Raw genomic sequence first — 69,528 nt, 5'->3', positions numbered from 1 at the left:
TTCATCTCTCTGGGGCTCAATTGCTTCAGCGGAAAAATCGAGATGAGATGAGTTCTATATCTTCTGGTTACTATTGCTGCTAAAAATTCTAGTGGTAAAAAAAAAAATCCCACACACAACCATTTTATTCTGCTCACAGTTTTGTGGGTCAGGAATTCTGGAAGGGCTCAGCTGGGCAGTTCTCGGTGGGGGTTCTCACGCAGGCACAGTCAGATGCCGGCTGCGGCTGCCATCAGCTGATGCATCATCTGGGCTGCACTGGACGTCCAAGATCGCTCACTCATACGGCTGGCATCTGGTGCCTGCTGTAGGTTAGCAGCTCTGCTGGAGCTGGTGCCTACATCCAGCATGGCAGAATCAGGGGAGTTGGTGGCTGGCTTCCTCCAGAACAAGAGTCGCAGGAGAACCTGGTAGACACTACATGGCGTTTTTGCACCTGAACTTGGAAATCAGAAAGCATCACTTTCACTGCCTTCTATTGGTGATAAGCGAATCAATAAGTCCAGCCCAGATTAAAAGGGAAGGGATGGAGATTCCAGCTCTTCACAGGAGGATTGTCCAAAAAATTGGGAGCGTGCTTTAAAATTGACACAATATATATAAAGCACTTAGAATACTGCCTGGCACACAGGAAGCCCTCAGACGTGTTTGTGTTGTATTACAGCCCCAAATAAAATGGATTGATGATGCAGAACGGTTTGTTGAAACATGAAAGTAGTGATGAAAATATTAACAAAAATTCTATGATTCAGAATAAGGCATAACCATCAATAGTGACTAGGATTTTTTGTTTTGTTTTGTTTTGTTTTTTGTTTTTGTTTTTGTTTTTGTGGTACGCGGGCCTCTCACTGTTGTGGCCTCTCCTGTTGCAGAGCACAGGCTCCGGACGCGCAGGCTCAGCGGCCATGGCTCACGCGCCCAGCCGCTCCATGGCATGTGGGATCTTCCCGGACCGGGGCACGAACCCGCATCCCCTGCATCGGCAGGCGGACTCTCAACCACTGCGCCACCAGGGAAGCCCATGACTAGGATTTTGATATGCCTGTGGAATGCGCTGGTTTGGAGAGGTATGATTTTGCACCAGCAAAGACAAACAGTAAAAATAGAAAGTACAACCCTACGTACCTGCCAGTGGATCTGTGTCATACCTGTGACCAGTGCGGGGTCTCTCATGTCAGGTTGTCCGGTGATGGGTAGGAGCCTTTGAAGTTTTCACATCTGTTTCCCCAGAAAACAATCAAGGCATCACTCTGGGAAAACATTGGAGTGTTTCTAGAACAAGCACAAAATAAAGCTTTCCAGTACAAAATTGATGACTTCCATCACTAACGGCAGAGAAGAGACCAAAAACACAGAGGCATTAATCAAGGTGGCTGGCCTCATAGAAAAGCCAGGTACAAACCACTCTGTTACCAGGACCATTATAAAGCCGGCCACACGGCGACTAAGTCAGAGCAAACAGGTTAAGCTATTGGCAAAATTATTTTATCTTTTATCAAATACCACTATTGGAGTTGGGGGTGGTGGTCCATGAAATTAATGGCCAACGATGTAGAAGACTTGTAATGCTCACACGTGCACAGTGGCTGATACTTCCCTTTCTTTACAGATGCACAAAACCACTGGCAGGCAGAGCACAGCAGACCTTGGCACATGTGTGGGAGGGCGTGGCAGACAATCCCTCTTCCTCCTCTTAGCTGCACCCTGGCTGCATTTGATGAGGCAGTGTGCCCTCCTCTCAGCCAATCTTGAGAATCCTGTTCCTGATTTCCCAGCCTCCCTTGCAGCTAGGGGTAGCCATGTGACTCAGTTCTGACCAGTGAGATCTAAGCAGAAAGCAGCTGGTGGGTTTCTGAGGAAGCTTTTCTTTTCTTTCAAGTAGAACAACTGGTGGGGCCCCACCTTCCTTCCACCTTCCTCCCACCTGGAATGCTGGCATAACGCTGGAGCCAGTGGTGGCAGCCATCTTGTCCCTCCGGGAGGCTTCTTGTCACGTGAGGAGAGCAGCCCCTTGGTAGCAGATGCGTAACTTCTCCTATGTCCCCAATCCTCCAGTCTCTCCTCCCCACCTTCACCCAAGCTACTGATGACCTTGTTTCTTACCTCACTGAGGAAGCAGAAGTAATCAGACAAGACTCCACCAATGCCCACATCCCTCCTTCTAAGACCAAGCCTCCATGGTGCTCTAGACCCAACCCCTCTCATCTCCTCAAGGATGCTCTTCATCATTTCCTCCTCGTTCTCCTTCATCTTCATTTTCATTTTTCCCTCTCTAAGATCATTCCCATCACCACACACGTACTTATTTCTCCATCTTAAAAAAAAAAGAGAGAACAAACGTATGGACATGAAGCGGGGAAAGCGGCAGGCGGGGAGTTGGTGACGGTGGGATGAATTGGGAGATTGGGATTGACATCTATACACTAACATATAAAATAGATAACTAATAAGAACATGCTGTGTAAAAATAAATTAAATTAAAAAAAAACTGTCTTGACTTCACACCCCCATTTCTCTCCTTTTTATTTTTTTTTTTAACAGAAAGAAAAAACACCCAAAGACCTGTCTCTATTCGCTCACCCACCCCAGTGCCTCTCCAGGAGGCCCTGCAGTCAATCTTTGTCCCTCCTCTCCACTCCTTGTCAAGGTCACCAGGCTCTCACCTCAACTCTGACTTGTCTGGTCAGCCACCTTAGACACGGCTGACGACTCCGCCTTGAAACTCTCCCCTCTTGCTCTTCTCCCACCTGACTGTGAGCTCTGGGAGAAACAGAACATTTGCCGTCTTGTTCACTGTTCCATCTTCACCCCCACAGGAGGTCAATGCTATTTAGTCACTGAGTTAAGGAAGAGACTGCTAGTTATCCCCCAATATCCACGCTCCCCTTCCTCCACAGTACTCATAGAAGTTTTGCTGAATACGTACATAGCTGCCCAGATAAAGACTATATTTCCCAGTTTACCAGGCTGGTAAGTGTGATCCTACGACTGGATTCTGGCCAGTGAAATGACAGCAGAGAGGAGTTGTGCAGTTTCCTACTCATGCCCTCAAAAGGAAAGATGCATACCTCCATTTATTTTTCTGCACTTCCAATAGGCTGGAATGCAGATGCAGTGGCAGGAGCTGGAGCAGCCATCTTAAACCAGATGGTGGAGCCACCTGTGGTTGAGGAAGGCAGGTAATAAAATAAAAAGCTGTAGCCTATCTGCACTGGTCACATTATGCTCAGACTGTTAATCAAGAGAGAAGGAAGCTCAGACTTACTGAAACCACTGTTATTGGGCTTTTGTTATAGCAGACAGGCCGATATTCTCAGGAATGCACCTTTATTTATTAAAGTACTTAGAGCTGGATTTTTTCCATCACCTGCAGACTGATTGGTACATATACGAGGGAAATGTGCTCCATGATTTATTTGGGTCCTGTTCATCACTCAACATTGATGCTGCAGGAGAGAACTTTTTTGGTTAAGTTGATGGTAACACTGTGAGCCACGATGTGGACTGGAAAGCGACACGGAGATCAGCACTGACTCTCGGCCACCCTGCGGGCGGCAGGGAAGGGCACAGCTCCGTGGATGGGGGCTCTAGCTCAGGCATGCCAGCGCTCAGCGCTTGTTCACCGAGAAGCTGGCAGGCAACAATGTACCTCCCCATCTTCATTCAGCACCGAGAGAAATGGAGAAAATAGCAAGTACAATCAAACCAAGGCCACTGAGTGGATGTCTTTTCAGCATCTATCAGAAGAGATGGGCCGAACAAAAATCTGTGTTTGCAACCTGAGCAACGCTCGCTATTGAATAAAGGTGCACATCAAGTTTTTTTGAAATGAGAGACAAGATTGAAAGTCTTTCCCCACAAAACAATGATGCCAATGAAAAAAACCAGGGTTTTGTAAGACTGAATGTGGGGCACGTGCCTTTGATTTTAAAAAACATGACCTGGCTATACGGTCAGCACCTCGAATAATCTGTCTCTGTCACCTGGGGGCTACATCACAATGTTCACACTTGATAAAAGATACCAGGGTTTTGTAAGACTGAATGTGGGGCACATTTCTTGATCCCCAAGAGCCTGACTCTGTCCCAGCACTTGATGATTTTCTCCACTTGCTCAGGGGGAGAAATCGATTACACAGCAACAAACATATTAAAAGCCACATCGAAGAGCTCCAGCTGAACAAGAAGGAATCCTCTCCAGTGTGAAATGCAACAAAAGCCTGGGCCTGGCTGTTTGTCCCCACGTTTTCCAGCTCGCAAGGGTGGCGCCTTCTCCTCTGATGAGTGCTAAAGAGAGGCCTCCGTGAGAAATTGCTTCTTCCGTCACCTGGGGCCGTGTCTAATCCTCAAAGCCCAGAACCACCTAATCGCTACCAGGCACTTGTCCCCATCCCCGACCACCTGTGGCTGATTCATGGGCTGTAGGGTTTGGTGAAATCAAGAGGGAAAGAGAAACAGCTGCCTGGACCAGGAACCCTGAGCCGCTGGTCAAGCTGGTGCCGCGCGGGGCCCGATGGGAAGCCTGGCTCGTTCATCCGCTCTGCAAGGGATGAGTGAGGGCCTGTTATATGCCGGGGACATGGGGGCCTGGAGGATCGGTGGTGGACGTTAAAAAGTAAAAATAAAAGAGATAGAAGGATTACAAACAAAATCATCTCTCTCAATGAAACCTTTTACTGTGCTAAGATATACATAACAAAATTGACCATTTTTAAATGTACAGTTCCGTGGCATTAAGGACGTTCATACTGTCGTACAACCGTCACCACCATCGATCTCCAGAACTTCTTCATCTTCCCAAATTGAAACTCTATACCCGTTAAACACTAACTCCCCATTCCTCCCTGCGCCAGCCCCTGACAGCCTCTATTCTCCCTCTGTGTCTATGAATTTGACTGTCCTGGGGACCTCATGTAAGTGGAATCATACACTTCCATGAGTGTATAATATGGAAAATCGAATTTGACTGGAATCGAATTTGGAAATTTGATTGGAAATCAAATCTGTCATTTTGTGTCTGGTTTTCTTCACTTAGCATAATGTCTTCAAGTTTCATCCATGTGGTGGCATGTAAATCAGACTCTTATTCCTTTGTTAAGGCTAATATTCCATTGTATGTATTTGTGTTGTATTTTTATACCTTTATATATGTTATGTATTTTGTTTATCCATTCATCTGCAGGTGAGCATTTGGGTTGTTTCCACCTTTTGGCTGTTGTGAATAATGTCGCTATGAACACTGGGGTACAAGCTGTTTGAGCTTCTGCTTCATCAGAGGATGTACTTCCAAACTCCTTTGGGTCTGTACCTAGGAGTGGAATCGCTGGATCATATGGTAATTCTCTGTTTAACTTTTTGAAGAACTGCCAAACTGGTTTCCACAGCGGCTGCACCATCTTGCATTCTATGATTAATTTTAAACTTACTTTATTTCGACTTTTTAAATGTTGACCAATCTTTGAGGTGGTTGGCGGAGGGACAGAAGTTCCTGCTCAGCATCGCAGCTGGGCTGTGCAAGTGGAGAGGAAGAGGCAGAGATGGGACAGATGGTCGAGGAGAGAGAAAGTCCTGGGGATCCACTGAGAGAAGCCGTGTGTCCCAAATACACTAAGCTGGCTGAGGGCTGCCTGGGGCTGGCATCGTGTTTGGGAAGAGCTGAGAGAAGAGAGAATCACTCATTCATTCAACCAAAATCCTCCGAGCGACCTATGGAGAAGGGAAGACCCAGTCCCCCGTTGTGTCTGTACTTTCACCGTGTCTGACCAACCTGCTACTCATCTCCCCAGAGGACCCACACAACAATAGCAACCGGTCATTAGGGGTTCACCAGGCGCCAGCTGCAGCCTAAGCACTTTACAGAAGTTAATATTTAATCCTCACAACAATTCCCATCTCACAAGCAAGGCGATAACTGCAGCTCAGAGACGCTGAGTAGCTTCCTCAGGACCACACAGCTGGGAAGTAGAACAGCCCACACTCCTGCCCCCAAACTGCCTCTCTCTTCAGCCTTTTCTGAAGATGCTGAAGGTGACACCAGCAAGGGAGTTAACATCACACACTCCACGGAATCCGATATTCTCCAAAGTCCCTCTTGGAGGCTGGGACGCCACCAAGGATTTCTCCCTCCAGCCCTCTGCGGTGTCCCTGGGTCCTCCTCCCTTCTGCCAGGTTCCTGCAGTGCCCAGCCCCACCCTACCCCCAGCCCTCTGCGGTGACACACTTCTCCCCCTTCTGGAGAGCAGGGGTGACTCACCCACTCCACCGTGGCGGCCTCCAAGGAAAGGCGGGCCCTCCAGATAGCAGCCCCACCTCCCCGCGCGCAGGCAGGACTGCTGAGAGCAAACATTTTTCCCCTTTGTCACATAGAGTAACAGACTCTTGAAAAATCACATACTCAGAGGATCACAGCTGAATCTGATAATCTGAGGCTCTCCACCAAAGAACCTTAGAACCATCGACTAATAGAATCTTGGAGTCAGTGACTGGAGAATCCCAGAACACTACAGTCTCTCCATCACAGACTGGGCGGTGGCTGATGTCATGGAGGGGCCCAGCCCAGCAGGCTGACACAGAGCAGGCCAGGAGAGTGAGGGGGTCTGGGAGGAGAGGGAGGCTTGAGGGTGCAGAGGACAGGGTGTGGGTGGAGGAGGGAGGCTCGGCCTGTCGTGCTAGAGAAAGCAGTTGGGGGGTGAGGCCAAGCTCTTGTTCCGGATGCTTTTAATTATGCAAATCAGCCCAGGGCCTGCGGCTGGTACAGGCTTGGCCTCTAGCAGCTGGTAGCAGAAGTAATCAGTAAATAACCAGCTGGATGGGGCCTGTGAATAAGCACCCCCCTTCCAAAGGGGTCCTCTCAAGCTGGCGGGTGGAGGGAGGACGTGAGAGCTTCAGCTCACAGCTGTCAGAAGAGCTGCACGCACATACACACACGTGTCCGCACACACGCATGCATACTCGCGCATGCTCCGTACGTGCAGCTGCAGCTTTGGACGCACCGTGTATACGCACAGGTGTACACACCTGCACACACAGACCCTCGGCGGCGGCAGCCCCGTGTGCCCGGCACACATCTCCCCACGAAGAGCCCAGCACGTGCCCAGGAACATAGCAGTAGGAGGCAGGTTCCTCATTCCCACCTCACACTTGTCATCTCTTGGGTGGGACAGAGCTTTGCAGCTCATGGCCACGGCCTTTCTCCTCCACAACCGCCCTGTGAGGATGGCCAGCTGGGCTGAGGCCCTGGTTTTACAGATGGGGAAACTGAGGCTCAGAGAAGGCACTTGCCCAGGGTTGTATCCAGAGGTCTTTCCTCCCCATCCCACGCCCCACGTCAAAGGTTCAAAGAGGTTACAGACCCAAGAGAACTGGGGAAGAGAAGTGGGGGGTACTGGGAGCCCCAAAGATATGTCCCCTCTCACTGAAGCAGGGCGGGCTGGGCAGCCCCGTGTGGGCCAGGCCAGTGGGGGTCCAGGCGGTGGAGGCTCTCTGCTCTCCTAGAGAGCTGTGATGAATTGCTCTCTCCCTGCAGCCGGTGCCCTCACTCCCACTGGGATGCAGCACTCCCCAGCGCTGCCTGGATGAATCCCAGCCTTGGCTGTCTGTTGATCACATTCCCTGATAGGGGTTGGGCTTTGGCACCATCCCTAGCGGCAGGAGGGGACTCGCAGGGAGAATCATAAAACTAACGGACGGGTTTCCTCTTCCCCTCTCCCTTCTCTCTGCCTCCGGCTTTCTGCTGGCCCCCACTTCACTCTGGTCGGGACCCCTTTATAAACACTGATTGAGGGAATGAACTGAGACACGAATGAATTTCTGAGACGTGGAGCCGTGGGTCCCCGTCTGTGGGTCTGGCTTACTGTGCAGCTGAGGTCAGCTCTCAGCACCCGCTTCCCTCAGCCTCAGCGAGGGGGCTCCCAGCAGGAAGAGGAAGCAGGAAGGTGCCCTTTGTGGTCAGCGGGCCGTGGGGGAAGCTGGGAAAGGAACTCGCAAGCCAGGGGCCCCCAGGGGGTCAGCCTTTTGGAGCCACCACTCCCTAGAGCAGCTGACAAAAGCCGGGGGCTTCTGAAAAGGCCAGGATGCACAGCACTGGTTAGTGGCTTGGCCGCTGGAGGCAGCCTCCTTGAGTTCGAGTCCAGGCTCAGCCATGTAGTAGCTGTGTGACCTCGGGCAAGCAGCTTCACCTCTCTGTGCTTCAGTTCCTTTTGTGTAAAGTCGGGTGAGTAATAGCACCATAAGTGAGTGGGTACATACTCTTTTAGAAGAGTCACTGGTGAGCACAGTTAAATACCCTAAAAATTAGCAATTGTTACCATAAGTAAAGGCACTGGTGCTCAGACATTCATTGCATCAGAATCCCCTGGAGGGCTTTTAAAACACAAATTGCTGTCCCCCCTCATCCCGCAGAGTTTCTGCCTCAGTAGGTGTGGGAAGGGGCCTGAATCTGCATTTCTAACACTTTACCAGCTGATGCTGGGACCGCTGGTCGGGGTCACGCTTTGAGGACTCACTAAAGCCCATGTTGGTGCTTAGTATCCGGCTCAGCCCCCCACCCCCTCTATAACTTGGGGACTGAGGCCCAGAGAGGTGAGCTAGTGCCCAAGGCCACACACGGTGAGAGTGGCCCAGGCTTCAGCCTTCCAGGGGTGCGGCTCTCAGCAGGAAGGGGATGGCCCTGGAGGTGAAGGTGGCTCCATTACTACCACCCCCCCCCCACCCTAACTCTCCCCCCTCCCCCTCATGGCTCTAGGAGCAAAGAGGCAGAATTTGCCTTCCCTGCCAGAGGTAATCTTTTAATCTCTTTGGCTTTAATCTTGCAGCCCAGCATCAACCGAAATCCACACAGGGGAAGGAAGGGGTGGGAGACACAGATCTCTGTCCTGGGGAGGCTTTAACCCTGCTCCTCCCCACAGATCTCCCAGCCCATCTCTGCCTCCCTCACCCCTTGCTCCTGGGAGACACTCCTAATAGAGGATGAGAAGGCAGAGAGAGTAGCCAGATGGGGCGAGGCCGGGTGGAGTCATATGTTAAAAAGACTCCTTTGGGAGGCAAAGCTTTCTTAATCAGGACACAGAAAACATTAATCATAAAAGAAAAAAATGTAAACTAGGCTTCATTATGATTAAGAACTTATATTCAGCAAAAGACACTGTTAAGAGAAGGAAAAGCCAATCCAAAGATACATTAAAGGGCTTCCCTGGTGGCGCAGTGGTTGAGAGTCCGCCTGCCGATGCAGGGGACACGGGTTCGTGCCGCGGTCCGGGAGGATCCCACATGCCACGGAGCGGCTGGGCCCGTGAGCCATGGCCGCTGAGCCTGCGCTTCCGGAGCCTGTGCTCCGCAACAGGAGAGGCCACGACAGTGAGAGGCCCGTGTACCACAAAAAAAAAAAAAAAAAAAAAAGATGCAGAAAAGATAATTCAATACATATATCTGACATAGGACTGGTATCCAGCATATATAAAGAACTCCCACAAATCAATAAGAAAAAAACCCACACAAAACAATTTTTTAAATAGGCAAAGGATATGAACTGGCAGCTCACAAAAGGGAATATCAAAATGGCCAATATGCACATGCAAAGATACTCCACATTAGCGACTATCAGAGATATGCAAACTGAAACCACAATAAGCTACCATTCACACTCACACAAACAGTCAAAATTAGAAAGACTGATAATAACTGAGACACAGATGTAGAGAACAACATTAGTCATCTTATTGATGACTAATAAGAACCTGCTGTATAAAAAAATAAATTTAAAAAATTCAAAAATAAAAAACAAAAATAATTAATTCATTTAAAAAAAAGACTGATAATATCAAATATTGGAAGGAAGTGAGAATCAACTTTCCTACGTAGCCAGTGGGACCGTTAATCATTCAAACTCTTTGAAGAACTGTTTGGAGTTTCTTACAAAGTTACACCCATTGATCACCCACTTGTAGGGATTTACCCAAGATAAGTGAAAGCATGTGTCTACACGGAGACTTGAACATGAATTCTCACTGCAGCTGTACTTATTACACTCTGAACAGAAAACAGCCCAAATGGTCATCAACAAATGAATGAATAAGCAGATGGTGGTATATCCCCACAATAGAATATTACTCAGCAAGGAAAAAGAATCAACTACTGATACACATGCCACAACCTGGATGAATCTCACAGGCATCATGCTAAGTCCAAGAAGCCAAAAGAAAGAAAACACGCTCTATGACTCTGTTTAAATGAAGGGTAAGAACAGGCAAAACCAATCTCTAGTGATAGAGGTCAGGGTAGTAGCTGCCTTGGGGGAGGAGGGGTTAGTGACTGGGAGGGAACATGAAGGAACCTTCTGGGGTGCTGAGAATATTTGATAAATATGTAAGTCCATCAAACTATACATTTAGAATCCAGGCACTTTCTTTCCTTTTCTGTATGTAAATTATACCTCAAGTTTCTCTTAATTTAAAATAAAAAAGAAATGAGGGAATTCCCCCGGCAGTCCAGCGGTTAGGACTCAGTGCTTTCACTGCCGGGGGCCTGGGTTCAATCTCTGGTTGGGACAGCCAAAATAAATACATAAATAATAAAATAAAAAAGAAATGAAGAGATAGTACATTTGGAATATGTACTCAGACCATCTCTCACCCACTTCAGAATCAAAGAACCTGGGACCCATCCCAGCTTGACCACGGTGTGACTTTGAACCCATGGTTTAGCCTCTCTCAGCCTCAACTTCCACATCCGTAAAATGGGGGTGAGACTCTCTGTCAACCTCACCAATATGTGGAGAGGATCAGCGAGGAAATGGAGGAATGTGCCTTGAGCAGTTAAATGCTCCCTCGGATGGTCAGGGCCCAGCAGAGATGGAGGAGCATACGCTTGGCCGCTGGGTCTGGGTTGCGGGGGGCTGGCTGGGCCTGCTGGAGAGGGTCAGGGGGTCTTCCCAGACAGGGCACCCACATCCTCAAGACACCGGACTAGGGCTTCCCTGGTGGCGCAGTGGTTGAGAGTCCGCCTGCCGATGCAGGGGACACGGGTTCGTGCCCCGGTCCAGGAAGATCCCACATGCCGCGGAGCGGCTGGGCCCGTGAGCCATGGCCGCTGGGCCTGTGCATCCGGAGCCTGTGCTCCACAACGGGTAAGGCCGCAACAGTGAGAGGCCCGCGTACCGCAAAAAAAAAAAGACTCCGGGCTACCCCATCCTGCCCTCCCAGGTGGATCACCTGGACCTCCCAACTCAGGGCCAAGCTGTACCATAACTGCTGCTTCACAGTTCCTTCTGGAACATACCTGCAAGGCATAGAGCCCCGAGCTTGGAAGCTTCCTCCCTCTCTCCCCCAAAGCCCTCCATGGTTGTCCAGCAGAACCTGCCTCTCCAAGGCTGGTACCACTACTGGATACTATAAAGGGGAAATAAACCCCCGAACTAGTAGGCCTCTGGAGGGCCTGGGAACTGGCACTCACTGCTGGGGCTCCTTCCCCTCACCCTGTCTGGCTGTTTGGTTTGAAACAGTCACAGAACCTGGAAAAAGAGATGGATTTCACCCTGGGGCGCACAGGACTCTGCTGTAGCCTGTGGCAAAGACTTACAGTATCCTGTCTCCCATTTACCTTAGTGACAAACACTCGCTTGGGCCCAGCCAGAAAATTCCATTTCCCAGCCTCCATTACAGCTAGGAGAGGCCAATGAGGGAGCGAGCCTAACTTGTTAGGTGGGACAGAGGGGGACATTCAGCCAGTCTGTGCGCACCACACCCAGATAGTAGATGTGATAGTGGAGATCCAGCAACCTTCTTGGAGCGTGAAGTGACCTTAAAGATGAAACCCACATGCTAAAGTTGGCGGGACTAAAAGAGAGACGGAGCCCAGGTTCCTGATGACACCGTTGAGCCCCCCACTAGTCCCGGACGCTTTTCTCCTGACATCCTTTATGTAAGAGAGAGATAAGCCTAAATCTGGTTTAAGCCACTGTCGTTTCCAGTCTCTATTATCAGCAACAGGAAGCAATCCCAACTAAAACACAAAAGCCTTGTGAGGTAGATATTACTGTGCACCCTCATTTTCCAAGTGCACCCCCGGCCTCCCTGCCTCCCTCTCAGATTTCCATTATGCCCAAAAGACTAGCATTCAAATCCCAGCTCCCAGACACTGTGAATAAGCCTTGGCCTGGGGGCTTCCCTGGTGGTGCAGTGGTTGAGAATCCGCCTGCCAATGCAGGGGACATGGGTTCGATCCCTGGTCCGGGAAGATCCCACATGCCGCGGAGCAACTAAGCCCGTGCGCCACAACTACTGAGCCCGCGTGCCACAACTACTGAAGCCCGCGCGCCTAGAGCCTGTGCTCTGCAACAAGGGAAGCCACCGCAATGAAAAGCCCACACACTGCAACGAAGAGCAGCCCCCCGCTCACCGCAGCTAGAGAAAGCCCGTGCGCAGCAATGAAGACCCAACACGGCCAAAAATAAATAAATTAAATAAATAATTTTTGTTTAAAAAAAGCCTTGGCCTGACCTGGAGGGCGCCCCACAACTCAGGGTGAGTGGTGCTCCACGCTGGTCACTGCATCTGGAGCTGTCGAGACAAGTGTAGTTGAGAAAGCAAAGCACTGGGCTGAAACTCATGCCTGTTGTAGAAATAAAGGAGAAGCTGGAGGATATTCGCAAAGAGCAAACAAACAAAACGAATACTAGCCAGGTGGGGTAAAAGTCTCTTTTAAACTTGTCCTCCCCTGTCTTTGCCATGTGAAACTAAGGTTTGTGGGTCTCCTGCAAGAGGGGAAACCATTAAACTCACACTGAGACCACCTTACAGGGCTGTCCTACAATTCATGGCCTAGCGGCTGGGTACTAAGCAAGGGTACCAGCCAGCCTGGGCTCAAGTCCCTGCTCCATGAACTGTGTGATCTCAAGGCAAATTCCTTACCCTCTTTGTGCCTCATCTATAGAATGGGCACCATAGGCGGCTTTGAGGGTTTTAGCAGCTGACCTGGGAAGAGCTCAGTCCTGATATGTAGGAGGAGATATTAAGTATCAGTCACTGTTGACATGTTCGCGCTGAGAACTTTCTTTATCGTGTGTCTGTTACAGGAAACTGAATTTACTCATCAGTTTTGGCACATTTCATTCGCAGACTTCACACTCACTGCTCTGATCATAATTAACCCTGTGTAGAGCCTCCGGGCAGCAGGAAGAGCAACGCAAAGCTTTCCCTCTTGGTGAAGTTTATGCAAGTAAAACTAAGTGGTGGTTATACATGGTTCATTTGTCAAACACAGGGTCAAGAATCTCAACTTGTCCATGTTACTAAGGCAACGCCAGGAAGCACCCTATGTCCCAAACCGTGGCCCCCTCTGACACTGACTGAAATGCCACCATTAGAGCCAGAGAACCCCTAGGAAGAGAAGCAATTTAGGAACAGAGCGTCTTGGAGTAAACGCACATATCCGGGTCAGGGGGAGCGAATCACAGCAAGGAAAGGGAGGGAAGGAAACACCATGGGAACATTTTGGAGCTTCTTTGGGGTAGGTGAGCTGTGAGCTCAGCCTCACCCACCTACCCAAGCGTGTGTGTGCGCACACACACACATGCACACATACATGGATAATCGCTTTACCCCAGCAGTAGGGGCTTAAGCTGCTATCTAGGCTAGCACCACCCCCCCAAGCTGCACCAGCCACCTCTGTCCCAAGGTGAGGTTCCCAGAGGTTCAGAAAGGAAACCCTGCAGGGCTGGAAGCTGAATCCCACAGAGCCAGCAGCTACCGATAGTAACAGACAACCTCACTCTCTGTCTCACACACACACACACACACACACACACACACACACACACACACACACTCATGCACAGACACACAGTCAGAGACAAAACCCCAGACACAGATGCACACTGAACTGTCCACCCAAAGGCAAGACAAATCCAGAAAGACCACAGGGAATCGTCCTGTCTCGGAGAAAGCCACAACTGTGCACTCCCAGAAACAAGGTGGACACGCACCCTGAAACACACTCACCAACAGGCCTGCTCCCTTGGGGTGTCTCTGCCCTGTGCCCCCACTCCTACCCCTAGCTAGCTCTGCCCCCCTAGTCTTCTACCCAGGAGTCAAACCCAATCAGGATTCCCTATCCTCACCCATCCCCTTTCCCAGATACGCAGGCCCCCCTAGGAATATCCACCCTCCCACATGTCCTCCTTTAACGCAGCTCCCAGGAACAGGGCTGCAAGCAGTAGGTGCTCGGCACACCTCCCCCTCCCCCTTGCCTGGGGCTCACTCTTCATCTCCCTTCCTCCGTGGAGCTGGCGACTCTTCTCATTTTCCAGCGAGTGCGTGAAAACATAGATTAGAGCAATTAGAGAAAAATCATCGGAGGGCAAAGCAGGAGCCACCACCGCACCTAATTACCAGCTCCAGCAAGGCGTGGTGAAGCGCAGACTCACTGGCACAGATTACAAATTGGCACAAATTCCAAACAGGAAGGGGTGGGGGGGGGCGGGGAGGGGAGGCTCCAAGTTCCATCTTAGATCCTCTTGTTTCTGTTTAAACCTCTTCTTTGCTGTTTGCAGCAGTTTTCACAGCCGTGCTCCCAAGAGAGGCAGGCAGGGCAGAAATGATTTCAGCCCCATTTTACAGAAGGGAAAACTGAGGCCCAGGGGAAGAACAGTTGTAGAAGGTCCACCTGGACTGGTCTTCCTGGCTGGAGGTGGGGATCAGTGTGGCCTCAGACCCCAGCAATGGCCTCAGACCCCAGGAAAGGCCCCCACTGACCCCCATCAGCTCTCTCCTCTCCCTGGAAAGAATCAGCAAAGGGTTGAGGTACAGGGCAGGTTCCGGATGGGCCACAGGCGTGCTGTCTGGTGCTCATGGTGGGCAGCATCTGCACATGGGGTAGCCTTGCCCTTCACCAAATGGCAGGATTATTTAATTGATGGCTGCTGTCCCCAGGTGCTCCTGTGTAAAAAGATGTACTGTGTGCTCTTTTCCCCTGACGGGGAGGAGGGGAAACTTCCTACAATCTGAGTGCAGGGGGCCCATTTCTATGCCTCCTTATCCCACAAGGCTCTTCCCAAACCTGGCCTGGTCCCCGCCCCCAGCAGCATCCCAGGCATCCTAACCTTCCAGCTGGGGCCCACCTTGCCGGTCCCTGGCCTGGGGGAGAAGCCAGCAGTGAGGCAGGAGTGCCCCCTGGTGGTAACAGCCTACATTACCCACTGGGACTCCACCCCCAGGTCTAACATCTGGGCCTGAAGACATTGGGGATGGCTCCATTCCTGTTCCAGCCGCAGGGAGCTCGGGAGGCTCCTGGGTGGCAGATGGACACTAGGTATGGTCAAGAAAGAAGGCAGGGGAGGATGCCCGTATCAAGCATGACCCATCAGAGGAGCTCAGGCAACGTGGGATGGATGAATAAAAGAATGAGTGAACAAATGCGGAAATGAATTCATTGTTTCCTAAAAGGTGATGTAAATATCACTAGTAATATACAGATACCTTTTAGATAGTAGTGTACTTCTTAGATAATAATTCTTGTTTATTTTAAGAATTATGTACTTATTTTGATGTATGTTAGATATAATAGATCTGGCCCATCCAATCCATTATATAAACTTTCTGTTTAAAACAAAGGTCTTTAGGTACAAAAAAAAAACCATTAAGTAAGTAACATATGGGTATTCTCAGGACCTAGCACAGAAAGTGTTCAATTAATGCTAATAAATGAATGAGGAGATGACCAGCAGATTATGATGCTCTTTGTAGAGCAGAAGGTAGACAGTCCCAAACTTTGCTGTAAACAGATCACCGGGGGAACTTTCTAAAAAGAATATGTCTGGGCAGGTATGTGTCTTTGAATCTCCGGCGGCTGAGGAAGAAGCCAGTGTGTCCTGGACAGCTCCCAGAGGAGACGAAAGACACAAACCACCCGATCTAGGTGACTTGTAAGGAGCAGCATGGCTTCGCTACCATTTGAGATAGTAAAACTCATCACTGGAGGAAGCAGGCTGTGCTTGGGTGACCTGGGACTCCTTTGCTGAGTGAGAGATTGGACTGGATGAACTTGAAGTTATCGTGCAAGGAAAGAGAAGTGAGTTATTCTTTATGTGAACTAGCTTCTACATTGACACACAGTCCAAAGTTAATGTGCGTTCACTATGGTTTTAACATACTAATTAAGTATTTCTCATTTATTCACCTTGCACATCATGTTTTATTTGACATATGTCTTTATTAGCAGTTAATATAAATATTACATTAGTTGCCGTACAGAGGATATAGAATTTGCTGTCCTGAGTTGATTTACAAGTTAGTTCATTTACGGGAGCTGTCTCTCCTGAAAAAAAAAATCCCCTTCTTCTTGAAAACTGTGTCTAGTTAATTATGAACATATATTAATATAATGTAGTTAATGTGGCTACAGTCGGTTTATCTGTTTTAATTGGATCCCGGTTTGATCACAACATCTTTCAGTTACTTTGTTAATTAGAAGTTGGAGGAGTGAGGTGTTTGGCGTTGGCTTTGGAAAGGGATGCTGTTTGCTTCTAAATCCACACGTCATCTAAAAAGCGCAGGCTGAGTTAATATTTGATGTGTGAGTTGTTCCATTATCTTGTTAGATACCACTGATAACAGAAAAGAATTTCCCATCATGAATTTTCATGGCTATACCTCTGGGAAAATATTGATAAAAATAAATTGCATCCTATTTGGAAAGATTGGCATACCTATTGAGATTGAGTCTAATTTTTTATATCATTTTAATAGTATTAAGGAGCAGCTTTTAAAATTTGAATAGATTTTGAAAACATAAAACATGAATAGGGCTTCCCTGGTGGCGCAGTGGTTGAGAGTCCTCCTGCTGATGCAGGGGACGCGGGTTCGTGTCCCGGTCCGGGAAGATCCCACATGCCGCGGAGCAGCTGGGCCCGTGAGCCATGGCCGCTGAGCCTGCGCGTCTGGAGCCTGTGCTCCGCAACGGGAGAGGCCACAACAGTGAGAGGCCCGCGTACCACACACACACACAAAAAAAAACCATGAATAGATTTGTCATAGCACAGGGTCAAAAATCAGTTCTGTTGTTGGCAAGTTATTCGATATTAATTCCATTTTATGAACAAATGCAATTGAGTTGCAAATCCCTTAACAGAGGGCAGCGTTAGGCCAATGTTTTAATCGGTATCAGGAAATGTCAGACTAGCATCCCCAAGGAAGAAGAAATCTTTGGCACAATGCCGAAAACATATGTGTTAGTTTTAAAGCTGCACCTTGCTCTCTTACATAGCTACAGGGAATATAAATCCGTACATCCTCTCTCAAGGGCAATTGGACAGTATCTACCTAAACGATAAATGCAGCTTCTCTTTAATTCACCGATCCTACTGCTAGGAATTTATCTTTCAATATACTCACACATGAGCATAATAACATGTGTACAAGAAAATTCATTGTTGCATTGCTTGAACAGCATATGATTGGAAACAACCCGAATAGCCATCAGCAGAGGACTGGTTAGTAAAAGAATTTTATAACTCTTCTTTGAAATGCTACGCGGCTGCAAAAAAGAATGAGGGCTCATCTACAACAAAAAACAACCCAATTTAAAACTGGGCAAAGGACTTGAAAAGACATTTCTCCAAAGAAGACACACAAATGGCTAATAAGCACATGAAAAGATGCTCAAAATCACTAACCATCAAGGAAATGTAAATCAAAACCACAATGAGATGGTTCCCATCCATTGACGAGACCTCACATGCATTAGGTTGACTATTATTTTTTAAAAAAACAGAAAACAAGTGCTGGTGAGGATGTGGAAAAATTCGAACCCTTGTGCATTGCTGGTGGGAATGTAAAATGATGCAGCTGCTATGGAAAACAGTATGTCAGTTCCTCAAAAAAAATGTACACAGAATTACTATGTGATCCAGCAATTGCACTCCTGGGTATATTCCCAAAAGAATTGAAAGCAGGAATGCAAACAGATATTTGTACACCAGTGTTCATAGCAGCATTACTCACAATAGTCATAAGATGGAAGCAACCCAAGTGTCCACGGATGGATGAATGGCTAAACAAAATGTGACATATACAGACAATGGAATAGTATGCAGCCATGAAAAGGAATGGAGATCTGATCCATGTTACAACATGGATGAAACATTACAAAGAAGTTTTTGTGGTGATCGCACAACATTGCAAATACAATTAATGCCCCTGAAGTACACTTAAAATGATTAAAATGGCAAATTTTATGTTTTATATATATTATAACACAATTTTTAAAATTAATAACGTAATTTCTTAAAGGCAAGGGTGGGAAGTCTAAATCCCCTCTTTGAATATGGGCTGGCCTTGGTTGATGCTGTTGGACTTCCTAAGCTGGGTCACAGGGGGCAACCCAGCTTATACCTGGGACCCTGAGCCAGCATGTAAGAAGTCCCTCTACCCCACAATGTCATACCAGAGAGGCCTCATAGAATGAGAGCAGCAATCTGAGTCTTCCCCAGCCAGGTGTCAGACACGAGGAAGAGCCTTCAGATAATCATAGCCCCAGCCGGAGCTGCCCCAGCTGACACCAAGTGCAGCAGAGACAAGCTTTCCCACAAAATCCTTCCCAAATCTCAGATTCATGAGCAAAATAAGTGGTGTCACTGTTCTAAGTCACAAGTTTTGGGGTAGTTTGTTATGCAGCGATGGGAAATGGAATGGTAAACATATTACTTATGTATTAGAATTTATTTCAATTTAATTTAAAAATAATCACATACAAATAAAACAGATTTGGACTACATAAATATCTCTTGCAAACCAACTGGTAAATTGGATGTTTTCACTCTCATGGTCTGTATCCTGCCTCTGTAAAGTCATTAAAGGTGCAAATATACTTTCTCCCAAATACTGAACAAAGCTGGGGTGGGGGGAGGCTCAGTGGGCTGGAGAGGTGGGAACACAGGTCCATCTGGAGACTCTTTTCCCAGAAGGCCAGGTTACGGGAGAGAGAAAGGTCACTGGAGCTATGTAGCATGAAGGGACAGGTTTCTGACCCAGCAGGGCCAGACTAAAGACAAAACTTGGTCAGCAGGTCCCTGAAATAAAATCCAGAAGGTGGAGTTATGAGTGACATACATCACACAAGATGGGGTTTCAGGAGGCTTGAGAAGGAAGTTATATAGCCAAAGCTAGAGAATTTCAGACCTGGACCATTGAGGGGCTAAAGGTTTATTTTTTAAGCTTAGAAGAACTTAAAAATATATCCATAATGTATCCTCCAAACATTCCCCCACTGTCTCCTTCCTGTGTGTGGCTCTCCTCACTCCATCAGCTTCTAGAACTCCTGCTCATTTGTTTACTTGTTTGCTGTATCTCCCTGTATTATTAGCCAGGGTAGGCTAAGTGCTGTAACAAACATCCCCAAACCCAAGGGCTCAACTCAACACCAGTTTGATTCTGGTTCTTCTAACACTTCAGTGCATCTGTCTGATGGACAGACTCCCACGAAGAGATTCTGGGACCTGGGCTCCTCCCACCTCCAGGCTCCTACAACGCAAAGTCCTCCCCATCCAGCCAGTGATGAGGACAGAGAGAGATCATCTCGTGGGGGGCGGATTTCATGGGCCAGGCCTGCAAGTGGGGCACATCCATCAGCCAGAACTCGGTCACATGGCCACCCTCCCTCTCACTGCAAGGGAGGCTGGAAATGTAGTCTCACTGGAGGCCAGGAGCGTGGCCCTGCCCCCAGTTTACTCCCCCTGTGTACCAGTTCTCATGCCCTTTGCTCACAGTGACTGTCACCATGCCTGGCATAAATGTGGAGTCTATGAGCGAATGAATGGTGCTGGGGCTGCACCGCTGGAACCCGGCTGAGTAGGCACGTTCCTTATAAATGCCCTGGGAGATGGAAGGACGTAGTCACTCCCATGTCTCAGATTAGGAAACTGAGGCTCTGGAAGCTAAACATCAGGCACAAGGCCACACAGCTAGTCCGTGCGCCAGGGCCAGGTCTCAAATCCAGGAAGCCTCTTCTGCCACGTGTCTGTCCTCTCCACTCCCCTGGCAGCCTCTCCAGTAAGCATACTCACTGACTCCGGGTCTGGTTATCTTCGAGGCAGCTCTGCTTTCTAACAGTCAATGAACCATACTTGGCAAGCTGCTGGCTCCTGAAGGCGGCAGCTGTATCTCACCCATCCCCCTGCCCCCTGGCTACCGGCACAGCCCTTGAACACAGTAGGTGCTCAAACCACGGTTGGGGGATTAATTTGTTCACACTGGCTCAGGCTTCATGCTTTGCCGCTTGCACAGTATGAGGGTCGCTTACAACTTACAAAAGAAATAGAGGCAATATTGATTATCCTGCCTCTCCCTGTGCAGTCAGAGCTGTCTCCCGCAGCAGGACCAGTGTCCACTCCGAAACGTGCTCCTGAAGCAAAGACAAGGACTGTGTCACTTGAGGGCCAAGGCCACAGTTGTCTCACGGCCTCCATCAGGGTTAGACCATTAACTCCCGCCGCATACATACCTAGAATGCCCTCGCCCCATCTCGTCCCAGGAAGGAGAGTAGATAAAGGCAGCGGCATGAGGTTCTGTCCATGGTGCTGAACGCACCTCAAATCCTTGTTCTCTAACCCAGCAGCCGCTTAGATCCTCTTGGGAAACCAGGTAAAAATGCATATTCCCTGGCCCCTTCTTTGGAGACTTGCATTCTGAGGATCTAAGATGGGGCCTTGGAATCTGTTTTTACCAAGCACCTGTGATGCTAATACAGCCAGGTTGGTACTAGCCTGAGGTTGACTCACCCACCTAAATAGTCATTGGTCTTCAGGAAGCGCCTGCTATGCGCCCAGCACTGTGCCGGATACTATAAGGCACAGAGCTGCATCGAGCAAGGTCTCTGTTCTGGGGGGAGTCTACAAAGTCATTCAGGAGGAGATGTAGGGAGGGAAGGAGGGAGAGAACTTGCTGTGTTTTACGTGGACACGGTGCCAGGTACGTACTTCATCTTTGTCCTGCAAAGTGAGATAAGTAGGCACGTGAAAACAGTAATCATAACCGTAACTAACATTTATCTTTCCTTAGGGTCTCCCTAGACCCATCTTCAAGGCAATATGTGATGCGTTCTGTTCCTTCTCACCTCCTCATGGCTCAAGACCCAGATCTTCCCGATTCCTGCTGCCCCTTATACCCCCTAGAATTTAGTCCTCCCTTCTTCTGTCCCATGGTCACAGTTCCTCATCGATTACATGATACACCATGTTTTCAATATTGTCCCAACTGGGATTCGAGTTCCCTATTGAGGGTAGGGCTTACCCTTGACTCCCCTGTGTAGCCTCTACCACCGGGACCTCCCCATGCCCCCACCAGAGGAGGTGAACAGTAAATTCTTATTGGATGGATGACTAGGGGGAGTGATAAGTGGGCGGAGGAATCTGCCCAGTGACTGTGCCCGAGGAAAGTGCTGCTGGGTTACGAAGCAGTTGGGACAAGTGCTCAGAACCAAAAGAAGTCAGGATGGGCCTCAAGGAAACCAGAAAACAGGCAAAATGCAAATCAGGCAGGGGTCAGCTTCTGGTCAAGGCCTGCCTCTCCTTTCTCTGGGTGTTTGGGGAGAACAGGAAGTAGACTCAGGACAGCAGTGTCTGATGAGAACAGATGTTCTCTGGGCCTGAATGTGGGGCATGGAGGAGGGGACAGGGGAGAGAGAAAGGGGAAAAGCAAAGGGGGAGGGCCATAGCTAGCAAAATGGAATATCCACAGGCCCTCTTATTTATTTAATTTTACTTTTTTTAATGGAAAATTTCAAACACACACCAAAATAAAGGGAATAGGAATAATGAACCCCCATGTGCCCATCACCCCACTTCAACAACCGTCCCCATTTTGACATCCTTATTTAATTCCTTCCCCCAAGCATCTCTTTAAAGAAAATTCCAGACAATATATCATTTCAGAATATATTCAGAATGTATCTCTCACACATTAGAACATTTCTGAAAAAGTAACCTCATTATCACACCTAATAAAATTAACAATTTCTTAATACCATATAATGCAAAGTCCACATTCAAATTTCTTCATTTTTATCAAAAATGTCTTTTTAACACCCGACAGGAATCTGGGTTCATTGTGACAAGGGACACAAACCTTGTGGCCTTCCTATGAACAAATACCCAACACATATCCATCCCCCTGCACCTCCACGTGGCTGCTGGGCAGGACCAGTGAGACAGGGCTCAGTACTGGAAGGAAATCTACAGTATTCAGTGGGGGAGTTTGCCACCTACAGCCTGTCCTGTCCACACGTGGGTGAGCCATGACTGGTCTTATAGGCATATAGGCTTTGAACCCCTCCCTTCAAAGAAAAACGAAAAACAGATTCCAACTATATGCCATTCTGGAAAAGGCAAAACAATGGAGACAATGAAAAGATCAATGGTTTCCAGGAGTTTGAGGGGAGAGGGGAGATGAATACACAGAGTGCAGAAGTTTTTATGAGCAGTGAAAATACTTTGTATGACATCATAATGATTTTATGTCATCATACTTTTTTTTTTTTTTTTTTTTGCGGTACACGGGCCTCTCACTGTTGTGGCCTCTGCCGTTGCGGAGCACAGGCTCCGGACGCGCAGGCTCAGTGGTCATGGCTCACAGGCCCAGCCGCTCCGCGGCATGTGAGATCTTCCCGGACTGGGGCACGAACCCGTGTCCCCTGCGTCGGCAGGCGGACTCTCAACCACTGCGCCACCAGGGAAGCCCTATGTCATCATACTTTCGTCCAAACCCACAGAACGTGCAACATTATTCACTTCATAAAGTGAACCCTAAGATGAACTAGGAACTTTGGTGATTATGACGTGTCGGTGCAGTTCAGCCTTGGTTTAAAAAACAAAAAAAGTCTTAAAAAGAATTAACACTGAGGGTAGACGTTTTTGGCAAAACTTTTGTTTCACTTTTCTATATGTATACATATTATATATGTGTGTTTGTTGGATTGTGATGTAAAATGTACTTTTTAGATTAAAAAAGTTTGCAGGCTACTGTAGTTATACTGGCAAATAAAAGAACAAGTTAATCTAAAAAAAAAAAATGTCTTTTTAGGGTCCATTTTTATGAACCAGGATCTAAACAAGCTCCGTGCACTGCATTTTGTTGCTATGACTCTTAAATCCGTTTTAATCTCTAACAGTCCTTCCTCCTTCCCTTTTTTATGTCATTTTACCTGTTGAAGAAACCAGGCTCTTTGTCCTGGAGAATCGTCCTCATTGTTGATTTGGTGGATTGAGCCCTCCTGGTGTCCTTTCACATGTTCCACTGCCCGCGCCCCGCCCATTTCCTGGACACTGATATTTAGACCCAGAGGGTTGATCTGTGTAGAGTCAATTATTCTGGCAAGCAGACCTCCTGGGTGAAGCTGTGTCCTTCCTAGTGCACCATATCAGAAGCAAGTAAGGTCAGATATTCCTTTCGTGTGTGACACTAAAAATGATCAATGTTGCCAGCCTGATCCTTCCATTATAAATCTTCCCCATCACCTGGTCCCCAAGGGGTTTTAGCACCTTTCGTAAAATCTTAAAGCTGACAAAGCTGGAATAGCTCTGAGAAACTCATTCACTCGTTTTTCAACTCATCCACAAATATTTGTTGAGCATCTACTATGCACCAGGCAGTGAGCAGGAGTGAGAAAAACCACCACAATCCCTGGGATCACAGAGCCAACAGTCAGATGGGGGCGAACAACAAATACACGAGCAAGCAGGTACACCAACAAGAGACGTTTAGAGCTACCCCAGAGCAAGGTGATGGTGGTCAGGCAGCCACTTTGTGGTGGGTGATCAAGGACAGCCTCCCTAGGAGAGGGCACTGGAGCTTGACAGGAGCGATCCAGTCGTGCATTCCAGGGAGAGGGAGAGCTGGGGCAGGCAGAGGAGCTGCGCACCCATCAGCAGTCACGAGGAGGCGCGTGTGCTCAGCACCGGTGGGCAAGGGTGAGTGGGCCTGAGGGGAGGCCAGCGAGGAGGCTGCTATGGTAACACAGGAGAGACTGACCATGACCCAGACCAGATGGCGGAGTGGAGGTGATGGCCAGTCCAGCACCCCTTCCACCCCCTTTTGCAGCCGAGAACACTGAGCTTGGGGAGGGCAGGGAGACAGTGGTTATTGAGTAACTACCCGCCACAGGAGCTTTCTGTGCAGCGTCTCAAAACCGCCCCTGCACACTAGGTAGTCTTTGTGCCTATTTCCCAGGTGAGGCCAGTGAATAGTAGTGAAGTCACCTGCCCAAGGGCATAGAGGCAGAGGGGGAAAGGAGGATAGAGCCCCGGCCTGAGGAGGCCCTCTGCCCCTGCAGGGTCATCCCACGCTGTGATGACCACTGTGGAGTCTCAAACCTCGGCCCTGGCACCTGAAAGCTCTGTGACCTGGACCAAGGGCCTTCTCCCTGTGCCTCAGTTTCCTAACCTGTAAAATGGAAATAATACTTGCCCAAGGTGCACAGCAAAGCCTAGACAAGGTGGTCCAACCTTGCTCCCAGTCCCTGCCTGTGGGGCCCACACAGGTCACCTCAGCAGAGCCTACAGGCAGCTTCACACCCTCCCATACGGACCCACAGAGGGTTAAACTCAGCCTCCCTCCTTCCTCCATCCCAGTTCTGATCCTTGCTGACTCTGCTCCCCGCCCTACAGCAGCTATTCTGGGACAATGGAGGCAGCAGATGGCCCGAGTCCTATTCCCTCCACCCGACCCTCGGAATCTGGGAGCAACCTGCAAATTTGCTGCTGCTTCTAAAAGCGGTCCAGCCAGCAGCCTTCCGCGTACAGGGTGGAGAGGACAGCAGCAGTGCAGCACACTATCCCATCCCCACTGGGCTGTGGGCCCAGGGCCCGCCCCACTCGGCTCGCATCCCACAAACCCAGCATTAGGTCAACCCAGAAAGAAAGGAAGCCCTGCGCCTAACACGCACAGAGCGGCCTCCCTCTGGGTCAGGCTCCTCCTTGGAAAAGAAGGTGCTAAGACTCCAGTGCTCGGCGGTTCCATCAGCCCAGACAGAGCTGCGGCAGGGACGAGGTCCTTCGAGGGCTGGAGGACGTGCTCCTAAGGAGCCCCCAGCCCCAGCTGCCTGGGTCAGAGCCCCTTTGTCCTCCCTCCCTCCTCCCCTCAGCCCTGAGCCCCACTGTGACGCCAATTACACAACATCTCTGAGCACAATGCTGGCGGGGAGCAGACAACTTCCCTTCCTAGCCCTCCCCACAGGTACCATCAGGCCTGAAATTTCACCACGATCACTTTCATTCAGTCATGCAACCTCTTTGGGACATGAAATTCTAAGGGCATTTACCTTTACTCAGCTCCTACCTGGGCTGTCAGAGTGCCCTTTTATCTGATACCAGAGGCGGAATCCCTTAGCTCCATTCAGCCTGCCTTGATTCTCTGGCCACACCAACCCAGGCCCTGAAGACAGATAAAAGGAAGAATCGTCCCCAGCAAACCAGCACCTCGTAGCACACAGATATTCACACGCGTGCACATCACACACACACACAGGTGTGACACGGGCACAAACACATCCATACACCCTACATATGTCCTTAGGCACAGACGAGCGTAAAAGGGTGTACGGCACATGCGCACTCTTATATGCCCTGGCATGCAATGACACAGCACACGCTACTTCCATCACTGTTCACTGAGCCATTCCTTTCTCCATGCTGTGCCCTTTACAAACTGCATCATTTCACCTACAACCCGCGAGGTAGGTATTCCTTTTCTCATATATAAAATGAGCAAACAGGCCAGAGAGACCAAGTGGATTCCTCAAGGTCACACAGCCAGCAAGGATAGGGCAGGGCTGTCTAGCCGAGGGACAGACAGATCAAAGACCCTGCCCCGGTCAGGAACGACTTTGGCTGCACGTAACAGAAAACTGAACCAAGAGAGGCTTAAACAAATAAGGGTTTAATATTCTTACACAACCAGATGTTGGAAGGGGCAGCTGTGGATGATTGTCTTGGCCTTTCCTTCATGGTGGCAAAGTGGCTGCCCTAGACCCAGACATCACACCCACATTCACAGCAGGAAGATGGGGTCTGGGGCTGCAAAACCTTCCCCAGAAGCCTCTCTATTGGCTTTGCTTTATTTGCACTAACAGACAGAGCTCTGGCTCTGGCCAGAGCTGGGTCATATAGTAGCTCCTAACAGAAAGGGAAGCTGGGAAAGTGAGCAAAAGGATCATCGTGATTGGCTAGGACCCATTCTGATTCATCATCTGGGTCTGGACATGCGGATGCTCCAGACAGAATCGGGTGGGGAGCAGGGACCGGAGACTGGTCAGCAATAACAGCATCTGCCGCAGACCCTGGATTCTGCCCTTCGTCCACCTGTGTCCCCTCGGTGGTTGGGGATCCAGCCGAGGAAGCCAGGAGTGGGTGGCCCAGCGCTTGACCCCGGGAGAGTAACTGAGGGACCAGAGGTGGGGGCTCTGACCACACCAAGGGACCCATGTAATTCTCTGGAGAGTTAGGACTCCTGAGCCCGAGCAGCTCAAGGACCCCTACCCTTGTTCAGTCCAGCCACCCAAGGCCCATGAAGTCCAGCCCCTGAGGCCTCTCTGGCCCTCACATGGTGCACCTGGTCCTGGGCTGTCCAGCCCACCTCCCAGGGGCTTGGGATGCCTTTACCGCCAGCCACCATCCAATCCTGGGCCTGCCCACCACAGAGGCCCTGCCAGGGACTGCTGCCCACACAGGAACTGCCACGGGCCCTCAAGGCCGCCTGGGAGGCTAAGGGCAACCAAAGGCTTCAGCTCAACCTTTGCCCGGAGGTTCAGGGTTCATCGGGCCACCAGCTGTGGGCACCAGGGAGTATCCGGGTAGAGTAGACAATGGAGGGAGCGAAACCTGTGGAGAGACCAGAAATGGACAAGATGGGTCACTCCCACGGGTTCCTGGGGAGCACGTCACAGAGATGCTCTGGGTCACGGGTTTTCCACCTCAGCACGATGAACATTGGGGGCCAGATAATTCTGTTGTGCGGCTGTCCCGTACATCGTAGGGTACTTTGCAGCGTCCCTGGACTCCACCCACCAGATGCCAGCAAGCATCCTCTGAGTCTTAACAATCAAAAATGCCCCCACACGCTGCCAATTGTCCCTTAGTGGGGGGCGTGGGGGGAGTTGCAAAATGGTCCCTGGTTGAGAACCGCTGGTTTATAAAGACTTCAAAAGCCAGAGAAACCACGAAGAGGCCTCAGCTGAGGCCACACCCTCTGACCGCACATATCTGAGTCCCCAGTTGGCTCCAGCCCCATTAGGTAGCAACCTTTAGATTCTAAATCTTCAGGCTTTGAGAGCATTTAACACGAATTCTTAAACGCCTTGGCAGTATAGCCATAGCTTGCACACCTCCACGGATGGGGAGTTCACTCTATTAGAAGGCAGCTCCTTTCCTCTTAGAAATTGAGCCAAACTCTGTCTCCTTGGAATGCCCGACTTGTTCAACACAGCCCTGGTCCAGGCAGCCTTGGGATAGCTGTGAGTCCTCTGCCCCCAGCCAGACAGCTCTGCAGAATTTCAGGGGCAGGAGTGCTGGCTCCCCTAAGGATTACCCTACAGATAAATCCGAAGTCCAGACAGAGCCCACAGGGCCTTGGGGGGCATGGGGGAGGGTGTTCCCCGCCACCTCCCCAACTGAATCTGACTCCACTCTCCTCTCTCCTCCCACATTCCAGCCACACCGGCTTCTTTTACTTCCTTAAGCAGGTCTTGCTCCCCTGACACAGTGTGTCACTGGCTGTGCTCTGAGCTGCCCTACAGCCATCGGGGCGGGGGGTGGGGCTGGGGGGGGACAGAGGGGGCTGGGCTGAGCAGCCCTAATCCCCCCAGGGAGTCTTTGGGGACAGAACTGGAAGGTGCCTAAGTGGCATTCTAGCCCCCATTCCAACCCTCTATCCACCACAAAGTATCATCAAAGAAACAAAGAGCCTAAGAAAGATTTTCTTTTCATTTCCCCATGACTGCCTGGAGCTCCTCCATTAGAGCATCTCCTTTGCTCAGTGAAGAGAGCTCAGTCTTTCACAGTCTCCCAGAGGATCAGGCCTGGGAGAGCCCTTCAGATCCACATAGCTCAGCCTCCTTGTGTTACAAATGGGGCAACTAAGGTCCAGAGAGGGCAAGGCACCTGCCCAAGGTCACACAGCAAGCCAGTGACAGAGCGGAGACTGAAATCCACTCCCTCCACTCCCAGCTCTGCGCTGTCAGTCACTGGCCTCTCTCACTTCCCTCCCTCCTGGCTCTCCCATCTTTGGATGCCTGGACACAGGCCCCACTCCTCCCATCCTACAGTTTCAGCCTCCAGACCCACCTGGAGGAGTCCTCCTCAGGGGAGAAGGGGCCATGGAGCTTAATGACGTTGAGTTTCCCCTCAAAGATGCCATAGCTGAGGGTGACCTGCGCAGAGAGACACAGAGAAGAGAGTGAAGGGTGCAGGGCGTCCCACTGGCGACCCCACAAGGGGGCAGCATTTGGGCAGAAACAGAGAAGGCACAGAAGGCATTTTGAGGGGCACAAAAAGCATTCCTCTGCACCTGAAATTCCACCGTCAGTAATGGGTGTTCCGCTGAGGGCCCCACCCCACTCCCCTTTGACCATAATCCCATTTGTGCCGCCAACGGTCCAGTTTACTAGGGAGGCTGGAACAATTCCCTCATCTACAGATTGGGAAACTGAGGCTCAAGGCGGGAAAGCACCTTTCCAGAAAGTTGCATGCCTGAACGGAGGTTTCCTGAGACCCACTCTAGGGCCTGGGCAATCCGTCTCCACCCGGAGCCTAAGGTCACTTCACGAGAAATGAGGATACAGGATGATGACACCCGTCAAGAGGTAGCCAAGCACACTGGTTAAAGACTGTGGGCTTAGGGGCCACCCAAGCAGGGTTCAAATCCCTCTCTGTCCTCTACTAGCTGTGTGTCACAGTTAGTTCCACTCTCTGGGCCTCAGTTTCTCCATCTGTAGAATGGGAATAATGTTAGGACTCACCCCCACGTGAATGCTGTGGGGAAGCAGAGAGTTAAAGAAGTTAAGGCCCCAGTGTGCTGCCTGGCACAGCGGGGGATCTGAAAACCCCACCTGTAGGGTGCCCTGGTTTTGGCCGTCCAAAATCTGCCCCTCTTTCCTGGCTGTGATCCTAATGGGACCAATCTGCATCCCCGTTCTAGGTCTGGCCAATCAACTCTAACTCTAGGCACTGGTAGGAGACAGGTCATGTGACCCAAGTGGGCCATGTGACCAATGAGCACCAGTCCTGAGATCTGGTGGAAGGAGGAGCTCTCTTCCCATGGGTGGGGTGGAAACCAGGGGCTGCCACCTTGCCAGCATGAGGGTTGAGCCTGCCTGAGAATGAGGCCAACATGGGGGAGGGCACATGAGAAAGGGGACAGGGTCTGAGCACCCAGACCCTGCCAGATCTAGCAAGTCAGGCCAAGCCCTCAGCTTCTCAGGTACGCGAATTAAACAGACCTTTTCTGTTTAATTAGTCTGTTGCCTCTCTGTCACTTGCAGCCAAAAGGGCTCTGACTCACTCACACCATGAGGCAGAAGATCCCAGGGGCCTCCCAGCCAGGACCCTCTACGGGGCTGGAAACCCATGAGTTGGAGGGCGTGTCTGCAAGGCAGAGCCAGTTGGACCTCAGCAGAGTCATTCCTTGCCAGGTAGTGGGACGGGTCCCTCCCCCTCCCCCAGCCTGACATTACACTTGGATGTCCCTGCTGAAGACCTGGTCCTTCCCAGTGACACCTGTAAGCTTTGGTGAAAGAGAGGGCTGCCGATAGGCAGGTGAAAAGGACTGGCCCCTTCAGAGGGTGCGGGGAGGATGGGAGGTTGAAGAGAGGAGAGAGGGAAGGAGAGAGAGAAGGAGAGAGCTCGCATGTGGCGAGCTGGGTGGTCTGAACCTCAAGACGAGCTTCATCTCACGTGTGCAGGTCCCTCCAGCTGGCATTTGGGAACCAGATCAAATAATTTTAGCATCATAAATGCAGACCCTTGAGGGTTAGAGGTGGAGAGAGCTGAGTCACTGCATGCCCTCAAGGGGATCCTTTGCCACCCTGGGCCTCAGTTTCTCCATCAATAGGGGAGAGCCCCCACAAACACCTTCCCCAGTGCCACCTGCCCCAAGGCTGGCTCACCTGCTTTGGGAGCTGGGCAGCCCCCAGCAGCTGCAGGGTCTCCAGGTGGGAGTGGAAGAGAGGGCTGGGCTGCAGGTGGCCGCCCAGCTTGCACTCGACGATGTAGCCCACAGTGCAGTCATCAGGCAGCCGGATGAGGGCAGATGTGTCCACGAAGCGGGGGCCACTGAGGGACAGTCATGCTGCAGGCACTGGCCTAAGGCCCTCGACACCTAAAGCCCTCCCTGCCTCCCTGAAGACCCTGCCTCCGCCCAGGCCAGCTGGGAAAACGGAGCTTGGCTCTAGCATCTGCCTCTTGCATACTGTGTAGCCTTGTGCAAGTCACAAGGAGCCTCAGTTTCCTCTTCTGTAAAATGGGCATGATAATGGCCCTGCCCTCACAAGGCTGTTGCGAGGATTAAGTGGAGGAAAGGTGAAAGGCAGCCCTTTTAAAAAACGTATCCTTTCTTTCTCTCTCTCTTTTCATTCATTCACTCACTCATTCATTCATTCTTGAGTTTGAGCATCTACCTGCTGCCAGCCACCATGACACAGAGGCTGAGGACAAAGAGATGAGAAAGAAATGCTTCTTGCCCTCAACAGCAGCCCCGATTCTGGAGGGAGACAGATGAGCGGGTCATTTCAGAGGACTGGTACTAAGTCAGAGGGAAGCACGAGGCGTGGGGACACAGGGAGGACAAGGTGAATTCCCAGAGAATGTGGCAGTCTTTTGTTTTGCTCTTTACTTAATCATGGCAGTAGCAGTTTTTAAACAGAGCCTTACAGGATGAGCTGGAGTCAGCCAGGTGCCGAGCAGGGGAGGAGCGGTGTTCCAGGCAAGGGCGTCACCTGACTGCGTACCCCACGAACGCCGCGGGGGTGCCAGGCGGGGCAGCTTGCCCCGCTGTGCAGGATGCCTGACCGAGGGGTCAAGTGGGTGCAGAAACCCAGCCGTTGCCCCCCTCCCCAGGCTGCACCTGCCCAGAGTGGGTACATTTTTCTAATTCACACAAATGTACCATAGAGGTGGACAGAAGCCTCGATGGGGGCAGCCCAGGCACAGGGATGACCCCTGGTTGTGTGTACATGCCTGCTGTCGACAGATGCGAGGACAGCACTCCTGCTCCCAGCCAGGGCACAAACTGGCCCTGGAGGACCCCTCCCGTCCAGGGTAGGGCACGGCAGGCTGGTGTAGTGACAGAGCACGCAGGCCTTAGAGCCAAACCCAGCAGCTGAGCGACCTTGAACCAATTACTTTGCTTAGCCTCTCAGCACCTCAGTTTCCTCAGCCCAGTAGAAATAAGGCCAACACCCCTTCCTCCCCGGGGGCTGTGATACTCTTAGCAAAGCACAGGCCTGGCTCAGAGCCAACCCTCAATTCAAGGTAGCGACACTGATGCAGCTGTTAATAACAGCCTGCTCGGCAGACCTCAAGAGGCTAGACCTCGGCCATGTCCTCTCTAGAATATCAGCACCCCCACCAGGTACTGAGGGCTTCCACTACTCCCACGATCCCCCTCAGTCTGAGCCCTCTAGGACCATCCCAGCTCAAATTTCACCTCTTCCAGGAAGCCTTCCCTCCTTTCCCCAAGCAGAAGGCCCTACTCCCTCCTCTGAGTGCCCTTCCAGTTGGCCTTCACCTCCCCTGTGACAGTGACCAGTCAGAAGAGGGCTGAAAACGGGACCTAATGTTTGCCGGGCTCCTGCCAGGTGCCAGCCCAGACACTTTTTCATTTAACCCTTACAACAACCACTGGCCATTGTATTATCAGGTCCATTTTACAGATGGGGGCACTGAGGCTCCTGGAGATTACACAACTTGCCTGTGTGTGGCAGAGTGCACTAGGCGGTGTACCCCCAAGGGCATGGTGACAGGTGGCTTGCTCACCACTAACTGTGTAACTCTGTGATGCAGCGGGAATGAGAGGTAGTTTCTCCTGAGCTCGCTCTCAAGCCCTTCCTGCTGCAAAGGCCCCACACACACACCAGCCAACACCCCCTCTCTGCACCCCCCCACCTCTTCCACCAGTCTCTAGGTCTCTGCTTACCTGGCCCATGGGGCCATCTTCAAAGCCAGTTTGCGGTTGATGCAGAAGCCGGCGCCCCCGGTGGCAAACCAGAACTGTACCAGCCTCTGCGGGGAGAGATGGGGAGGGCCAAAACGTAGGGTGAGCCTGGGGTGGGGGCAACAGCCAGGGCCCCCCTTATCCCCAACAAGCATGGCTCAAAACTTTATTTCACATCTCACTAGAGTCTTCCTACAGCCTGACATTATTATGCCCATTTTATAGATAAGGAAACCGACACCCAAAGTCACATAGCTATTTAAGAATGATGGGGACAACAATTAGACCCCAATCTGGCTGGATTTCAGTTAAAGAGGACACATATCGTATTTGTCCACCCAGCGCACCTTATCCCTATCCTCAGAGAAACATCCCCATGTGGTTCAGGAGGGACTGCCCAACACAGCACCTGCTCCCATAGGTCACAGATACAGGCAGGTGCCCCAGGAATGATGGATCACAAGGCCACACCTTTGACCCAGTGACTGGCTCAGCAACAGGCTCGTGACTCAGCCAGCCAATCAGAGTCCTCGCCTGAGTTCCATATGCTGTGAGGGAGAGATGCTTTGACAGGGTCACCAGTAAAGGTAATCCTGATGCCATTTACACCGGGCCATGAACACTGGCCTCGCCACTCCCAACTCCTGGGACCAAGAAAGCTTTTCTGCAAAAGGAGAGAATGAGGTCTCATGGGGAAAGAGAGAAGGGCAGGCAGGCCTGTGAGCCCCTAAGGCCAGCAAACCCCTTGGCATTTCAATCTCAGCAACCAATACCACCCCTTTGGGGTGTAAACCACTTTCTGCCCTCACCCAACATCACCATGGCCCAAGGCCTCTTCTACCTCCTCTGTGAGGACCTGTGAATTCACCCATGAATTTCTTTAAGGCTTCTGAGAAACACTGAACCTCTTCAGCTGTATCATCTCTTGGTCAAACAAGTGCCCTAAAGCTACCTTCTCCCAAGTACAGAGTTGGTGCTTCACTGATGCGTGTTACATTGGGTTGGGTCACCTCCCATGATGCAGCAGTGAGAAGAGCCGTGGGCAAGGAGCTGGAAAGTGGAGGGGCCCCCGCCTCCTCCACTGCACAGCTGTGTAACCTTGAGAAAGTTCCTGCCCCTCTCTGTACCTCAGATTTGTCACCTGTGAGTACAACATTGGCTCCAGTTCTGAAATCCGGTGGTTCTCCTGGCCCAGACGTGTCCTCCTCCTAAAGACCTCTACGAGCTTACTTCTGGAAACTCTGCCCTCCTAGAGAGAGGTCAGGCCTCAACCAGGCAGAATGAATGGTTTCTTGAGGACCTGACACACAGCAGGTGCCCAATAAATGCTTGTTTAATGAATTGATGAGGGCAGGGCTTCCACTCCCAGAGAACTGTAGCAACGTCAGCAGCGACCATGCAAGTGCCTAACCCTGAGCACTGACTATGCAGAGCCCTGTGCTGCAGGTGAGGTGACCAAGGTGCACAGAACTGAGGTCCCAGAGCTGGGACTGACTCCAAGCCCGAGCCCTTGCCCTCTTTGCTGTCCCACCCTGGGGGATGCCAGGGTCTTAACAGACCAGGACACTTTGGAGCAGAGTCCTGGGATCCCACTGGTGGGGTGTCTGACAAGGAGGGCATTCATGCACGTTGTGAGGTCGGGGACTGGGTGTGCCCAGGACTGGGTGTGTCCTGAACCAGCACGGGAAGAACACAGCTCAGAGATGAGGCTGTGCTGAGTCGGGTGCTGATTGATAACACTCTCTAGTGTCCACCACGTGGCAGATCCCGTTCCAAGCCCTTGGATAGATGACCGCATTTAATTCTTTTTTTGCTCACAACAGCCCTATGAGGTAGTGACTGTTTTCACTGATTTTACAGATAAGGAAACCAAGGCACAGAGAGGTGAGGTGACTTCATTCAAGGTCACAAAGCCAGGAGGTAGCAGGGCTGGTGTGTGAACCCTGGGAGTCAGGTTCCAGAGCGGAGCTCTCAAACCCTTAGGTCAGGGATGAGGAGGTGTGGGAGTCTGGAAGACCCCGCGGCTCACCTGGCATCAGCTCGCTCACACACGCTCCCCCAAGGCCCAGGAAGATTTAATTAGGGCTCAGAGGCTGATTAGCTGCAGATAATTAAGGTTCTGTGCTCCCTGCTCTTGGTTTCCCTAGTGAAGCAGATGGTGACCCTGGGAGGGAGAAAACCCCACAACTGGCCCAGCTCCCGCTCCAGGCACCACGTCTAGAGAGGGGGACCCATGGCCTGACTCTTCACAGGGGCCAGGGAAGCCCTAGGGGCAAAATCTGGCGACTTAAACCTGCCCATTCAGGTCTGGAGCTGAAGCCGGTGCTGGGAACCCTGTTGTACCAGGTGTCAACTCAGTTGCTGGTTAGTGAAATCTGGAAAGACGAGGGGTGTCTAGAGGAGAGGAGGGGAGGGGAGGGTTCAGGGGCTCCCGGCAGCCACAATTTACTACCCGGCCCAGCGGATTCAGCATTTTAATAATCTGTACAACTACATGGTGATGCCAGGTGGCTAGGAGCCCCGCCGTGGAGTCAGGAAGCCTCAACTCACCCCCACCCCCATGCTCACTGTGTGACCAGGACGAGCCACTGCTCCTCCGTGGCCGAGGCCCTACTAAGCGCCAGTCTCTGTGCCTTACCTGCATTATCTCAATCTCCCCATTTCATAAAGGACGAGACTGAGGATCACAGGCGAAGCCACCAGCCCAGACACACCCGGTTGCAGCCGAATCTGAAACCCGGAAAACCCACCGGACCCCTCCACAGCCCCGCCCCCGCATGGCCCCGCCCCGCATGGCCCCGCCCCCGGGGCCAGCGGCCAATGCACAAAGGAGGCAGCGAGGGAACCGACCGTGCGGTTGTTCGGCTGCGGCTCAGAAGCGTGGATAGGCCGGTTCAGGCTGGGCCGGCCGATGTAGACGTCGCGGGTCCACGGGAAAGTTTTTAGCAGCTTCAGCAGCGCCCTCGGGTTCAGATAGTTGTCGTCATCCACATGACAGAACCAGCTGTGGGGATGGAACGCGGGACAGTGAACCTGGAGGGGGTTCCCAAGGGCTGCCAGCCAGCCAGACTCCGCCCTGCGCCCTCAACAGACTTATGGGGTGGGGGAGGCTAACACTGAAGGCACTGGTGTGTGCTGTGCCAGGCAGCGTCTGGTGTAAGCTCATGAGGAAGTTGTGCCCACTTCACAGGTGGGAACCAAGACTCAGGAAGGTTAAGACACTTGCCCAAGGTCACACAGCCAGTGAACAGCAGAATTGGAATCCCATCTGTCTGTCCAGAGACAGATCCCAGCAGGCCCTACATGTGATTAAATTCACAGGGCCCGGACAACCTTACTTTTTCCACAAGACACCTCATTTAGGAACTGGCCCGAGGCAAAGGTCACGCCTGCCCCCAGAGACCAAGGTGAACTCACCTCAGTCCGCTGGCCAAGAAGGCATCAAACTCAGCAGCCATCTTGCAGGACAGGGCAGGGTGGCTGTGCTCCGCAGAGCAGTTGGTGACCACGAGGTGGGACCCTGAAGAAGGGAGGACAGGTCAGGGGCCCCTGCCCAGCTCCTCCCAACAGCCCTACGCAGCATGAGAATGCAGAGGAAGGCGGGGCCTCAGAAAGCCTGGAGCAGTGCCTCCAGTCCCATTTTACATATGGGGAAGCTGAGGCCGGGGGGGGGGGGGGCTGACCTGCCCAGGACCCTGGAGCTAATGGACAGTAGGCCGGGCTGGGACCCAGGTGTCCAGGGTCTTGTCTCGCACAGTCCCTCCCCACACCCATACCCGTTTCCAGGGAAGGAGCCTGCTCCCGTCCTGGGCAAAAGGGGAATCCCCCTGTGACAAGGGTGGGCAGCCGTGTTTCCTGGGGAACCCCAGGCCAGGGGACAGCCACCCCAGCTTTCCCTGGCAACAGCCGAGGGGCCCCCAACCCACCCAGAGTTACCCAGTCTCTCCTGGAGGCCTTCATCCAGGCTGTCGGTGAAGATGAACGTCTAGGAAGGAGAAAGGAATCAGGACTGGGGTTGGCCAAGGAGAGTCCCGGGCAGCCCACAGCCCACCACAGCCAAGTCCAGGTGGATACACACATGGCAGACCTCTGTCCTCCTTCAGTGATGGACACACACCCCTCTCACAGTCACACGCTCCTTTAGGACAACATGACTTTCTCAACTACCCAACCCACCCCCGCCATACAACACACACAACCCAGCTTTTGTACAACTTCGCGGTATACGCCAGCCCATCAGGCTCACACTCAGCCCCCTTACAGACCAGCACCCACAGGGTCCCTACCAGAGTCACACACCCTTAGCAGAATCGCACCTTCATCAACCACACACACACACACACACACATCACATATCACATCACACACACATACACACACATCACATCACACATCACATCACACACACACATCACATCACACACACATCACATAACACATATCACATCACACACACATCACACAAACATCACATCACACACACATCACACATCACATCACACACAAACACATCACATAACACACACATCACACATCATATCACACACACACATCACATCGCACATCACACATCACACATCACATCTCACACACATCACAGTCCCGCTTGGCCCCTCCACATATACAGAACCCTAAACACTTGTTCAGTAGACAGACCCACACGCTAGGACACCAAACTACTTAGAGAGACGGTCACGACTTTCACAGCCACGCAAACTCCCTGTGCAAGTGTCGGGGCCCCTGAACATCTGCCAGGTAGGAGAGGTGACCCACCAACAGCATTCATACACCTGGTCCCCCATGACCTCACTAAACCTCCAGACAGGTGTTATGATCTGTCCGCTTCGCAGATGGCAAAACGGAAGCTGAGTGATGGAGCAAGGCGGTGCGGTTGGCAGGAGGAGAGCTAGCATTTGAACCTAGCCTGGACCTCTCCCCGCCCTCCACTCCCACTACAGCCAGACTTTTCCCTGGGGGTCTAGCAGGCACCTCAGACTGAGGGCGACAACACCGAGCACCCAAGCGCCCCCGGACCTGGGCTCCTCTCACTCTTCCCCATCTTGCTGGAACCCAACACCTTGGGGTCACCGTGCCTCCTCTCTTTCTCTCACACCCACATCCAGTCTGTCAACAAATTCTGTCCACCCAACTTTCAAACTGCCCAGGGTGCACCCTCTCCCTCCAGCCTCCACGGCCAGCCCTCGGTCCAGCCCACCCTCGTCACCTCCTGCCCGCTTCGCTGGTCACCTTTTCCCTGCTCTCCCTGCTCCATCCTGCCTTACCCCAAGTCTGTTTTCAACACAGCCCCCGGGGGAGCCTGACCTTTCTTGCCCTGCTCCCTGGCAAACTTTGCCACCAAACAGTCACCCAGATAGCGGAACCCTCTCAAGTCTGGAGCGTGGGCCAAATGGGCCAGGGAATGCCTGTGAATGAATCGGTGGGGGGAGGCGGAGGGGAGGGGTCCCCGCAGCAGGGCCCGGGGGCTGAGCAGGGTGCATGAGGCTGGCGTTTCGGTCCCTGGGAATCCTGAGGTTGGCACAGAGCGGCGGGCAGTTTCCTCCGAGCTGAAGGTTGCATGTGATTTGTTCAAGGAGGGACTCTGACAATGGTTAAAACCTCGCGGGAGAACAAAGGGACAGACAGCCTGCTGGGGTCAGGGGAGGGGTGGCCGGGGGCCATCTGCTGCAGAGGAGGGGAGATGTGGGGCCATTGTTCCTCCCCCATCCCCCACCCGCCCTCCTCGAGGGCTGTGGGGAAGAGGAAGACCCCCCCCTGAATTACAAAACGTGCCTTCCCCGAGCCCACCCCCTTTCCCTGGGACAAAGGCCCCACACGAGCCCCAGCTCGCTGCCACAAAGGCCCACCTGCCACCCGGCTGCCTTAACCAGCTGGGGCGGGTGCCCAGCCCTGGAGTTAACCAGCTCAGGACCGCTGCTGATAGCAGAGCTGAAAGAGGTTCCGAGACCCTCCTGCCCTGCGTGGCTGGGGAAGCTGAGGCTGAACGGTGGAAGGCCTCGGCCAAGGTCACAGGAAGAGATGAGCCAAAGGGTGGAAACGAAGGGGCCCAGATGCAGTGGGTCTCTCTGTCTCCTCTCCTCTTCCTCTGAGTATCTTTCCTTTTTTCAACCCTGCCTTAAAGGACAAGATTTCTAGACTCTGCCCCTTGTGCTAGGGGCAGGGGTGGGGGGGGGGGGTGGGAGTGTCCAACTGAGTGAATTCATCTCCTACCTCTGCTTAACCTTGCTCAGTTTCCTCACCTGTAAACTGAGAATGTCAATACCTACCACTCGGGTTATTGTGAAGGTTCCACAGAGCGATGCACCCGACATGCTGTCACTTAGATGCTGAGCAGCCGGTTAGCATCTGGGGCTGAGCTCGGGGCACAGCGGGGGGCTGCTTGCCTCTCCTCTGCCGGCCTGGTCCTGCCAGGCCCAGACACCCAGGCTGGAGGCCCAAGTGACTAGGCAGCTCTGGGATCCCGGGTCTCAGCAGAGAAGGAGGGGCCCCAGCGGGAGATGGCAGCCGGCTCCTACTGGGCTCTGCCCCCTCAGGCCTTCGGGGCAAGCACTTCCTCCTCTCTGGCCTCAGTTTCCTCATCCGGAGCAAGCACACCACCATAGTGATCAAGACGAGACAGGAAAGGGCCTCTGACCACGTGAGGCCACGCTCCCGGGTACACACAGACACAGCACCATAAACAGGAAGGTCTGCGGGGAGGGCCAGGCTTGGCGACTTCCGCCAGTGAAACCAGAATCTGCCCAAGACGAGAAGCTGTGCAGAGCCCCAGGGACGAGCCTGGGGCGCTGGGGCACAGCAAGGAAAGGGTTAATCCAGGTGCTAGGAAATCCGGGCAGCGGTGCCCCCTCCCCAGGGGGCCCTGGCCTCTTCCAGGTACCACCTCCCCGCTCCCTGGTCTCCAGGAGCCCCCAACCCCCTCCGAAGGCTCGTCACTTCCACTGAGCCGAAGTGGGGACTGTGTGTGTGCGTGTGTGTGTGTGTGTGTGCGCGCGCGTGAGAATCTCCCTCCCCCAGGGATGACTCCCAGCACCCCCGAATCACTGACTTTGCTTGAGGAGGGCACTGGATGTGAGGAGGGCAAGAGCCAGAAGGGACTCGGCGTGTCACAGCCACCTCCCCAGAACGACAGCAGCCACGCAGCCCTGCGGCACACACGCCTCTTGTCACGGCACATCTAACACTGACACTGGCTCCGTGCAGGTGAGCATGCACGCGGGTGTACACACACACACACACAATCCCACACGCCAGGCAGACCTCTGCCCTGACCTCTCGCCCACCACTACCTCAGCCGCCACCATCACAGCACACGCCCCACCTCCCTCGCTCGGAAAGTGCCCCACAGGAAATGGAGCACAGGAGGTGAGGTGCACCGCCCTGGGCACACCCTGGGCCGCAGAGGCGTGGGGGCAGGGACTCTCAGGAGTTCTGAGAGGATGCCCCCCTGCCGCTCTCCCCGAACAGCCCCCCCCCCGCCCCAGACTGTGCCCTCTTCAGCGGCTCAGTCCCTGTGCTCCACGCTCACAGCCAGGGCAGAAGGACAGCACCCAGGGCCTGGACAGGGGGCGGCCTGGCCTGGGCGCATGTCAGAGTCAGGACCTCTCGGGGGCCTCTGTCGCAGCTGCCCAACACCCCCCATTGCCCCCGATGCCAGGCTGGGCCAGAGTGGGCAGGAACGAAACCTGTGCTAGGACAACCAGGGAATAGAGAGACCACCCCCAGAAGGGACCCAGGAGCCCGGGGTAGGGGCCCAGCCTGGCCCCAAAAGAAACGAAGCAGTGGGCCTGAGAAGCGCCTGGCTCCGGGGCCAGCAAGGGACACAGTCAGGGCCACAGGAGCCCCCGATCCTCCCAGGAAGGAGCGAGAAGACAGCCCAGGTGGGGCAGGTGGGTGAGCAGCTTCTCCCTCGAGGCCGCCAGGGACCCCAGCTCGGTAGAAAGTCCTCTGTGAGTCCCTCAGACCAGAGGCCACTCCTGCGGCCCGCAGTCACCCGCTTGTCACCTGTTCCCTGGTCCTGGAGACCCACGTGTCGAGCAGCAGCTCCAGGCGGGAGCGGTGGAAGGCCCGGGTTGTCTTGACTGCGATGAAGACATCGTGCAGCTGCAGCTCCGGCGGCCGAGGGCTTGGCGGGCTCAGCCCGGGGGTCTCCGGCACGCCCTGCGGGGATGGGCTTGAGTAGTACCGTAGGGAGAGGAGCCCCATGCACAGAAGGGTGAGGAGGACTCCAGCCAGGCCCCGGAGGAGCCGGCACTGCATTGGCCCTGGGACCCCAGACGGCTCAGCCCCCAGATCCCAACCAGACGGGGAGGGGAGGCTGGTCAGGCGGGAGCCCCGGCAAAGGCAAAGGTCTGCCAGGCATGGGGGGCAGGCCAGGAGGGGAGAGGTGGCAGTCGGTGCTCTGGACCCGGAGGCCGAGCCATGGCAGCCCCGCTGCCGCTGCCGCCAGCCCTCCACCTGCTCCCGGGCCCGCCCTCCCACTGCCGGCTCTGGGGCGCCTGGCCCCGCCCCTGCCTCCAGGGCAGCCCAGGGGCGGGGCCGGCCCAGGGGAGCCCAGAGGTGGCTGAAAAAGTGTCCCCGGCGGAAGGGACAGCCCGGCCCTGCCCGCCGCTGCAGGAGGGGTGGGGGCAACGGCAACCCTCCAGGCCGTGGACATATATCCGCTACCAAACGTAAGGTAGACAGCTAGTGGGAAGCGGCCGCATCGCACAGGGAGATCGGCTCGGTGCTTTGTGACCGCCTGGAGGGGTGGGATAGGGAGGGTGGGAGGGAGGGAGACGCAAGCGGGAAGAGATATGGGAACATATGCATATGTATAACTGATTCATTTTGTTGTAAAGCAGAAACCCACACACCATTGTAAGGCAATTATACTCCAATAAAGATGTTAAAATAAATAAATAAAAATTTAAAAATTTAAAAATAAAAAAAAGCAACCCCTCCATGCCAGATGGAAGGGAGGGGCCCTCCAGCCTTCCCACTCCCCAGAGACCCCCGGCTAAGCTCACCCAATCCCCAGTATCTTCTGGTGTCCAGCCTCCCAGCTTTTGCTCACGCTGTCCCTCGCCCTGGATGCTCTTCGCCAGCCCCCACCATCCTCACCCACGTTCCTTCCACCAGGCTTAATTCTATTTGGACTTCAAGGCTCAGCTCAAGGGTTCCCTCCTCCAGGAAGCCTCCCAGCCTCTGGGGCTCCCACAGTAGTTAGCTCAGTTCCTCTGGTCTTCACAACAGTGTTAGAATTATTTCCAGTTCATAGCTGGGCACATAAGGCTGAGAATGATCTAACATGATCCAGCAGCTCAGCCACAGGGCCAGGTAGAACCCAGGTCGCTGGCCCTCGTCTGGCCCACCAGAGGCCCCTGAGGGTGCCTGTCCTGCTGTGGCCCACTGCAGCCCATGTTGCTCAGCAGTCCTCATTGCTGCCTCTCTCCCAGCCAGGCCAGCGGGCAGAGGACCTTCTGCAGCCGCCACCTCCGTCTCGTTTTGTACAAGGTCACTCGTATCTTGTCCTCCCTCCGCTAGAACACTGATGGCTCCCACCTCCCTCAGAACAAAGTCAAAGATCAGATACCAGCCTACAGGCCCTGTGTAAGGGGGACCCTGTTACCTCCAAACCCATATCCTACCATCTTCCCCTTGCTTCCTCACTCCAGACCCAGTGGGCTTCTGGCCAGTTCAGGGACACACCCACCTCAGGACCTTTGCACATGCTGTTCCTGCCTGGGTCTCTCCCTAGAGATCCATACACCTCACCCTCACCTCTTTCAAGTTTACACAAAAATGTCTTCTATGTGAAGCCTTCCCAGACCACTTTATTTAAGTTGGAATCCCTTCTCCCCCGTCCTTCGCAGCAGGCCCCTTTTTCTGCTGTGTTTTCTCCACAGCACTTTTCATCTTCCAACATCCTGTACATTTTATTTATTGTCTGTCTTCCTCATGAGAATATCAGGGCAGGGATTTCTGTTTATTCACTGAATCCCCAGTGCCTAGAACAGTGCCTGGCACATGGTAGGAGCTCAATCAATATTTGTTAATTAAACACAAGAAAGTACCAGATGGCTGGTGAATTGCATTAGCCCCACAAAGGAAGAGGAAAGGAAAAGCAACCCTTTTGAGTCACCCTTCTATGGGCCAGCCCCGTGCCAGGCCCCTTCACAGTCTGTCTTCTCAGAATGGCATCACCAAGGGATGAGCCCGTGCTTCATGCCACACAAACCAGGGTTCAAATCCTGATTGGGGCTCTCCCTAGCTGTGTGACTCTGGGCAAGTTACTTCACCTCTCTGAACTTCACTTTCATTTGTCAGATGGGGACAAAAATAAGACTTGGTGACGATTAAAGAATTGGTGGGCTTCTCCACCCCCATAGAAAGGGCACCTAAGATGGGACCAGCTGCTGGGCTCCTGCATCTTCACCCAGACTCATATGTCCATAGACCAAGCACTAGGCCAGGCACACAGCAAGGAAGTGGGGAGGTTTGTTTATCCAAAAGAGCGTGACCCGGTCTCCATGGCCAGGGAGCCCAGAGCCACCCACAGAGACCCACCACCCTGCCACAAAGCAGAGCATGGCATGGCCCAGGAGAATTCCCAAGGGCTGGGAGAATCAGGCAGGCTTTGCGGAGTTGGTGTCCGAGCCTGGCCTCCAATTTAAGCAGCCCCAGACCCCTGGACTTGGACTTCTCAGCCTCATTTCCCACCACGCCCCAGGTGGCCAATCTCAACCCATTTTCTGCCTCTGAGCCTTTGCTCTTGAGGTTCCCTCCAACTAGTACACCCACTCCCCCAAAACCTCCTAGGAGCCTGCCCAAATTCATCACTGCGACTGAGGACAGTCACAGGAGGACCAAGAACATATAGGCATGGAAGTCCAATAGGTGCTTCCTGAAGAAAGGAATCCCACAACGCAAGCACAAGCAGCACCTCCTGCAGTGAGGCCACCTAGATTTCTCCCATTGGAGGTGATCATTCTGTCCAGTGAAGCAGTTTCAGGGACCTGGTAATACACTGAGGGTTTGCCCTTAGTCATCAGCTGGGCCCCTTAGCCTAAGACCACACCCTGCTGGCTTGGCATCCCCACTCCAGGGGACACTCCTTTGATGATCAGACACGAGCAGAGCTGAGCGCAGGGGTGGCCCATCTGTGGGGCCCTCCTCCAGTCACTCCGGGGCAGGTAAGGTGATGCCAGCACAGATGGCAGGCAGCTCCGGGATGAGTCAGGAGCGAAATCTGACCCTCCCCACGGGAGAGCGGGAACCTGAAAGGTGGTATCAACCTGAGCTCGTGGTGGCAACAAGTGCGGGGGATGGAAAGGGGGCCCCGGGCCAGGGATGCAAGCAAGCAAAACGCCACCAGCTTCTATGACAAACTGTTTAATGCTCCATGATGTGCAGCTTCTAAGTGAAAAAGGCCCGTTAAAAATCTACGAGCTGTACATTCTGGTAACGGGGCAGCCGGCCCCCTCCCCGGCCGTCCCTCCAGGAGGCAGGGCCGGGTACAGGCGCCGTGAGAACATGGTCCTGGGCGTGCTCACCAGGAACACACGCGGGTCAGTGCCCAAGGGTCACGGGGGTGGGGGCATGATATTTACACAGGGGAGAACCACAGACACACGTGTGACAGGAAGACACGAGGGGCACAGGTGACAGTGGACCCGGGAAGCCACAACGCCCCCGTGGAGGTATACGCAAGAGATGTGAGCTGGACGGGTGGGCACCACGCATGACGGGTTCAGGGCTCCTGTGAGCAGAAGAGGCTGTGGAGCCCGGAGACCCCGTGTGCCAGGGGGAGGGGCAGACGCGAGCCGGCCCCATGGGAACTTGGGTGTGCAAACCAGTGCACAGGGGTGAGAACGCAGATGCTCCAAGGTGAGCGACGAGGGAGAGGACACAGACGTGTGCATGAGACCCATGAGATGGGTCCGTGGAGACACGGGGCCACAGGAAGGCCCAGAGCAGCAAGTACAGGGATGGGAGGGAGCTCTGCCCCGGGGGCTCCTCCGGGTGAGAGAGCCCGGAGCCCAGAGCCAAGGGCCCCACGCCGAGCGTCTCAGGGTCTAGGAAGGCTCAGGATGGGGAGGACCCAGCTCCACTGCACACACCAGGGTCCCCGCCGCCGGGGGCCGTTTCTGAAGTGCGTGAGGAACGCACAGGCGTCGGAGGGGACTCCTCAGGCCTCGCTGCTGCTGCCGCAGCCGCCTCTGCCGCTGCCATGCTCCACCCACACGAGGCGGGCCTGCTCCTGCAGGATGCGGCCACGCACCACCTTGGCCAGCTCCTCTGAGTGGCCCCACTCGTGGGCCGCCACCTGCACCCAGGAGCAGGGCAGCCCCCAGAGCACCTGCTCCGAGCCTCGGCATTGCCGCAGCAGCTCTGAGTCCCGCCAGCCCGGCCGGCCCAGCAGACCCCTGCCGAGAGAGAGGAAGGTGGGCGGTGGTCAGAGTGGGGGATAAAGATAGACAGTGAGACAGAGAGAGAGGGACAGAGTAAGACAGGAGAGTCAGAGGGAGAGGATGGACAGCGGGAGACAGAGAGAGAGACAGAAGGCAAGCAAAGAGATGGAGAAGAGGAAGAGATGGAGATAGAAGGACAGAGACAGCGACACAGGCACCCAAAGAGGGGGAAGCGCTGGGGTCCTTCCCATCCTCCCGGCCCATCTCACCTGACTTCCCGGACATTCTTGTCAGTCACCTCCACGTGGATGACGATGGGGTAGATCTCGTTCTGGACCAGCTCCCGCACGCCCCGAGCACCCAGCTCCAACAGGCAGTGCTTCTTCTCCGGGGGTCAAGGCTACATTTTACTCTCAGGCCAGAGACCCTAAGCTCCCTGCCCCCTGACTGGGCCCCATGACACAGCCCCCTACAGGGTCCTGCTTCTGCATCCAGGGGGACCTTGGCAACAAGGAAAGAACTGGAGGGGAAGGGCCAAGACCCAGGGAAATAAGTCACTTCCCTCCACTGGACCTCAGCCTCCCTATCTGTAGGATGGAGCTGACCCCGGCAGCCCCAGCTCCCAGGGAAGAGGCAAGTTTGAAGGCAAAGACAAACAGGTGAAATATACCAGCCAAATTCTCCAGGGTGACCCACATGAGGTCGACTGCCCCAGGCCACCCATCTCACAGGTGAGGAAACAGGCCCACGGAAGGAAAGGGACTTGCCCAGGGTCACTCTGCACTCAGACTCTGCTCTTGGGCCCAGAGGGCACCCCCCGCCCCACCCCAAGCATCTACCTTCCCGACAGACTCCTGGATGGCACGGATCCTGCTGCCCAGCCCAGGGGTGGCAGGTCGGGCCTTGGGGGCTCCGGGCGCTGACGATGTGCACTGTTCCTCCCCAGAGAGGCTTTCTACAGGCAGGGAAAGGTAGGAACGAAGGGCCAGTGGGCCTGGCTGCCCCAGGGTGCCACCCAGCCCTCCCCTCTCCGGGCGTGCAGGCTCACCTGCTGGGCACACTTGAAAGTCCAGCCGGGAACTGGGCAGGTCTAGGAGGTTGCGGATGAGCCTGGGCGCCAGGCACTCAGGCAAGAGCACCACGGGCCGCAGGGCAGAAACCAGCAGGGGCCGTACCAGGCTATAGGGCTTGAGGCTCCGCTCTGGCTCTGGGCAGGGAAGGCAGTGTGAAGAGATGGGGGTGCAGGCAGGGCCCCAGCTCCTCTTTCCTGGGGCAGCCAGGCCCCTTGATACTCTCAAGGCCCCTAACTTCTTTCCCTTCCTAAGCCCTGCTGCTCCTCCTACACACAGCAGAGCTGCCCCCTTCTTCGCTGGGACCTGGGACCCTCGCAGGAGACTCCGCCCCATCCCCTGCCTCACCCTTGTCCCCTACAGGCCATTATCCTCTCAGCAGCTGCAGGGACGCTTTAAAACTGAGGTCAGATCCTGTAACTTCCCTGCTTTCAACGTACCAGTGACTCCCCACAGCTCTCAGGAAGAAAACCACATCCTCCTCGTGGGTGAGCCAGACCTGCCGGGGCCTGGAGAAGCCGCGAGCCAAGTGCCCCTCACAACAGACTCCATTCCTGCCTCACAGCTCAGCAGCTCTAGTCACAGGGCCTTTGCATGCCCTGGGGTGGCCCAGTTAACTCTCCTTTCAGAGCCCAGGTCATGCTTTCCCAGGTCCCCAGGTAGGCGGGGACCCCTCCCCCTCCCCCGGGGACCCCTCCCCCCTCCCCCTCCCCTCTCCCCTCTCTCCTCCTCACTGCCACACACATGACAGAGTTATGCACTTGCTGTACTCAGTGTCCTCCAAACACAGTACATGCAGCCATGCCTCTGAGCCTTCACACGAGCTGTGCCTTCTGCCTGGCGCAAACTCTTCATCAGTGAAGGCCCCAGTTCAAACAACCTCCCTTCCAGGAAGTCTTCCCTAACCACCCTCTCCTCCTTGCCCCTCAGAATTGCTATTCCCTCATCTGGGCTCCCCCAGCCCCTCTTCCCTTCTCTGGCCCAAGGCCTCACCCTCCTGCCTCCAGAAACTCCCTCTGGGGTCGTCACGGCACCTGCCACCACACACAGGCAAGAAACACAGCTACGCATGCTTTGCAGGATAAGGAGAGGCCCGTGCTCGTGCGTGCCCTAAACTCACCCAGACCCACAGTCACACCTGGACATAGACAGCTCCCTCAACCCTGGTGGCCCATCTCCCACCAGGCCCCTGGCATGGGCCCTGCCCCCCACCGGAACCCAGGCCCTTCCAGGCCAAAGGGCCCACCAAGGCCGAGGACACCCAGATGTGCACACTCCTGGGCCCCGTAAGCAGCGCGGGCTGCATCTTCACACCTGCGCACGCACCTGAGCAGGGCTCCAGCAGCAGCTGCTCCGGGGAGTCCCCAGCAGGACTCCCCACATGCTTGGGCTTCACCAGCCGCAGCTGGTCCAGGGCTCGCTTCTTCAGCTGGGGAACGGGTAGGGAAAGAGGGGCACCTGAGAGCTCAGCTCCATCCCACCCTCAGGGAGAGAGGGCCCCGCTGCCACTACTGTCCAGGCTCATGGGTCAGCACAAGAGCCCCCTCCCCACCAGGCTTTCCCCTGCCCCCACCCGGCCCAGCACAGCCCCCGAGGCAGGGAAGGGCAACCATCACTAGGGACCAAGGGAAGCAAGACTGTCAGACCCAGTTAGAGCTAGAGGAGCCTTAGGTCTGCCCCCACTTTAAAGACTGAAAAACCAAGGTCCAGAATAAGACATAAGAGACAAACTCTGGGGTCTCTTCCAATGAATTAGCAATGTGACCTTGGGTAGATAGATTACAGAAACCAATATGGACAGCACTAATTATACCAATAGCTGACAGGTGTTGAAAGCCTACAACGTGACAGACACTAACTAGATCCCACGTGCACGAACCCAAGAGGCAGGCAGCATAATCCCCCCATTTTACAGATGAGGAAACAGAGCCTCAAGGGGGGGTCTCGTGGTTGTCCAAGGTCACAGGCTGAGAAGGAGCAGAGCAGGGATGCAAATCTGGGTGGCCTGGCTCCAGAGCCCAGGCTCTCCACCTTCTCTCTAGCACCGTGGGCTCTTGAGACCGCTTTAACCTCTCTGAGCCTCACTCAGCCCAGGCGCACGGTGGGGGCCATCACCCAGCCCAGCCCTGGTCCAGGGATTAGAGAAGGGGTGTGACTGTTGTTCCGTTAAGTGCTCACCACGTGCCACACATGCTCCTTCCTACACACGGGCACACTTCCTCACCTCCCCTTCTCAACTACCCAGACGGCAGCCCTGTTGTTCTCTTTGCTGGACACATCGGAGAGGATCAACCAGTCTGGGTGGAGAGGCAACCAGGAAGCTCACCAGGAAGACGAGCCACCAAGCATGGGGGGGGTCTCCTCCCCCAGCTCCCGGATAATGGAGCCTGTCCGCTCCCTTTTGGGGCCCCCCTCAGTACCCCTTCCCCAGGCCCTCGCCCTGCCCCCCCAGCCCTGCTTACATTACTGCGGGGCCCCCGGTGTCGGCTGGAGGGCAGGCATTTCTCCTGAACTTCTAGGAGCTGCTGGGCTCTGTGTAAGGGGGTCGTGTCACGCGTTTGTAGGGAGAAGGGGAGCCCCTCACCTTCTCTCCTCCAGCCCCCCATTCCTGTCCCAGAGGATGGCGAGGGACTGAAGGAGGGAGAAAGAGTCCCCCATCCCAGTCCCAGCTCCCAGGGCTGCTGGAAGTGTCACCTCTGATAATTGGGCACAGTGCCCCGGTCCAGGTCCCGCAGCGTGAGGGGGTCAACCCGCGTGCAGAACCACTCCTGCCGCCGCTTGTACGCCGGGTCCACCAGCCGCAGGATCTCCTGGGCTTTCACGCACAGGGCATGGGGGTCGGTCCGCTCAGGCAGGGTGAGGTTGGCTCGAATGTAGAAGGGCTCAGCCCCCGGCCTCTTCACCCAGGCGTCTAGGGCCTCATGGAAGGACTGGCAGGCTGGGCATGGACAGGCAGGGGGCAGCAAGGAGGATAAGGAGAGGGGAAAGTCAGGCATCAGCCTCAGAGAGGCCACAGATGTGGCCCTCTCGAGGCCTGAGCGGCCAGGACCCCACCTTCCCCTTCTTTTTTTTTTTTTTTTTTTTAATATTTATTCATTTATTCGGCTGCGCCAGGTCTTAGTTGCAGCATGCGGGATCTTTAGTTGTGGCATGCGGGATCTTTAGTTGTGGCACGCGGATCCAGCTCCCCGAGCAGCAATCGAACCCAGGCCCGCTGCATTGGGAGCGAGGAGTCCCAGCCACTGGCCCACCAGGGAAGTCCCCACCTTCCCCTTCTTAAAGTGAGAGTCCAAGGCCCAGAGAGGGTGGGGGACTGGCCCAAAGCCACCAAGCCCACTCGGGACAGAACCAGGACCCGAACCCAGGTCTCTGGACTCCTATCCAGTGCTCCTTTCACTGTAAGCTGTTTACTGAGGACAAGACAGAGGAAGGGCACAAGGACAACCGGCAAGAAGGCAGGGGTGTGGGAGGGAAGGGAACTGCCAGGGGTCAGGAGGCGGAGCACCCCCCTCTCAGGCCTTGGCTGTCCCACCCACACTATGGACCAGATGAGCCTTCTCTTGGGCCCTCAGTTCTGACCTTCTAGGTCCCTCCCCCCAGGCCAGATTTACCCTTGAAGTCCATCAGAGGGAGTGTGGATGTCTGGTTCCAGGGCAAGGTTCTCTGCTGGGCCTCGCCTTCCAGGACTGCCCGCTCCAAGCCAGCTGCCTCTGCCCTTGGCTGGGAGAAAACCCAGGCAGGGAGGGAACTGAGTTTCCCAGGGCTTCCGGAGACAGCCCTGGGGCTGGAGGACATCGGGTGTGGGGGTGACCATGTCTCAAAATCCAGCTGCCCCCACCTCACAGGGTGGTGCCCAGTCAGACACTGCTCTTGGCAACTGCCCTCCTCACCCAGCCTGTCTCAGTCTGGTCTTTCCCACGTGTAAGGGTGGGGAATGTGTCCAGGTTCAGTCAATCTGCCCCACCTCCCAGCCCCTGCCCAATCAGATTTCACTTGATGCTGGCTGAGGCGGGGCAACCAGCCGCTAGTCACTGAGCCCGCCTCAGCTTCGGCCAATCCGTAGAAACTCCGCCCAGTGACCTAGATCCACCAATCAGAGGGTATCCATCCCCAACTAAAGCACTGACCCCGCCCCCAGCTCAGAGGGGCGGGACCTCACCTCTCTTGGTTCCACCCTGGCCGATCCTGGCCCAGAGAGCACCCTCCGAACGACAGCCCCAGACCAGCTGTCCCCGAGGAACGACAGGCCATCTAGGCCCTTGTCCTGGGGCTCAGGCCCCCCCGGGGGGCTCCAGCCAGACAGTCGGATGGCCAGAGACCTGAGAAGAGAGAAAGGAGATGGGAATTAGCGTTCAGTATTTTGATTCAGTTCAACATTCTTGGAGAACCATAGTGATTCCCCAAGGATGCCATGACTCCCACCTCGGGCCACTGCACCTGCAGGGAATGCCCACCCCCTTCTTCTCTGCCTGGCAAATTCTGCTCATCCTTCAAAGCTCAGGTCAAAAGCGACCTCTCCCTCCCCAACCCCTGCACATGGTGAGGCGGAGCTTCCTGCTGAAGCCCCGCGTTTTTGTATTTTCCCATTTGTTGCCTCGCTCAGAAAGAACGCCCTGAGAATAAGCCTGCTGTCATGTTCAGATCCCTACCACCAGACACAGTGTCTGGCACATAGCAGATGACTAATATAAGCTTGTTATGCTCATAGTCTAGGGCGGGAGGCCACCTTCAGATCACAACAGATCAGAGATGGTTACTGCTGGCAGTGGCAGCACACAGGGGAGGGGCTTCCCAGAGGAAGCAGCAGCTGGGCTACATACATCATGGTGAAAACCAGAAGCACTTCGGGACCCAACAGAGAGCACACGGCTCCAGGCTGAAGAGCTGGCATGGGCAAAGGTGTGGAGGACAGGATACAGGATACAGTGTGGAAGAACTTAATAACAACAACAATAATAGTAGCAGGAAACCCTGGGTGCTTCCCATGTGCCAGACACCGTGCTAAGCTCCTTGCCCTAATTAACTCCCAGAAAAGGCGAGCTGGAGCCAGCCTATGGAGGGCTCGGAATGAAGGCGCCTGGCCTTCCTCTCATGGGCAGTGAGTCACCAAACCCCCATCATGGCAGCGCTCTGCGTGTCCCCGGATGAGAAGTGGTGAGGCCCTGTGGCCAGACTAAGTGACAACTGACCACAAGTCTCCCCATGGACCCCCACAGTTCTGGGGAAGAAGAGAGACCAGGGTCCATGGGTGTGCCCCAGCTGGAGAGGGGGCCCAGGAAGAACCCAGGCGTTCACTCGCCTCCCCACCCACCCTGGCAGCTGCAGCTACAGGGCCACACTGCCCCCTGCTGCCAGCCCGGGGTGGGCAAGGCTGCAAAGACCTGAACCCAATCAGCACCCATGCAGGGGGGGAACCCTGGCCCTGGGGAGTCCGACTTGGCTCCTGCCCCCTCAGTCCAAACAGAGAGCCAGGCCCCAGGGGCTGGGGCTAGACACGGTGCTAGAGGCATCAGGGCTGCCTTTACAGGCTCCTTCAGCCCCGGGACTGTCCTGGCCACATCAGTGTGGCACAGAAAGGCCTCAGCAGAGACAGGAGGCCTGAGGCCAGGCCTGGCTATGCTGCGCAATGGCCCGATGGCTGAAGCCACACAGTCCAGCTCCAACCCCAGCATTCGCTGTGGCCTAGCTTTGGACAAGTGAGCTGGCCACTTGATTCTGTCCCCGCATCCCTAAAGCAAGAACGATGACGGCACCCGTCTCCCACTGTGGGTGTGAGGGTCCCATATAGAGATAATGCAGGTAGAGGTGGAAATCAGAGGGCTGCAGGGCCTTCCAACTAAATGGGTTGTGAAATTCACTGGGTCATGACCAGCACTGTTTTTTAACGGAACGGAATAGAAAACATGAGCCTGCCTCCCTTCAAGTAAATCCAACTATCTTCCTGTAACCCTTTCGCGTCAGGCACGTGTACTGGGTTTCTCACGTGGAGGGCTGTGGTCAGAAGAGTTTGAGAAAAGTGGCATGGAGGGCACCAGCAGGAACTCTGGGGCCAGGCGGCCAGGTTGCTTGCCTCGTTCTCAGCAGTCCCACCTGCATCTACCTACCTCATTGTACAACTCAATGAGTTAAAACATGGGACGTGGGACTTCCCCGGTGGCGCAGTGGTTAAGAATCCGCCCGCCAGTGCAGGGGACACAGGTTCGATCCTCGGTCTGGGAAGATCCCACAGGCCGCGGAACAACTAAGCCCGCGCACCACAACTACTGAGCCTGTGCTCTAGAGCCCGTGAGCCACAACGACTGAGACCGCGAACCACAACTACTGAGACCGTGTGCCTAGAGCCCATGTTCCGCAACAAGAGAAGCCACCACAATGAGAAGCCCGCACACCGCAACAAAGAGTAGCCCCCACTCGTCACAACTAGAGAAAGCCCGTGCACGGCAACAAAGACCCAACGCAGCCAATCAATCAATCAATCAATAAAATAAAATTACTTTTAAAAAAAAAAATGGGACGTTGTTGGAACAGTGCCCAGTGAATCTAAGTGCTCAATAATAGATATTCACTGTCATCAGGTGCGATTCAGGACTAGTCACCTCTCTGTGGCCCCATTTCCCTACCCATTTCAAACCCACAGACAACTGACCATCACAGCTTCCCCAGTCGAGGGCCCAGCGGGCAGCCCGCATCCAGGCCCTCCAGGACCGACCTGCTCGCCACCCACCCCTGCCTAAGCACGCCCCCTCCCCTCCCTGTAATTCCAGGATCAGGGCAATTTCTCAGCCACCCCAGGTTTTCAGGCTTTTCTTGCCAATTCCTGCTGCTCTGAGACCCAGCTCAGGCACTGAGACCCAGCTCAGGCATCTCCTCCTTCAGGATGCCCTTGCCCACCTCCCCAAGGGACCAAGTGACTTCTCTGAGCCTCCACAGCCCCAGGCTACTACCTGGCGGTTCATTGGGGGCAGGGTCCAGGCCAGGTCCCTCAGCCCCAGGCCTCAGCAGACAAGTGGGTTCGGAAGAGAAAAGAATGCGTAGGGGGCAGGGGCTGCCTGCTCCAGCCTCTCAGGACTCCTGGGTCTCAGGCAGCACACTCTGATTGACCCCAACCCTGCCTGTGGGGGGTGGAAAGGATGGGATCCCAGGATACTTCCCCAGTGTCAGGTCAGGAGTTGGGTCACAGGGGAATGGGGCCAAGTCCTTCACTCTGCCAGCCCTGAGCAGTGATGGGCTAAGTGGCCTGGATGAGTGTTGCCCTACCCCAGGGCACTGTGGGAAGATCCCTAGGCAGGCCAGGGACCTTTGAAGTTGACACTTAAGCATGTCACACAGATTGCCTCACTGAATCCTCCCGACAACCCTCAGGAGCCGCCTGTTATTCCCCCCACATTAGAGAAGAGGGAAACTGAGGCCCTGGGGAAGTTATAACTTGACAAAGGTTACACACGTGGTGAGTGGTGGAGTCAGGTGATGACCTATCCAAACCCTCCCTGTGCAGGGTCGGCCAGTGCTGGAGACCCAATGTCTACGTGACAAGCGCGGACAGGGGTGGCCCTGCCCGGGAGACAGCACCCCAATACTCTCCCAGTGCCCTCCCCATTCAGCACCTCACTTTCACTTTTTCTGCCTGTCCATCCATGTCTCCCATCCTGCCCTGGGAGCCAAGAGGGGCAGGTGAGAGCAGAGGGCTGAAATGCCCAGAGCACAGTGGGCACTCAACACGGGTGCGAGGTTAAAGCAGCTTCGACGGGAGGAAGGGACAACAGAATCCCCAGCTCCACCACCAAGTGGCCACGGGACACATTCCTGACTCTGAGCCTCATTTTCCTCATCTGTATAATGGGGCTTGCAGGGCTACCCTGAGGGTTAAGCCACAACAGCACCAATAATAACAGCTGAGAGCTAGCTTCCCGCTCGCCGCGAGCCAGGCACTGTACTAAGAGCTCTAGTAGGAGGAGTACCGGAACCCCCAACAATGACCCCAGGGGACAGGCACTATTGTGAACCCATTTTACAGAGCAGGAAACTGAGGCACTGAGAAAGTAAATGACTTGCCCAAGGCCCCACAGTAGCAAGTGACAGAGCCTGGACTTCAGCTGGCTCCCAAGTCTGTTCTTCCCCCTGTGCTCTAAGCTGTAACCCTGCCTCCAGCCCAGGACACACGCAAACAGCACTGGCCAGTCCCTGAGGGCGCTGAAGTCCCTGACCTCCCATCGCTCCACCCCTTTCTCTCCCGGTCCACCTCAGTCTTCGTTCTTCCCCCATCTCCCTCCTCCCCAGGAACTTCGTGGGCGGCAGAGGTGGCCCCACGTGATCATGGGGCCCAGGTGGGGGCTGGGCCAGAACCTCCAGCTCCCTCTGCTGCATCCCAGCACCCCCTGGACAGCAGCCAGGACCCCTGCTGCAGGCCTGAGCGGAGGAAGGGAGGAAGGGCAGAGGCAGGCAGGAAGGGAGGCACCTCCGCCCCTTCCCCCAGAAGCACGTCCTGCACAGTGAGAAACAATGTCGCACTGGGCCCTGTGCCGGAGGGTGAGAGTGGGGGCAGGGGCCTGGCCAAGCTGCTTCCAGGAGGCAGGAGGCCCCTGGCTCTGCTGTGACCTGCACTCTGGGATCAGTATCCCCCGCATTCCAGCTCTGACACCAGCACTTCCTATGCCCCCTCCAAAACCCAAATCTGATCAGGTCACTCTGCACCTTGGCCCTGGCACGTCCCAGCTGTGTGACCTCAGGCAAGTCAGTTAACCTCTCTGAGCCTCGGTTTCCTCTTCTACAAAACAGGGGTAATCATAATAACGCCTGCCTCCCAGGACAGAGGGAATGCTGTAAGGCAGCCAGCAGCCGGCCCTGCATTTAGTAATAGCTAAGCTCCCCCAGCCACCACCAGGTCTCCCAGGGTGCAGAAGCCAAAATCCACACTTCCCCATCCTGACTCACAAAGCCTGCCCTAGCCTTTCGCCTTTCCCCTCCCCCACCCTCACGCTCCAGTCACCACCAAACTCCAGGTCCATCCCTGAACAGATTCTGTTCTCTCTTCTTCCACGTCACCCAGCGGCACCCCCATGCCTGCTCCTGAGTTCAAAGGCCACATTCTCAGACCGGCCTCCTCCATCTCCTGCCCTCCTGAGATCACGGACAGTCTTGAGCAGGGAGACCACGCATCCACCGAGACGGACAGAGCACACGGCCTGCAGCACGCTCTGGGCCGAGGCGATGCATGACTTCAGCTGTGGGCCTGGGGCCAGCCCAGCTGCAGGGGCCCCACCCCACCCTCAGCGTGAACTGTGCTGGGAGGCTCAGTCCTGCTGGGAACCCCAAGCCGCGAGGACAGGCAAGCAGCACGAGTAACAGCTACCATCTACCCACCACGCGCCTGGCAAAGTGGGGGGCTCTGCTGCCACGAGTCCTAAACCTCCGAACGCCACCTGTGGAAGACATCACTGTGGCCCTCTAGCCAGTGAGCAAGCTGAGGCCCAGGGAGGCGAAGTGACCAGCCCAAGTCTCCCAGACGATAAGCGGCGGTGACGGCATGTGAATCCAACGTGTGACTCTGTCTAAAGACCTTAATGGTGTGACAGCCGTGAGGCGAAGGCTTCGCCCCTGCTCGCCCCTCTCTGGGAACCTGAACTAGCCCCCAGCTCCACACACCCCCCCCCCAGGCAGCTGCAGTACCTGTTGAGGAGATCCAGGCCACAGCCTCTGGCCAGAAGGCCCTCCGGCTTTCCCAAAGGCCACACGCTGTCGGAGGACGAGGACGAGGAGAGGCCAGGGGACCAGGGCTTAAGCGTCACACTCCCTGGAGAGGAGGAGTGAGGTTTAGGGGTGCCAGACTGAGCCATGGGGTAGGGCCCGGGGTTGAGCCCCTCATGGGATGGCCCATGGCCCAGAGGCCTGGGGATTTGGCAGGTTTGAGGCCCTTGGAACATGTTGGACTCACGGGGCTCAGGGCTGGGCCCGGGCTGGCCAGGGTGACCCTTCAGTTTCCCAGAAGAGGGTGGAGGACAGGCTGGAATTGAGGAGCCCCATAGAGCACAGCCGGGACCAGGAGAGAGGACCAGGGTGGGCTCGGGGTGAGAGGTGGGAAGCAACTCCCCCAGGGCCTCCCAAGCAGAGCCTCCCCGCCTGGCCAGAGGACAGCAAAGCCTCAGGGAGGGGGACGCAGGCCAAGGGCAGAGCAGGCAGCATAGCCCTCAGGTGGGCCCCCAGATGAGCCCTCCCCACGGAGTCTTTACCTGTGATGTCCGACATGCTGCTAAAGGACCTGCGCAGAGAGAGGGCAAGAGGGGCCTGCACTGAGCACGGCGCTCCGGTGCCTCCCAAATGTCCTGCAACCCCCAAGCACGTGCAGGCTAGACCCCGGGAGGGATCTCAGGCACAGTGCACTCGTGCCACCCAGTCCCCTAAACACACAGGAGAAGCTAACATCCTGACCTCTGCCCGGCTCTTCCACCTAGAATGCCCTAGCCTGTCCTTTAATGCCACCCCCTCCCGGAAGGCTGCCCTGACTTCTCACGCCTCATCTCAGCCTCACTTTCTACCTTCGTCATTCGTGACTCTGGGCTCTGCCTCCCTCCAACACTAGACCATGATCTCCCCATCACACACCTATCATGGCAAGTTCATCCATCGGACCAAGCCCATGACGGGCGACACATGCCAGGAGGCGTCTCCTGCCCTTCGTCTTGCCATCAGTGATACGGCTCAGTTTTTCTGGCCCCCATTTTCTGCTGCTGCTTGAATCTGGGGCCTGACTTTCTTGCTTGAGGTCCCTGACCCCCGGGAACTTCCTCCATGTCTCCTAGCCCTGAACCACCCAGGCTTCCCCCTGGATTAAGGATCTTTGAGGCTTGACCTCCAGTGACTTTCATGTCAAGGTGCTCAGCAGGGACTGAGCCCACTCTGCCCTTTGACCTCATTCATGCCTATGACTCCTGCAACCTGGGTTTCCAGAGCTCCAGCCATTTAAGGGCAGTAAAGGGAGGTGACAGCCTGGAACTGACTCTGGCATCAGGGATCCTGGGAGGAAGCTGTTTACCTCTTAGGGGGTGCGGGATCCTCCTCCCGCTGCCGGCGGAGGATGGAGCCCGCGCTGGGGGGGAAGGGCAGGATGGAGAGCCGGTTGATTTCCTTCTCGCTGTCCGTGGCCTCCTCCTGCAAAGCCACAGCAGGGCCTGATCACCCCCACGGGACCTGCCCACAACTCATCGTACCTAGTTTGTGCCCATTTCACAGATGGGAACTAGGGCCCAGAGCCGAGGGGTAGGCTCTGCAAGGTTATGGGCATGTGAGTGGCTCCCCAGGTCTCCCGGCGCCCAGGCCCAGGCCCAGCACTGAGCTGGCTCTGCGCGCGCTTAAACAAGGCACTTGGCCTTCGTGGGCCTCGATTTCCTCTCGTGTGAAACCGAACTGTCAGCAAACTGGAGAGTACTCTACGTGTCAGTAATTCTACGACGGCCATCCATACCCGCCATGTCCGGGCTAGGGCAGGTGTCTTACCGAGGTGTGGGGCTCAGATCCCCCTGTGACAGCCGCCTCCCCCGCTGTTTCAGGGCCTCCCAGCGGGCAGGGGAACTCGCTCAGGCTCCAGGTGCTGCTGAGGTTGGAGCACAGGGAATGGGAAGAGGCGCAGGCCTGGAAGAGGAAGTGGGTGGGGAGAGGTCAGCAGCCCTGGGCCAGGGCCAGCCCCTGCCATTTTCTCAACACCTGCTGGGAACAGGGATGTGGTGGGGAAGGAGGGCTGGATCTCTGCCCTTGTGGAGCTCACACCCTAGTGGAGGAGATAAGCTGTAAACAAGCAGACAGATGAAGGAAGTAAGGCTCAGCGGCCAGGAGGGCCAGGCAGGAAGGTAGCCAGGGTGAGGAAGGCACTCAAAGGCCCCACCCAGCCGGGGGCATAAGAGCGCTTTCCAGAGAAAGTGTGGTTGGAACTGAGAACTCAAGGATAAGGAGGTGTGAAAGTTGGGGCGGATGGTCTAGGCAGATGGAACAGTATGTGCAAAGGCCCTGAGGCAGCACTGTGACACATTCCAGGAATTAAAAGGCTGAGACCGAGAGAACCAGGCTCAGGGGCGGAGGGGCACCCTGTAGGGCCTCTAGGGCACGGTAAGGGGTTTTGCCTTTACCTAAAAGCCACTGAGGATTTTTAAAAGTCAGAAATCACAGATTCACACTTCCTTTGTTCTATTTCTTCAAGCACTAAACTCAACTGATCATCTTTAAGCAAACCCAAGATAGGAAAAGGCAGAGTTCCAGGCAGAGATCTGAGAGCCAGTGTCTGGTTTATAAGGGATCTGGGGGCTCAGCTCCACCGTTGGCTGGCTGTGTGATCTCGGGCAAGCCTCTGACCCTCTCTGGGCCCTGTGCAATGAGGGAACTGGACTAGCTGGTCTCTGAGGGACTTCTAGGGCCCATATTTTGCATTCTAAGATGCTCACAGGCCCTCGGGCAGCCGGGCTTCTCCAAGTATATGCTAAGCCAGGCTTCAAACTATCCTTTGTGCCCCAGGTGCAACTCCAGAAACCCAGAGACTCCCACGCTCCTGTCTTGTTCCCTGATACACCAACCCACAACTACCCGAGCAACATTTTGTCCACCCTGGCCAACAGGGCCCTCCAAGACTGGCATGTTCTTGACCTTGGGTGAGGGCTCCAGCCAAGACCCACGTATTTCCTCCCAGAACCTGCATCTTCCCAGGCCCAGCTGAGGACTCCCAGTGGGTCCCCCCTGTCCCCACCCCCGGCTGAGTTCTCCCACCAGGTCCCGCCCTGGCCAAGAGCTCCAGCTTGGGTTCCTGACCCTGCTCACCTTGAGGTAGGGGCCACCCTGGACCCGCTGCAGCTGCACCTCCAGCAGGGCCTTGGCACCCTCCAGGCTGGTGAGCGCAGTCAGCAGCTCATCCCGCTCGGCCTCCAGGCCCCGGACCTGCTTCCGGTACTGGTCCTTCTCGATGAGGCTCTGTGAGTACTGCAGCTGGATCCGGTCTCGGCTCTGGATGGCCTGGTGAGAGAGGGCAGGGAGGGTGTTGGGCCAGCAGCTGAAGGAGCCACATCGGCTCAGCTGTCCTGGCCTCTGACCTCTCAGATGCGGGGGTGGCAACAGGAACAGCAGCTAATGTTTCTTAAGGACCTCCTGGGTGCCGGGCCCTCTGTGTTAAGTATCAGCTCATTTAATCTTCACACTAACTCTCCGACTTAGAGATTCTCACTATTCTCATTTTACAGACATGGACACCAAGCCAGCAGGGACAGAGTTGCAGAGTCCAGGCGCGTACCGTTTCCCCAAAACAACTTAGAACTCTTCTGTGGGACCCACTGGGTGCAGGGGTCTTTATTCCCAGCCTTCAGGGTTCAAATCCAGCCCAGTGCACCCAAAGTGCCTTTCCCCACAGTGAAGACCAGGGTCCCTGAGAGCTGGGCCCATGGCCAGGACCTGCTACCCATTGTCTCAGAGGGAGCTGGGGCCAGAGACCCACAGGCTGGGAGCAGGCAGGTGAAGCGCACATCCCTGAGCCCACCCCAGACCACACGAATCAGAATGTCTGGGGATGACACCTCAAATCTGCGTTTTCACCAGGCCCTCCAGGGGATCCTGAGGCCCATTCTCACGTGTACACTTCAACTCCTCTAGTGGGATTCAAACGTGGTCCAAGGACAAAACCTCCTGCCCTTCCCGCATGGGGAGCCTCACGCAAGGAGGGCTGCGGGCCCGGAGGAACTGGCCCGAGGTCCTCAGCCTACCCTATGGCCTCAGGAGATGAGGGCTATGGTACCCAGGGCCTGGGAGCCAGAACTTTTGAGGATTTCTTCACCAGCAAGTATCTGTAAGTACCTCCCACTGTGTAGGCCTTGCCCTTGAGGCAGGGAGAACAAGGGATTCAGATGCGAAGGCCGCCAGGACCAACTTTCATACCTGTCACAAGAGCCCAGTGAGGCAGGTGTGTTGAGGGGGTGGGCTGGTACATCTCAGGCCCCCTGTCTGTTTCTCCTGGCCTACTTGTCCCCTCCTAAACTGATAAGGGTACTGCTCATCTCTGTCTACAATTCCAGTCCTGTCTGCCTCTCGTCATCTTCCCCTGGACGAAAACCAGGGCCGGGCACACTGCAGGCCGGGCTCACCTGGTCCCGCTCCTTCTCGATCTCCTCCAGCTGGGCCAGGACGGTGGCCATGCGGTGCTTATACAGGTCACAGTCTTTCTGCAGCGTACGGTGCTTCAGCCGCAGGTCCTCCATCTCCTGCAGGTACTGTGGGCAGGCGGAGCGGGGTGGGACACGCCCAGGCCGGACCCCAGGGCTGGGGACAGGGGCAGCTAACCAGCTGGTGTCCAGCAGGTCCAGGGAGAGAGGCCTGAGCCCCAGTAATGAGTGCCCACCTCCCCAGCTGGGTGGCCTGGGCCACTGACTGACATCACCTCACTGGGCCTCAGCTGCCTGATCTGTAAAATGGGGATAACAACCCCGTCCCAGCCAACCTGGGCCTCCCCATTTCAAGTGCAATCTGTCCCCTTACCCCGCTCTACTCGTTCCACAGCACTCATCGCCCTCTGTGACATGAGGTGATGGACTGCGGATTACGTGTATGGCGTCCTGTTTGTCTCCCCTGCTAGAATCTGCCCTCCCCAGGAGCAGGGACCTTTGTTCCGTTCACCCATCGATCTCAATACATATTTGAGAGCAAATGAATGCACAGTTCTTGGCACAGGACTTGGCGTACAGCGGATGCTGGGGGAAGGCTGGCTGAAGTAAACTGGTGATGCCCTCCCCAGGCGGTTAGCAAGAAGGCAGGTGGGAGGGTGGGAGGGAGGGAGACGCCAGAGGGAAGAGATATGGGGATATATGTACATGTATAACTGATCCACTTTGTTATAAAGCAGAAACTAACACACCATTGTAAAGCAATTACAAAGATGTTAAAAAAGAAGAAGGCAGGTGGGGGCAAGGCAGGTGCGAGGGGAGGGGGGAGATGTGGACACTACCTTGTCCCGCAGCTCCTCGGCCCACTGCAGCTCCCCCTGCACGGTGTGCAGCTTCTGACACAGCTCCTGCCTGCTGTCCTGCGCCTCCCGCCAGTCATGCTCCAGGATGTCTAGGAGGATGCGCTCTGAGCCTGGGGCCCCTGGCCGGCTTGCCTCCTGTGGGGTCAGAGTTCAGGGCTGCCTCAGCCCCTGGCTCAGGGCCCACCCTGAGTGTGGGGTAAGGGGGACAAACAGCCCTCAGCCCTCATCCCCACCCTACTAGCTCTGCCACCTTGGCCAAGGGCCTTGACCTCTCTGGACCTCGGCTTCCCCCTCTGTAGAGTGTGTGTGGCGCCAACAGCCCTGCCCACCCTCCAGGGAGCATCTGGGGGTACAAATGAGGTAAGTGGATGAGGGCGTGCTCAGACAAGTTGGACCAGGACCTTATTCTTCAACAAGAACCAGGCCTGTTCTCTCTTGCTCTGGGCCCTACCTGCCACCCAGGACAGCAGACGGGTAATATTTCCGAGGCCTATTCCCCCCACCCCGACAATGGGTCTTCACAGGGTCTGAGCCTGGCCCAGGGAGGTAGACGGAAGGCTTAAGATCCAGCCCACAGACCCACATCCCAGCCGGTGCCCCACCCTGTGAAATACACCAGAGCCCCGGCTCCCTCCCCCACTTCCTACGAGGAGCAGTGGCCAGGTGGTAGGCCCACAGTGCCACTGACCTGCCACAGGACCCTGCGCAAGCTCCAGGGCCACCCAGGGGTCTCAAGCTTTCCAGGGTCAGACTCCTCTACAAAGCCAAGGAAAGCTGAGGCCCTCTCCCCGGAAAAATGCTCACACACAAAATCAGGTACCCAGTTTCAGGGAGTTTAGAGGCTTCCTGCCCCACCCGACCCCACCCCCCTATCCCCCGCAGACCCCAGACTCAACACCCAGCGCAAGCTGAGCACTGAAGGCCCTCCACTCAGAGCTTAAGACAAGGGGCCAGCCAGGATTCCATCCAGATCTCAGATCCCCAGATCTAGATTCCTCATTCTCCAGGCCTCAGGGGGACGAGTGAGCAGCAGGAGGGTCTGGCCTCCCCCCGCCCCCCGGCACTGCCCCCACTCGCCCCCACCCCCGACCCCGTACCTGCTGCAGGCCCTCCTGCAGCTCCTGCAGCGATGCCACCAGCCGCTGGTTCTCCGCGCGCAGCTCGGAAACCAGGTCCGCGCTGTCCGGCTCTTTCTCCTTCTCCTCGGCCCCAGGGAGCGGCCCCCTGGCCCTGCGCAGCAGTGTGCACTCTTCTTCCAGCCGGCTCACCTTGAGCTTCAGCTGGTCCACCTGGGGCCCAGGACAGGGGTCAGCTCGGGGAGGGAGTACCAGCCAGGCCAGAGAGGAAAGGTCCTGTCCCACATTCCTGGGTGCCTCCCCGATTCCCAGAGAGGCCCAAGCAGGTGTCCTCCCCAGACGCGTCTAGGAAGAAGGGACAGGCTGGACAAATACAATAAGGAAGGAAGGGAGGCAGCAAGGCCAAGCCACCCTCCCAGGGGAATCTGCCTCAAGGACTTGTGGGTGGAGGGGCCGTATATAACACGCTCTTCTGTCCCACACTTCTGACACTGTGCACAGGACCAGCATAACGGAGGGGAAGGAGGAGGACCCAGGGGCTGGGCCCAGCTCGGCCTCTCACTCAGTGTGGCCTTGGGCAAGTCACAGCCCCTCTCTGTGCCTCAATCTCCTCATCTCCTTGTGGGGGACGAAGGAGGAGGAGGATTCTGAGGGTTTCACCCAGCCCAGGGGCCAGGATGTCCCCCTCTCACCCAGCCTCCCCACTCAACATACACTCATGGAACACATGTGGTCTCACCCTCCCTTAAAGATATTCCTACCAGAGCCTCCACTTGGGAAGATTACGAGGTTGGTTCACCCCAACATGAATTCCAAGTCCGGGATCCATATTTCAATTGTACCATTTTACCCTCTGTCATCCTGAGCAAGTCACTTACCGCCTCTGAGCCTCAGTTTCCCCATCAGGAAAATAGGCCCATTCAATGCCCCTGCTCCACCACCTGCCTCCCAAAGTCATTGCAGGAATCAAACAAGACAGCAGGTGGACGGAGGCCTTTAAACTATGGAGCTGCTGAGGGTGTGACAGCAGCTATCTTTACAGCTTTAAATAAAATCCTAGGACCCCAACTGTCACCGGTTCAGTGTGGGCAGCCAGAAACTGGCCAACGGTGCTGGGTGGGCGGCTGGGTGGTGGCCGCCTGGCAGACGGCAGATATGCATGGCCAGTTTGCTGGATTATGAATGCACTCGGCCAGAGTGATTTTCCAAATTCACGCGGGGTCTGGTGTCCAGCAGGTCCAGGTGGCTAGACCTGTGATGGCTAGACAGTGACAAGAGGAGAAGCAGGTGGCAGGCCACAAAATGAAGTCACTGTTGGAAAAAGGGCACAATGACCTCTGGGGCTATACTCAGGCATGCTGACATCTGGTGCCCTAGGGGTGCCCTGGCCTCGCTTGGAAAGGACTTGCAGCCCCACACCCCCAGAGCCTGCATGGCAACCCCCTCCTCCCCCCGCCCACGACACACACACGCAAGGGTCTGGAGGCTGGGTCAGGCCGTTCCACGAATTAACACCCCCACTCCTCCTCCGCAGAGGACTCAGAAAGAAATTCATGACTCTCACATTCCTTTCCCCTCACAAAACACGCTTTGTGAACTGCCAGAGAAAGCCAGCTAGTTACAAGGGCAAATGTGGTCACACCCTCTCCAGCAAACCACAGCCACACACCATGGCCTCCCGCCCAACCCACGGCCAGCAGGCTCCCCCGATGAGCTCAGGGGACGGGGCACCTGGGAGTCTCCGCTGAACGCCAAGAAATACGGATGCATTTAATCCTGGTGTACAAACTCACTTAGCACAAAATTATAGCGTTCGTTCCTTTAAGTTTATGTTGCTTAGGAATAACAGCTCATTACATTTGCACCTTATAAAACACAGTATTAAATCACAGCCACTACACACCCGTCCACAGGGGGAGGGAACCCAAGCTGCCGGGAAAAGCACCATCAGCTGCTCTGTTCATTTCCATCGGCAAAGCCTTTGTTAATTTGTTGCCAAAAAGCTCCAGTAAGTTAAGGCAAATGTAGGGTAGCTACATTTAAAGAAAAGCTTATCTATTAATTGAATTTCATCCCTTACCCTCCATCGCTAAACTGGGAAAAAGCAGCTATTATCTGCCTACTGGCAGATCTCCATACCCCTAGGGCCATACTGTGCGCACCTACAGCTGAACCGCAGACACACAGAGAACCTCTGACACCTCTTCTACATCCCGCTACCCAACCCCAGGAGACTCCAGGCAGCTGCACACGCACACAGGGCATCCCCCACCCCAGTCACAAAGGTGAGACCAACCGTGAAGGCCACAGCCCCTCCCAACACCCAGGGGGGCCGGTGGCCATCGTGCTGTCCTCTCTGAGCAGGCTCTCCCCACCGGCCCCCAGCCCACCCCACCCCACCCCACTCCCAGCAGTGCCCAGAGCAAAGTCAGAAATGCTCAATCTTCGAACCTTGGGAAAGCACTCCAACCAACCTCTCTGTGCCTCAGTTTCCTCATCCATAAATGGGGATAATAACAGAGTTCCCCCCCAACCCCCATTCCAATGGAGTTGCTGGGAAATTAAAGGAGTTGATGGACGGCAAGCCCAGAGGACCATGCCTGCTGCACAGGAGGTGCTGTCTTGCTGTGATGTCATCTGCATCCATGACCTTGCGCTTCAAGGATGAGGAAGCTGAGGCTAAAGTAGGCCTGGCAGCCTGGGCCCGTCAACCTGTGGCCTCAACACCCCCAGTCAGGACTCATTTCCCCAGACATCAAACCCCCAGCACGCACAGCCGCAGGCTCCAGCGCACCAGTGCACCCCTGCTGACAGCCTCACACGTGCCACCCATCACCCACGGGCACCTGTCACCCCCTGGGGTGCTCCAGCCACAGCTGAGGCTCATGGGGTCCGGGGGCTTCAAATCCCACGGTCAGAATCCCCCCTGTGGAACCTCTCTGGTATGACTGGGGAGAGCCTACTGTGTGCCGCGGGCATCGTCAAATCCTTGGGACAACTCTCTGCAGCAGTAAAATCCCATGCGAAGCCCCGGTAAGGAACCAAGAAAGAGAGGCTCAGTTTCTCAGCCTGTACGAGGCATGGCCTCACTCGTTGATGGAAAAGAATTAGGTGAGATTTCACCTGGACAGGAGCAAACAGAACAGCATCATGGGGCGGAGGCCAGCGCTGGAGCCAGGTGGACCTGGTTCAAACCCAGGCTGTGCCATTTCCCAACCTGCAGCCTTGAGCAAATCCCTTTACAATCCTAAACCTGTATCTATTTCAAAATGAGAACCTGGTGCACGGTGCCTTAGTGAGATTACATGACAGGATGCACGTAACCTGTGTGGCATCGAGTAGCACTTAATAATGATATCAATAACAACGGCTAACGATAATCCAGGTTTTGAGCACTAGCTCTGTACCAGGCACTGTACATGTCTTAAATCCTGTGACTTAAACTCAAGGAATCCTCGTAACCCAAGGTTGCTCTGGCTCAGCACTTGCTGACATTTTGGGCTGCACAATTCTGGGTTGTGGAGGGCCGTCCTGTGCAATTCAGATGTTTAGCAGCATCCTGGGCCTCTACCTACTAGATGTCAACAGCACACTCCTGGTCGTGACAACCAAAAATGTTTCCAGACATGGCCAAATGTTTTTTTTTTTTTGCGGGAGGGGGGAGGCAAAATCGCTCCCAGTTGAAACCACAGTCATAATTCAATGAAATAAATGCTCCCGTAATAAATCAACACTCCCATGTTACAGATGAGAAAACTGAGGCACAGGGCAGGGAAGGGACTTGCCCACAGTCCAATATGCAACAGATGGTGGCTTTGGGACACCGGCTGTCGACCATATGACCGTCATTTTTTGCAAAGCTGCCCCTTTCCCACAGCACCCCCCATCTCCCCAGGGCCTACCGCCAGCTGCAAGTCCCGGCTGCGCAGCACGGCCGAGTTCTTCTCCTCACTGAGCTGTGCCAGACGCATGGCAATCATGTAGTTCTCGTCCTTAAGCCGCAGCAGCTCCAGGCTCCCCGCCTCCCAGTCCTCCCGCAGCCGCTGGCAGCGCTCCTGAGCCTGCTGTTGCTCCCGAAGCCGCTGCTCCAGCCCTGCCCGCTCTTCCTCCAGCACCCGGCCCTGGGCCTGCAGCTGCTGCTCCCGCTGCAGCTGGCTCTTGCGAGCCTCCCTCAGCCGCCGCACCTCTGTCATCAGGAATTGGGTCAGGCCCTCGGGCCCTTCCTCATCTGCCAGGGGCAGGGGAGAGAAAAGACATAAAATAAAATCCAAGGGAGATCAGCTCGGTGCTTTGTGACCGCCTGGAGGGGTGGGATAGGGAGGGTGGGAGGGAGGGAGACGCAAGCGGGAAGAGATATGGGAATATATGTATGTATATAACTGATTCATTTTGTTGTGAAGCTGAAGCTAACATACCATTGTAAAGCAATTATACTCCAATAAAGATGTTAAAAAAAAAAAATCCAAGGGGATTTTATAAAATTGAAAAGTCAATAAATAAAATCCAAGGGGATGACAGACTGCACAGAACAACCCAAACCAGAAGAACACTACAAGGAAAACTGGAACCAATTTTTACAATTTGGGGACAGGAAAGCCTTCCTAAACAAGGCACAAAATCAAAGAGCTATAAGAGATTTCTAAACGATTACAGATATAAGAAACAAAGTTAAAAGACAAGTAACAGAGTGGGAGAAAATATAACAAATATAACAAATGACTCAGAGCCACAACATATAAAAAGCTCCTACAAATCAATAAGCAAACAACCAAATAAAAATGTGGGCAAAAACTATCAATAGGCAAATCCCAAAACAAAAATGGCTGGTAAACATAGGAAAATACGTCCCAACTCACTAGCAATAATAATAACAATAATAGTAGTACCACTAACAATTGACTTTATTCTTTGGCCTACATACATATATTAATTTATTTAATCTTCACAACAACACTTAAGATAGGTACTATTTATTGTACGCATTTTAAAGCCAGAAAAACCGAGGCACAGAAATGTCAAGCCATTTGCCCAAGGTTGACTAACTAGTAAGCTGTGAACATCTCTCAACAAAGTACAAACTTAAAACAACATTATTCTTCACATATCTGACTGCATAAAATGTTTTTAAATGATCCCCAGGATGAATGAGGGTACAGCAAAATGGGCACTCATACACTGCTGGAGGGATGTATGCTGATTTAACTTTTAAAATACACATTCTCTAAGAAATTTGACTTCTCAGAACCTCTCCTCCTGAGACACACATTTGCACAAAGATGCACCTAGAAGGATGTTCCCAGCATTGTTTGTAATGGTGCAAACTGGAAACAACCTAGATGTCCATCAACAGGGGATGGGTTAAATGACTGGCACGTCACTAATAAACACTACGCAGTCATTTAAAACAAGTGTAACAGATGTGGAAGAAACACAAACATCAGTTGTTCTGAGAAAAAGTGAAACACAGAGCAAGACATGTAAGATGATTCCCTGCGTGTGTGTCTGTGTGTATAACTGCAAAGAGAAAGGAAACTCGCCACACTGATACCGGCAGAGCAGAGCTGAAGGAAGAAGTAAAGATCTTTCCTATTTACTTTCAAGTCTCCTGGAGTGTTTGAATTTTTTACAGAAGAAACTGTAAACTGGCATATGCCTGACACATCTTTGGGGGAAGAGCTGCATTAAGTGTGTGGGCTCTGAACTTAGACTATAACTGCATTGGAATCGCAGTCCCACACTCAGCCTGCTGGGGGGACCTTGGGCAAACCGGTACAGTTCTCTCTGTGCCTCAGTTTCCCTATCTGTTCAACAGCGACAATGGGAGTGCCTCCCTGACAGGGACGGAGTAAGGAACCTCTGCACTGGCGTCCGAGGCGCTGGCACCCGCTGCGGACCCACTCACCGAGGATCATGGAGCAGCGCTGGGCAGGTTCTTGGCCCGTGAGCAGCGTGAAGTGCTCGGGGTAGTAGAACTCCAGGGCTTCCAGGAAGGCCTCGTAGCCCCTCTTCCCGCGGCAACGCAAGATGTCCATCAGGCGCCCTGCGAAGTGGGGCGGGGGCGGTGCCCAAGGGTCAAGGTGAGGGCTTCTCCCCGTGCCTAGTTGCTTTCTCCCCCCTTCCCCACACCCCGCCATACTCCAGGGCCCACGTTCCCCAGATTTCTGAACCGGTGACACACACAGGGGCCTGACTCAACACATCAGCGGCGAGAGCCCGTCTGCCACGGCCAGGAAAGCCAGGACCTACCCCCTCCATGGCACCCCAAGCCGCTGCCTGCGGCCCCCACAGATATAGGGCCAGCAAACGCAGCCTGCCTTTTCAATGGCACAGGGAAGCCCCCTCCATTCCCAAACGCAAAGAAAAATATTTCTCTCGTTGACCAACGCCTGAAATTCCACCATTAGACCCTCATCCCTCTGCCAGCTCTGTTCAAAGGCACAACTTATGGGAGAAGGCACCCTCAGGAAGCTGAGATGGGTCTTGAGCCCTTGAGGAAAACGCTCCCAGGAGTGTGTAGCACACAGAAGTGGGGGGCGGGGGGGAGCAGAGAGAACAGAAGAGATCAAAGGACACAGGAAAGCTGCCGAATCCACCCGCTGTGATCGGGAGGTCCCAAGCCCAGCCCGCACCGGCAACTACAGCCAGCCCCGTGCTCTAAGGGGGGCCCAGGAAATGGGAGAAAAATCCAGACGCGGTCTAGGCACCGCGGACACGCTGGGTCACGCTGTGGTTCAGGAGGAGGGAGGATGGTGGGCACACCAACCATCCCACTCTACCGATGTGGAGACCGAAGCCCCGGGGATCGGAGCCCTTGGACCGACGGTCCCGAAGAAGGCCCCAGGGAAGGCCGGCACCGCCCGCTCTGGCCCGACCCCGCGCCCCCCACGGCTCACCGGTGCGGTTGACGCGGCACGGGAAGCGGTAGGTGCTCAGCACCTCCTCCTCGTCCTGCTCGTCGATGACCCGGCATTGGCGCAGATACGGTGTGAGCTTGGCCGGGTTGAGGGCGCGCGTCAGCCGGTGCCGGACGCCCTCGATCCGCTCCCACAGCGCGTCCTCCTCCGCCTCGGACCCGGAGCCGGCCCCAGCCTCCTCCTCGGCCTCCCCTGCCTCGGCCCCGCCCGGCATGACCGCGTCTTCGGGGTCTGCGGGCCAGAGGCGAGCGGGGGTCAGCGCGGGCGCCGGGCGCGGGGTGCGCCGGCCGATCCCAGCACTGGGCGTCGCCCGCAGGACCAGCCGCCCGTCGCCGCCGGAACCCCCTCCTCCCGCGCCCGGTCCGCCCGGCGGGTGCCCGGCCCCCGCGTCCCCGGGACTCACCCCGCACGCCGGAGCCGTCTCGGACTCCCGGGTCAGCGCTCTGGCGGCGGCTTCGCCAGCGCAGGGGGGCGGGGTCCGCGGCGCCCCTGGCCCCGCCCCCGGCCCCGGCCCCGCCGCCGCCCGGGCTGCCCCGGCCTCCCCACATCGCCGCCCGGGCCCGGGCCGAGGAGCGTCCGGCCGGCCAACCACCCGCACGTCCGCCAGCACGCCCGGCTCCCCGCCGTCCGGCCGCCGCGCGCCTCCCCCCGCTTCCTGTTTCCCGCCGGCTCTCCCGGCCCTGGCTCGGCGGGGTCCCGATGGCCCGCCCACACCTGCCTGGCCTCGGGGCCCGGCGGCGCGGGCGGGACATGCAAGCTCTCACCGTCTCGCGTGCGCGCGGGGCACGCGGCGTCGGCTCCCACGGCGCACCGCGCGCCCGCCGCGCCCTGCACGCGGCTCCCACCTGGCACCTGGCGCCCACCTCGACACACAGCCTGCCCGGTGGCCA

General features: G+C 54.9%; 2 protein-coding genes and 1 pseudogene across 15 annotated transcripts; 1 reads left to right on the top strand and 2 right to left on the bottom strand.

The window, feature by feature from the left end:
• Positions 1–16,182: 16,182 nt before the first annotated feature.
• MFNG (MFNG O-fucosylpeptide 3-beta-N-acetylglucosaminyltransferase) lies at positions 16,183–40,673 on the bottom strand. Of its 11 annotated transcripts, XR_009543254.1 has the most exons (10): positions 40,205–40,673; positions 36,122–36,170; positions 35,603–35,705; positions 35,036–35,189; positions 32,168–32,253; positions 30,651–30,733; positions 30,141–30,306; positions 28,321–28,406; positions 20,490–20,976; positions 16,183–20,390 (listed from the first exon to the last, which is right to left on the bottom strand). XR_009543254.1 is itself a non-coding variant. In XM_060164575.1 (9 exons), the coding sequence occupies exons 1-9, from the start codon at positions 40,457–40,459 to the stop codon at positions 20,966–20,968; spliced, it is 993 nt and encodes a 330-aa protein (XP_060020558.1). In that variant the 5' UTR covers positions 40,460–40,673; the 3' UTR covers positions 16,183–20,965. The 11 variants fall into 11 exon arrangements, 10 of the variants coding, with proteins under 10 accessions (XP_060020558.1, XP_060020563.1, XP_060020562.1 ...); XM_060164575.1 differs by having other exon boundaries at positions 16,183–20,976; XM_060164574.1 differs by lacking the exons at positions 16,183–20,390; positions 20,490–20,976 and adding an exon at positions 25,903–26,859.
• On the top strand, positions 22,054–22,146 carry LOC132530124 (small nucleolar RNA SNORA11; annotated as a pseudogene).
• Positions 40,674–43,557: 2,884 nt separating the features above from the next.
• On the bottom strand, positions 43,558–69,147 carry CARD10 (caspase recruitment domain family member 10). 4 transcript variants are annotated; one of them, XM_060164908.1, is made up of 21 exons: positions 69,042–69,147; positions 68,618–68,869; positions 67,627–67,764; positions 65,627–65,952; positions 61,746–61,937; positions 60,628–60,783; positions 59,771–59,896; positions 58,461–58,652; positions 57,153–57,287; positions 56,692–56,807; positions 55,889–55,917; positions 55,329–55,452; positions 49,822–49,981; positions 49,274–49,382; positions 48,357–48,600; positions 48,125–48,194; positions 46,989–47,091; positions 45,641–45,799; positions 45,432–45,547; positions 44,862–44,977; positions 43,558–44,607 (listed from the first exon to the last, which is right to left on the bottom strand). In XM_060164908.1, exons 2-21 carry the CDS (start codon positions 68,850–68,852, stop codon positions 44,370–44,372), a joined length of 3,084 nt encoding a protein of 1,027 aa, XP_060020891.1. In that variant the 5' UTR covers positions 68,853–68,869; positions 69,042–69,147; the 3' UTR covers positions 43,558–44,369. The 4 variants fall into 4 exon arrangements, with proteins under 4 accessions (XP_060020891.1, XP_060020892.1, XP_060020894.1 ...); XM_060164909.1 differs by lacking the exon at positions 69,042–69,147 and having other exon boundaries at positions 59,771–59,945; positions 60,628–60,737; positions 68,618–68,938; XM_060164911.1 differs by lacking the exon at positions 69,042–69,147 and having other exon boundaries at positions 44,862–44,974; positions 59,771–59,945; positions 60,628–60,737; positions 68,618–68,937.
• Between the last annotated feature and the right edge of the window lie 381 nt (positions 69,148–69,528).

This window comes from Lagenorhynchus albirostris, chromosome 11 (assembly GCF_949774975.1).
Source record: "Lagenorhynchus albirostris chromosome 11, mLagAlb1.1, whole genome shotgun sequence".
Lineage (NCBI taxonomy): Eukaryota > Metazoa > Chordata > Mammalia > Artiodactyla > Delphinidae > Lagenorhynchus > Lagenorhynchus albirostris.
Note: the sequence above shows the minus strand (reverse complement) of the source record. Positions and strands in the feature narration are given on the sequence as shown.

Bases quoted from the DNA above. Each gene is read 5' to 3' on its own strand.
- MFNG (XM_060164574.1), bottom strand. From the start codon at position 40,459: ATGCAGTGCCGGCTCCTCCGGGGCCTGGCTGGAGTCCTCCTCACCCTT. The intron at 35,706-36,121 runs GTAACTCTGGGT...TCCCTTCTTCAG, and splicing joins AGGCCTCCAGGAGAGACTGG to GGTCCCACCTCGTGGTCACC. The intron at 32,254-35,035 runs GTCGGTTCCCTC...CTCTCCCCGCAG, and splicing joins CGCAGCCGAACAACCGCACG to AGGCTGGTACAGTTCTGGTT.
- CARD10 (XM_060164909.1), bottom strand. From the start codon at position 68,852: ATGCCGGGCGGGGCCGAGGCAGGGGAGGCCGAGGAGGAGGCTGGGGCC. The intron at 55,453-55,888 runs GTAAAGACTCCG...CCTCCTCTCCAG, and splicing joins CAGCATGTCGGACATCACAG to GGAGTGTGACGCTTAAGCCC. The intron at 49,982-55,328 runs GTACTGCAGCTG...CTCTCTTCTCAG, and splicing joins GGCCTGGATCTCCTCAACAG to GTCTCTGGCCATCCGACTGT.